The sequence below is a fragment of the Rhyacophila brunnea genome, unplaced genomic scaffold, assembly GCF_057557595.1.
Source record: "Rhyacophila brunnea isolate RB1 unplaced genomic scaffold, BYU_Rbru_1.0 scaffold_18, whole genome shotgun sequence".
NCBI classification, from domain to species: Eukaryota; Metazoa; Arthropoda; class Insecta; order Trichoptera; family Rhyacophilidae; genus Rhyacophila; species Rhyacophila brunnea.
Genome location: NW_028232837.1, coordinates 1,838,741 through 1,910,829, shown reverse-complemented (window position 1 = coordinate 1,910,829; position 72,089 = coordinate 1,838,741). Strand labels below are relative to the sequence as shown.

General features: G+C 32.4%; 1 protein-coding gene across 1 annotated transcript; it reads right to left on the bottom strand.

Annotated features, from left to right (window-relative positions):
* Positions 1-15,036: 15,036 nt before the first annotated feature.
* On the bottom strand, positions 15,037-61,799 carry LOC147073101 (transmembrane protease serine 9-like). The gene is made up of 10 exons (XM_085945603.1): positions 61,120-61,799; positions 59,010-59,215; positions 56,942-57,150; positions 54,121-54,280; positions 28,182-28,325; positions 22,345-22,684; positions 20,740-20,945; positions 19,499-19,701; positions 15,269-15,370; positions 15,037-15,069 (listed from the first exon to the last, which is right to left on the bottom strand). The coding sequence occupies exons 1-10, from the start codon at positions 61,797-61,799 to the stop codon at positions 15,037-15,039; spliced, it is 2,283 nt and encodes a 760-aa protein (XP_085801729.1).
* Positions 61,800-72,089: the final 10,290 nt, after the last annotated feature.

Genomic DNA, 72,089 nt, shown 5'->3' with positions numbered 1-72,089 from the left:
TCATTATTTTTAATAGGATTCTTAAAAACCATGTTCCCCCATGAAAAACTGCGCGGCACGTCAGACAGTTAAAAAATAATATTTGCGATATTTTGGCACGTGTACGTAAACAGGTTCGCCATCTCTGCCCTTGGATATCACTGTATAACTGTTTTAGTCTGCTTTACGGACTTATTCTGTACATGAAGCAGTATAATTTCTTTTATCGTGTTAACTGTCAATCCATGGTGGAAATGTTGAATTTCATGAAAAAATGAAATTTTATATTACTTTTTTGTTGAAAATGTCCCTCTGAGGCAGAAGATACCGGTCCAGTGGGTCTATTCTATACTTATCGACCGCTAAAGTGATAAAGTGATAAATATTATCAAACTTAGGGTAGGTTTGTATCACCTATCTTGCTGCTGTTAAAATATCACACTTATTTTAACAATAAAAACCAACTTCGTGTAATTGTTACAATAAGTGCTAATATTTTGATACAAACCTACCGTAAGTTTGATACTATTTATCACTTTAGTGTTCGATAAGTATAGAATAGATCCACAGATGTAATTAATAAAAGTGGAAAAAGTGCTATAAAATTTTGCGACTATTGAACAAGGGATTATTTATTGATTTTAATGAGCTTCATAAAAATTGCAGTATCTTATCATTGCCTTAAAATATGAATTGTGTCTAGCTGAAACCAGCGCAATGATTTTTTCAATGAATGTGGAGAATTTAGAATTACAATTTGATTGACTTGCAAATTGACGTTACGTTGATATTGAAATCTTCTGATTATATAGAAAGTACTGAATCCAGAAAAATACTTATTGTTTTGGAAGTATGTACACATTTATGTGAATCTTCATTTTCACATATTATGAAATTTATATAATCGAAATATCGAAGGATGATCACCTTGGTGATTGTTTGCGTTTTGCAACAACTAATTATAAGCCGGATTATACATACACATTGTCAAATATTTCACTAATTATACATATTAATAAATATATTTGAAGTAATGAAAATTATTTAATTCTGCACATATTTAACAATAACTATTTAGCATTTTAAAATGAATATTTATAACTTTGAAGAAATAAACAACAATAAAATATATTCTCATAAGATTTTTATTAGATGTCGATCGACCATGCAAATTAAGATAAAAGTAGCTCCCAACATCAAAAAGGTTGGGTACCCTTCCAGTTTGGAAGGGTTTGAAATGTGATGCCGGAGGCGTATGTTGACAACTTGTGAACGGCCAAATAGAAAACGATTAGTTGTTGATAAAATAAACAAATAATTGGCGGCTCTCGTGGTGCAGCGCGAAAGGCGCTGGCTTTCCATCCCGGAGCTCTGGGTTCGATTCTCGGTGAGGTCAAAATAATATTTACATAGTCTACTATATAAATTCCTCAAGCCTGGGAGTTTTACCACTGTTATTGGGCTTCACGGCCTCTAGTGTTTAATAAAGAAACAAATAAAAAATAATAAAAATTAGCAGAGCTGTTAGAAAAGTGGAAAGATGGAAAAAGTGGTCCAGTGTAATTTTTTTATACCTACGATACGGTTAAAGAGGGTAACCGGACAATACAGAACATGACAAAACAGAACAGCCAGGGGAAAAATGAAACATTAATTTTTGTGCAATCTATTTAGCTTAGGTTAGGTTAGGTTAGGTCATTATTTCGTTGTACCTGGTCACCCAATCATTTTGAACATATTGTATTGATTAAGATGAGATATCCTAAGCTTGCCGGCAACACCGAGTTAAGTCCCGTTAATTTAAGGCTTTCTAGCGATTAGGAATGCAGAAATTAGGTATATAATTTGATTTATTATGGCGTATTGAAAATCTGTCATATTAAAAATCTATCAACATAATAGAGATAGGACAACTTCAATATTAAATTTATATTTTTCCTGAAAGGTCATAGTTATATTTATCGTTGTTCTGTTTTGTCACTGTTTCTTTTTGTCATGTTCTGTTTTGTCACTGTTACCCGGTTCCGAGGTTCGGTATCGGTTCTTTAAAAAAACAATAAATAATAATTAATAATTACAAACTTAACTTACTAAATATATTTTAATAAACTGTTTTTTTTTTATTTGACCGAATAATTCAAAAGATTTAAAGGGGATACTTCTACCTTCCAGAGGCACCTAGCGGTAAAATACGAAGTCTGCAATTTGAGACATTTTTTTGATAATTTACAATTTCTACTGTATTCATTAATAAATATGTATGTAGGTATCTGAAAACATTAAAAAGAAAAATATTTTTTTATTTTAAGTCAAAGATAAACTTACAAACTCAATGAAATCATTACAACTAAGTGTACACGATTTTTACATCAATTTCCTCTATGGTGCGGCCTATCAAAATCCATCTCGCGATCGACGCGTTGGACATCCCTGCCCTATATTAACTTGGAATATAATACATATTGAATAAACTGGTTTAATTATTTCCAATTGATTGATACTTGAATCATGACACTATTATTGATAGGCACTCTATGCACTAGGTTTAAAACAATAGATTGTTAGACAATAGGACTGTACGTACAATCAAACATTGTCATATTTATTGTCATTACAGCCCGGAATGGGCACTGGCCGCCTATAACATTGTTCTCAGCAATATCCGTTTCTTTGTCTCGGATACACCAATAGTCTGGAGGTCGTTTTCTACTACATCCAGTCAGGTAGTCCTGGTGCGTCTTCATCAGTGTAGCATTGTTGACGTTAGACTACACGCTAAGTTTAGATTACTACCATTATCATCTGCCTGGTACAGTACATTGCTGGATGAAAGTTTTCCGAAGCTGATAAAATTCAGGAGTTGCCACGTACTTCCGCAGAGTATAAATATTTAGTCAATCGCTGTGTCCACATTGGCAACAAGTTTCAATGTGGACACGGCATAACGGCTACTATTTCTACCTTCCGGAGTGTGAGGCACTGGGCCCTCACCCGGGGGCTTTGGATGTGGTTTTGTCAAAACCTGGGTATGTATATGATTTATTTTATTTATTTAAGTCAACCCACAGGATTAATCACATAAGATAATAATATCATTAGTATGGGATATGGGAAACTGTACATACAGTTATGAAAAATACTGTGTATTTTTCTAATAGCTATTAAAATTGTTAAAAAGAGAATCGTGAAAGAGTGCCTTTTCACTTCTACTACTGCACTACATCGAGCATCATGGCCTGTTGTAGTGTTAAAAGGAAATAAATGTGTATTTTTACATATCTACATTATAATTTATTATTGTCAATGGACGACTAGACTTGTCGCGCGATTATTTCGTCTTCTAGTTGAGTGTCCTACTCATTTCCATTTTGGGTAATACCAAAGATTGTTTCATCAAATATTCTTATTTATTCATGTAATCAATTTATTTGTTTTTGCCCTACCGCATTATTTCTAGTATGCACCATTCCATACAGCGATATTTAGCATTATCATATTTAAATAATATATAAAATGCAATCATTTCCAATATCAGATTGGGTAGACAATTCAAACATCTGTATAAGTCATCTAATATCTAATAATTGTTCTAGATATCTTTTACCAATTGATAATGTCTAGTTAAATGAACCCAGTCTTGATTTTATTTTAAATATGTATGAAAATAAATCTTATAACGAAACATTTTTAAAAAGCTGTTTTATTAATTCTTACAACATGCCGTTCCACCAATTATTAACAGTAAAAGTAATTAATAATGAAAATGCTAATTTTTCAGTCATCAACACCTTAACGATTTTGAATTTGGAACCGGAAACATTGATTCCGAATCGTTAGAGTCCCAAACCGGATATAAAATTCCTTAAAATTTACAGAGTTCCGGAATTACTATAACAATTCTAATATTTTTTTCTCATCAATCACACCGAGCTAAAGACAGTTAATAAAAAAAAACAGTAATTAATAATGTTATTCTACATTCGACATAGATACAGTTTTTTTTACAATGATGTTTGTATATTAGCTAAAAACTGTGATACCTATCCATAATACCTATAGTCCACGACGTAAAGATATCTTGAAGAAATAGTAAACTCATTTGCATTTTAAGCTTTTAAATTAAAATAAAATACGTATCCATACCAACATATAATTAGTTATGTGGGTATAAGTGGCTAAGTGTATTAGTTGTTTAAATAACCGGAACTGGTATTCTGGTTTTGCATTTGACGGAACTGACCCTTTAAAAAAATGAGGACTGTAATAATTGTTGTGGTTGGTAGAGGAATGATAGATTCCTCTGGCATTACGGCCACGACTAAACCACTTTGAACGGTGTTAGTGTCATCAATTGAAAATTACGATAACAACACCTAAATGAGTCTCCTGCACTGCAACAAGAATCTGACACTGTTCTACTAAAGTGATTGACACTTGACAGTGCCAAATGGTATTTACACGCGATACAACATGTGCATTCTATCAATTGTATTGAATGTGCAAATACATCATTATAAATAATGTGAGTTCACTGTTAAACGTTTAAAAACTTTCTTACATGTCTGATCGATGTGTGATCATTTTATTTATGTGTGCTATATACCTGTTTTCTAGATGCAAAAACTATTTTTACTTGAATTTAAGATTGACTCTTCTGTGGTTTCACTATAAAAATCACTGAAACAAGTTCCAGTTTGACCTAAGTACCTAAGTACCATTTTTGTATCGAAAAAAAACATACAGCAGGATTACTTTTAGAGTTAAATAATTGAGAGGTCCTATTTTGTTTTACTTATATACTTTTAGGCTCCAACTCTATACAGTATACAAGAAGGTTTATTTCAATACCGTTGATTCACCCCTTTTAAATAAAATAAATGGTGTTTTTATTTATAGTTTACTTTATGTATTTGTCAATATGCATGCTACATAAAACATACAAAAATTGTTTAGAAATAATTAGAAAATATGGGTTAATTAACACACTTGCATTTTATTTAAATGATGCAAGTGCTGATAATTTATTTAAATGTATGCGAGTAGTTGTTTCAAATTATTGAGGGTACCTATTCGTTGCGACGTCAGTTAACTTTACTTTTATTTATATTAATTTCTTTATAATTTCTTTCTTCAAGTACTTACGTGTTTTAGCAGTATCTGTACATTAATTAACTATCAAATAATTCAGTTTCATTTCGCTTGTATAATTGTGTTACTTCGGAAGTTAGTTGCAAAGTCATTAACATTCATCAACTGACAATTTGACATTGAAATATTATTTGACCAACAGCAAAATATGGTTTTCTAATAATTACTACCTATGTATTGTAGGTCATTGCATTTCACTATTCACATTTCTAATCATATAATAATAATGCTCGCCATAGAATATAATCATATTGAAATTTTTAATATGACAGACGTCTTTTTGTGAATATTTTGGAATATAAGTTTATAAATGTAATTGACTTTGCAACTAGTTGGTAACCTCAATTATTGCAAATAAAAAATCACAGATAATATTATAAGTTATATGGGTGGTTCACAATAATAATTATTGATCAAGTCCAATTTTCATTAAAGTCGGTTTTTTTTTCAGTGGCTAGATAAAACAGATTTCTATATTGTGTGTTAATATCATAATCGTAGCTCTACAATTTTTCGCATACATGGCAATACTAGTATTGATAAGACATCAAATTGAATGTGAATCGTATCCATTTTGACAGTTCCTTCAGAAGTATAAAGAGGTGTTTGCTAACATTAATTTGCTAATATTAATAAAACCTGAATATTTTTTTTTTTTTTTTTGACCATGTCCGATCCTGATAGGATCATATGGGCCTCCACAGAGTGGAGGTTTGTATTGACAGATTTTGTTTTTTACGAGAAATGGATGTCAGCCACTTGCTCAACCTATTAGGTCCATACCCTGACACACAAATTGAAAAACAATATGTGTACTTGCCAGACCCAGGATTCGAACCTGGGACCCACGGCTTTATAGTCCAACGCTTATGCCGCGCGGCCACCGTGGGAATATACTTTATGTTAAATAATAATTGATCCATGTACTATCAAAATATGGTAAGTATATAGAGTGAAAACATTCCTGAATTTTATAAAAGGAGTGTTAACTTTAGATCCAAATATCCCAGGATCCATTTTGATGGACTTGATCCATAATTATTTTGAACCACCCAAATATATATATATAATAATATATAGAAAGTGAGTCAGTACACACTGCACAGATGTTGTGTGTAGGTAATTGGATAATAGGCATGGTCCCCAGAAGAATAGTGGGGATAGCAAAGCTTGATGCCCGATCTTAGAGGTGCGGTTCGACCAGCTAAGTGAGATAAACACACACCACGAATTTACTTTAATAGTAAAAAAAATAATATTACAAACACTGTATTACTTGTACAATACACGGTTTCTCAAATCTTGGAATCAAACTAAACACAGCTACCTTTTCTAAATTGAGTTTAAGATGTCTGTTTTTTATTACAGCTACCGCAGAAAATTCGTATAAAGTTATTTTGTTTTAAAAATACAGTCATATGCTTTGCCCCCACAAAGGAAGGCTGACAAGGCTCTAGTCTGGGCACGGGCTTAGGGTTGCCCGATATGGCGGGTCAACTAGCTAAGTGAGATAAACATACATCACGAATTTACGGCACAGTTCGGTTATGAGGAATACAGCGGAAAACACATTTTGAAAATACCAGATATACTGGATTATTTGTTAGGTTAACCTAACCAAACAAAACCTAGCCTAACCTAACACAACCTAGCCTAACATAAACTAACCCAAACTAACAAATAATCTAGTATATCGGGTATTTTCAAAATTGTTTTCCGGTGTATTCCTCATAACCGAACGTACCGAATTTACTTTAAAAGTAAAACAGTACTACAGGAATATTACATTTTAAAATATGTGGTTCTGCAATACAATTTGATAATTCAAGTATAGATTTCCTGACTATAATAAAATGTTTACTATTTATCCAGTATGGTGAGGGGTCGTATGCTACTTGCCTACCATAAAAGTAGATCGCGATCAGTGCTTCATATGATGTCGAATGTCGAAAACTTAATAATTCAGGTAGATTTATATTTATAAATATATAAAATCAACAGAAATACTCGGTACTTATACGTTTAATTTTATCTCGCGAAACTATTGGGTTCAGCAGAAATTTGGGCAACACTGCTTTTAACCATTGGGATAGGTAGGAAAGGGCTCCAAAGATCATGGCCCGGGGGCCCACTTCATGATGTCGTGGCCATGGTGATAGGAATGTCCAGTTGAATAATATAAAATCGTATATTATGGAGGATTCAAATACGATTCCATAATATACTGATAATTTCACAATTCAACGTTGTGTTGTGTTTCAAGTGTAAATAGTTTGTTTAATGTGAATTTTTTTTCCATCGTATTTTCAAACAAGGACAATGTGCTAATTTTATCAGCTGATCAACCCTTAATTGCAATAAATATTAGCAAAATAAAATTTTTTTTTTTTTTTTTGTGATTTTACCGAGGCTTTGACTGCGACTCGCTGTCATATCGCCTCTTCTCTTCTAGAAGGGGATCCTTCGATCAGGTCCTCACTCCTATTCTGTTAAATGGCTTTATAATTATTTTGTCTAGCTCTTCCGTCTTTCTTTCTTTCTTCTTTAGACGCCAGTGTTTTATGCACCAGAATCGCTCTCCTCCGTATCCATCCCTTCTGTATTTTCGATACATCGTGTAATCATTGAATTTCAGATAGTCTAATTCAGACCTCAGCCAAGTCTCTGAGATTAATGCTATTGAAATTTTTTTGTCTTATTAAGTAGAGTTCTATATCATCCTTTTTTTTGCTTCATACTTCTGGCATTCCATTGTAAAATCCTAATTTGTTTTTTATTATCCATTTTGCTCCAGAACCTCCCCTAGAATTTCCTTTAAGTGTCCTTCTTTGAATTGTTTGCATACCCAGTCCACTGCTTTAATTATTAGTTGTTTAATGATCTGCTGCCAGTCTCCCCCTTTCAGCAAGACTTTCATAATTTCTCCCATCGCGTTAACCTCTGTCTTCCCCTTAGAATTTTTCTTATTTTTTGTAGGCTTTACGCTGCTACCTGTAGATATTATTGTTGAGCCTGAAGCTTCTACCACCGCTTCTTCTTTCTTTTTGTTTACCTTAGTTTTTTGAATTGTTTCGCTTTCATCTCTTCCTACGATTTTTTTTTGTTTTAATATGTCAGCATAGCTATTATTTAACATATTTTTTTTGCTTCCTTGAAAGGTATGTTCATTTTTTTCATTGCTTCTTTGCAATTCTTTTCCTCTTGCCACTTTGGGCATTTTTGGCTGTTTGCCGCGTGGTTACCTTTGCAATTGATGCACGTAATTTCCTCATTTTTTTCGCAGGTTTTGTGGTTTTCACCACACTTAGGGCACGTTTCTACTGTACGTCCGCAATTGTTCGCGATATGCCCATATCGCCAGCATTTGTAGCATTGCATAACCCTGAATACATACGGTTCTACAGCAAAAGAGACTCGTACATGTCGTATAGGTATAATGACAAAAAAATAAATCACCACTATTGCTTGTAAGGCCAGCATATAGAACTCGGGTGAATATGGTTTTTAATAACAGATTTTTTAACGAGGAATCATTTATTGTTAGCCGTTCGCCACTGATTGGTCCTTGCACTAAATCAGATGCAAAAAATTGTGCCACCAATCATGCCACAGCAGGTGTCATCATCAATCGGGGTCAATCCAATGCTGGATGAAGGCCTCCCCAAGCTTTCTCCAACTCTCTCGGTGCTGTGTCGTTCGCTGCCACGTATTTCTGCCGAACTTTACCAGTTCGTCAATCCAGCGGCTTTAAGGGCGACCCTGTTTCCGTTTCGTACCCCTTGGGTACCATTGGATGACGGCATTTGTCCAGCGGCCGTCCTTTCGGCGAGCAATGTGCCCCGCTCATCTCCATTTCAGGTGTTTGGCAACGTCTATTACATCGCGTACTCTTGTCTGCTTTCTAGCCCATTCGTTTCTCTTACGGTACTTTCGCGTGATTCCCAACATGCACCTCTCCATGCCTCGCTGTGTGACTCTTAGCCTTTGGACATCTCTCGTGTTGAGGGTCCACGTCTCGCAGCCATACGTGAGCAAGGGTAGCACACATTGGTTGAACACCCTACGCTTAAGACATAATGGTAGGTCACTCTTGAAGATACTATTCAGACGTCCGAAAGCACTCCATCCCAGCTTTGTTCTTCGAGCAATTTCATCGTGCATGCTTCCGTCTCTTGACACCTGCTGTCCGAGATAGACGTAGCTGCTGACTTGCTCGAGTTGGGTGCCAGAAATACAGATAATCGCAGGGTCCGAAAAACAGTTCCTCATCACTTTTGTCTTTGAAACATTTATCTTTAGACCGACCGTTTGACTGACATCCGTGAGGTTTTACATTTACAGCAGGTGTAAATGTACCTTATTTAGATATACAATATTTCCACAGTATAATAGCGACTGTACACATGCATGGATTTACTGACAGAAATAGTGTGTATTTTAAACTATCGTGACAATAACTGTCTGCTGTCTCTAAGAGTAAGCGAGTCGCTATTATCGTTTTATGGTACTATTTGACAGGTCGTAACAATCGGTTAAACTCAAAATGAATCTCTCCGCGGTGTAGTTTATTTTTTTGCCGGCAGGTTCGCCACTATCCATTTACTGATCGAAAAAATGCCAACAAAAACTTTCGAATTTTTTTAATTCATGCATGGAAGATAATACCCGTTTACACGTATATTTTCTTGTTACGGCCACGATAATATGTACTGTCAGCAGTAAATCCATGCACATGGAAACTGGATATAACGATGTGATGCAGATGGGCATTTGGATGTTTGTAAAAAAAAACTGGACATAAGATATATGATCACAAACTCATCGATCACAAGAAATAATTAACTCATTAATTTATTTAAGTTATCGATAAGATAAAAAAAAATATATTTATAATTCAAATTTATTACATACTATTAATCAAAATATAGCAATTTAAGTCCTCACTTCTCTCCGTTTAATATTAATTAATTACCATAATCCATCAAAATAAAATAAAATATTAAACAATCCATATTAATAATTATCATTAGTATTTATTTTAACCAATTCGTCACTGCATTACTACAACTGGCCAATTTACGTATATTTTATATATTTACGTTTTTGGATATCGATATTTTCTACTTATCTGAGAGTGAGTTAAGGTGGACATTTTTTCATATTTTTTTAACGTATTGTCTGTTTAGCTCATTCAGGGTAGAATATACGTTATATAACTTTGCACTTCTTGCTACACTGATGCGCCTCTTTGCCTGATTACCTCACAGAAAATTAGATCAAATGATATTCACTTATAATATAAAATATAAATGTAGTAATAATTAAATAAATAGATAATACATCATGTAAATTTCTGTAGAATACATTACATCTTTTTCATCCTAGAGCAAAGAGTAGAGTAGAGTAGAGTGCAGAATTATGAAGCTACTTATTACTTAACTACTTCTTTGTAGTTATATATTATAATTTTGTAAATTTTTCATCACACTACTTTTCAAAATAATATTGAAACGACTAAAAATTATAAAATGAAATTTGCTTTCGTGAATGCAATTACTTTTTTTTTCATACAGTCCTTCGAAGCATCATGGACTTGATGTCTCGCGAAGACTTCGGAAGTCTTCACTCTTGGCGAACAGAGACTATAAAAGTAAGCTAAATGAAATGTTTGCTAGTAAGTGTAACACAGCCCAGTGCTAAAAAGTTTAATATTGGACAGTAAATATATAGACTAGTGCGGAGACTGCGCTGGATCGGCCACGTGCATATAATGCCAGAAGATATACCGCTGGACTGTGCCACGTGGCATTCAAAAATGCTAGGTCAAAGCAATTGGAGAGTGTCGGAGCTGGATCGTCCAGGATGAAGGAAGTTTTTGAAGGAGGCCAAGAGTAGTGCCATAAATGATGAAGTTGAGTGAAATTAAATGTCTGATTTGCTATTTTAAAGATTAAAATAATCTAGTAACCTGAAAGTGCAATGTTGGACTGGTTAAAATTGAATGCAAAGTTTGCTAAATTAACAATGTAACATAGCCCAGTGCTAAAAAGTATAATGATGGACAGTTATTAATATATTATAGAAACTATAAAATTGCAACTTTGCTATTTTTAAAATGTAACATAATCCAGGGCTCGAAATGGACCGGAGCGCACCGGAGCGCCGTTCCGGTTCGTGAAATCGGTAAAATTATCGCTGTGTCTCGTGGAACCGTCTGAGCTAGATAGGTTATATGTGTCGCTGGGTTTCAAAACCCGCTATAACACTTTTTCATTATGTTGAGAAAATCAATAAAAACTTTTTGAACTAAAACGGTTTTTGAATGTTTCAGTCGTGTTATAGCGGGTATTGATAGACGCATTGATTTTATTTCATAAATGACAGTTAATCGTAGCGGATTTTGAAATAGGTGATAAAAATTTTCTTGTAGAGATTTTAATAACGAATCCATCGATATATATATCTTAATTATTTCAAAAAAAGTGTTATAGCGGGTTTTGAAACTCAGCGACACATATAACAAAAAATCTTACTCACTTATTTTTATAAAATACACATAACATTTGATAACCATGTTAATATCATCAGAAAATTGTCGAGCGATCCGGTGCGCTAACTTTTCCATTTCAAGGGCTGACATAATCTAGATTTAAAGAGTGCATTGTTAGACAGTACAAATAATATATACGAGTAGACTAATAAAATGAAACCAAATTAATGCAATGTTTGTTAATTTAAAAGTGTAACTTAGCTCAATTCTAAAAAGTATAATGATGGAAGGTTATTAATATATTATATAAACTATAAAAGTAAAACTAAACCCAGTTAAAAAGAGTACTGTTTGACAGTAAACCAAAATAGACCAGTAAAGTAAACCCGAATGTAGTAATATATATTTGCTAATTTAATTAAGATCATTTTTGGTGTGTTTTATTCACTATACGAAAATGTATGTTTATCTAAATGTGGTAGGACAGAAAAATATTAGAAACTCTTGTATAAACTGTGAGAAAGTTAGATACGTATCTTCATAAACTTCATGCACTAAATTTTCCAAATAGAATTTTTAAATCCATATCATTTACTTATTGACACAATTTTTTTTAAGACATCTAGTTGATGACTTTTTGACATTTACAAGATAAGTAAATTTAATATTGCCACGAGAAAGTGACAGTAATTATATGCATCTAGTAGTATTCACTTCACTAATTTTAAAATTGAAGTTTCCAAAATAATTGTCAAAATATAAATAATTATCTAGTTGTAGTATGCAGGTGACGATATGTAATATTAAATCTATACCTACCCAAAAGCCAGTATATCTCAAGTCTTAAAATAAATCTTTCGAGGGAGTTTTAGATTTTTTTTTTTAATGTTTATGAATTTACTGTTTTATGGTTTTTAGATGTAGGTATGTTGTGAACAGACTTCGTTGAATCGCCTCTGAAAGATGTGACAATTTCAGTACCCCATTGCGAAAATATTGACTGTGGGACAATGTTGAATGTTAAACATAATATGGTATATGATATACACTCGGTCTTAATCGAGCGTATCACGAGGACCTGCTTTGGATGTGAAGCGTCAACATTTGTTTAATCCTGGGAGTGTCTCAGGAGCAGATGCCTGAGACTGAGATCGCTACGCTCTTAACAGAATTTAATGATATATAAGATACAAAAAACAAAGATAAAATAAAACACTGTGAAGAAATCTTCATGTCCGCAATAAGACGCAGCAATTCTTTTAAATGCAATATAATTTACCTTTGTGGGGGCCCGATGAGCCCAACAGCTGGCTGGACCGACTTAAGCATATCTTCGCTCTCGGAGCACATTCTCGGACATTCCCAGAGGATGTGGTTTGCATCCTGTAGTTTTCCACCACATGGACATGTTGGCAATATAGAAATTGTAATATTGTAATGATTGTTTTCATTATTGTAATAGTTTTTGTACACAATATGACAGAATGTTGCTATTATCTGATGAAACGACCGCTTCATTTGCTTCATGGATACCCACCAATGAGTACCTACATGGAAAAACTAGACTTGAGATAAACTGGCTGTGAGATACAGCAATAAATATTCCATAAAAACATTCATATACTACGAATTCAATAATAAAACTATGCGGTATAATATTATAATATAAAAATAATCATTTACTTATATTATGATAATCATAAACTTATACTAAATAAGGTTGTACTGTAAAAATGCATGAGACTAAATAATTACTTGGGGAAACCTGTACAAAATGATCCCTCGGGGTAAATAATGATTCCTGCTGGTTCTGACGTACCAGCAAATAACTCCACCTAACCAAAAAAACCTCACGACTTTCATTCATTTGATTTGACATCTGATAATATTATGAATGAACGTGTGAGATTGTATCATGAATGATTCTAAATTCACTCGTATCAGATAAGAAAAGATTCATTCTGTTGATTTTGTACATACACGGAGAGAAAATATTTACTATGTAGTAGTACTTGGCTACTTGGTGTTTTTAATAAACAAAATTTGTATATAACCTTGCTTATTTTAAATTATTATTTATATACTAAAGGTAAAACGATGTTTGTAATCGTTCACCCTTAATTGCATGGTGTTGCCGTTCAGCAACAAACTGTATAATTCTTTATATATGTTTTGTGTGAATGAATTTTTATTTTACAAAATGATTGACATAATTGTAGAAATAGTTATAGTTTTTATTCACAGCTGCCAATGTTAATTTATAATAATAATACACATTAAATGTGCTGATTATAAAAATAATACCTGTATAAATTATAGGGTTGCCATCATGCATTTACTGGTTCAGACGATACAATAGAAATATTTTTTTTACATCTCAGTGTCCAAAATGACCTTTTCATAAAGGTTTCGGAAAATAAGTAACATAATAAATTCAACTGAATTATGTCAAAACTCTATTTCACGTATTTTTGCACATCGTGACATCACCATGTTCGATCTTGAGAGGATCATAAGGGCCTCCACACAGCAGAAGTTGTATTTGAATTTTATAATATATACTTACGTGAAATAGATGTAAGACACTTGCTTCAACTAAAAATACGACATGTTACCGCTCGGCCATCATATTTAATTGTAGTTAAATAAACATTTTAGATTATAGAAAGAATTTAGAAACTTTTACGTATGCAGTTCGCCGTATCACACTTCATCGTGAAATGTTGTATAAGAAATATATGGCCGTATATTAAAGACCGTCCAACCACTTTGGTTCGTATAGTACTGATATAAAATTCATGTCTAAATAAAACACGGTTTTTGTCGGTTTACACATTACAAGAAGCCAGCAGCAAATAAATTTTTAAAATAGCCGATATACTAGATTATTTGTTAGGTTAGGTTAGGTTTTCATTCTTGAATTCATAAATTTTGCCAAAATCAGCAATGAAAATTGAATTAATGTTCATATTGCATCTAATAAAATTGGAGACCGTATAGTATACGGTCACCTCTTTCCGATACTGTGCTACGGTGAAAAGTTTTACGTACGATTTACATGTAGCCGAAAAACAGTGGCATATAAAATAAAACTGTGCTTTGATTTTTTTTTTTAGAATTATTAATAACCATGTCCTTACTTTTTCGTACAAGGTGGTTGTTAGTAATTTTGAACAATCACAAACACCCAGGCTTTGAGAGAAAAACACATAAATGTTTTTGTCATGACCGGGAATCGAACCCAGAACTCTCGGGTGGAAGGCCAGCGCCTCACCCACTGCACCACGAGAGCCGCCGGTGCTTTGATTTTATTTATTTATGTGAATCATTAATGTATTATATTTAATAAGTTGTCATTGAAAAACAACTGTACTCACCATTTCACACTTGGCCATAATAATTGAGTATTTGATTACAAATCAGTTGGTAACAGGTACTCTTCGTCTATCTATCTAGAATGTAAGAATTTAAAAACACAATATTTCCAACTGACAATCGATCTACCCCTTATAAGAATCATTTTATCACGTTTCCCTTACTGAATCGTCTGTTTACTGGGACAGTTTATTTAATTTAATGTTTTGAGCAAGTACAGTCTGATTTAAGATTAAGTTTAATCCATGACATGTGATCTTGTATTTTAACAAATACAGTGCTGTTTGGAGCTCCACAAACGTTGACGTCCGTTATAATTCCTAAGAGTTCATAGTTTCCTTTGTGCCCTCTGTATTGGACAGCTGATCCAGCATCACCCTGCAAATTAAAACTTTTGGTTAGAAATCACGACCACCAGCACCCACTAGTGAGGAAGTTGCAAGAATAGAGGCAGACCCATGTCCGATCATAATAATGATCATATAGGCCTCCACAGAGTGGCGGTTTGTATTAACAGAATTTGTTTTTACGAGAAATGAATGTCAGCCACTTGCTCAACCTATTAGGTCCATACTCATACACAAATTGAAAAACATTATGTGTCCTTGCCAGCTCCAGGATTCGGTAATTGTGCCGCAGAGGTGGACACGAGCTTTTATGTATATATATATTACGAAAACAGTTTATTCCATGTAGACAATAATAATAAATACCTTTTTCTGTCGCCGCATCGGCTTTTCGATCCAATAATCGTTAATTGATAATTTGAAATTTTCATACATTTTGACACACTATTATCACAAACTAATTTTATATGAGATAATATTAGGTTGAGGTAGGTTAGATTATGTTAGGTTAGGTTTGGTTTGGTCTAAAAAGAAAGTTGTAAAATCTCATGTCCACCTCTGCGGCACATTTACCCAGGATTCAAACCTGGGGACCACGACGCTATAGTGCAGAGGTGGCAAACCTATGGCACGTGAGATGATTTTGTATGGCACGCGTTTGAAGAGAAAAAATACCTATAATAATAAATGACACATCGCATTGTATAAAAAATAGCAGGCAAATATTCTTCAAGAATAATCATTACGTTTAATGTAAATATATAATTACATAGTTTGGTCCTCAGGCGTTATGCGTCACATATAATATTATTGCCCTAACCTCATCAGGCGACGACGAATGCCGCGCCGCAAACCACTAATTTTGATCGATTTACAATGTTTGAGACCACTGTAGCGAAAGTATGCTTCATCTGATCGGAACAATTCCGATGTCGATTTGTGCGTAAAGAATCAAACTAATTAATACAGTAAGAATAATCTCATTTTTACCCACAAAAATGACTGCATCAAATAAGAAACAAAAATTAGTACTTATTAGTAATTCTGGCAGACAGTTTTAAAATTGGTGGACCGAAATGAATGGCATAATTTAAAAAAAAAACGTGATAAAGCTATATGTGTGCTATGTTCTGTGAGTGGCATCTATAACATCATCATTTTTTTAATAGAATTTTTAAAAACTATTTTTTCTCCGTGAAAAACTGCACGGCACCTCAGACAGTCAAAACGTAAAAAGGTTCGCCAACCCTGCTATAAGCCGGCGTTTAAGCCACGCGACAATCTGCTAATCTGCTAATATCATTATTTACTGGCCAAAGTGAAAAACATATCGTAGTTAAAGTAATGAATGTGACAATTCTGTTCAAATGTATTTTCTTTACAATATATCTTGTCTTTTCATTTATGATATTAGATTGCACAGTTTAGCAATTAAGTACTAATCATGCAAATAAAACAAGGCTTTTACTGGTATTTGTATAAGGTTCAAACATCCCTTAAATTTTTCTAAAAGAAATGCATCTGAAAAGTGAACTGCTGATTTTGTGAGAGTTTATTATTTACGTATTTTTATTACTCTGACATCAATATCTGTACCGAGACGCAAAACTGTTATATTTAAAGAAAAAAAAAACTTAAAGTTTTCAATTCAGAAACAATCTGCCATTGTTTTTGGGCACCATTATTGTTTATTTAGCGATGTTAATTGATGCGTTAATTTTCAAGAGATTCAGCCTTTACTTGGTAGTAATAATAATATATTTATCATTTTTGTATTCACTACATATAAAAAGTATTTTTGGACACATGTTTCAATCACACGGTATGAAAATAATATAATTGTATATTTAAGTTTATAATGTAATGTCAGACGGTGGCATAGCGGCTTACGCGTCGGTCAATAATGTCGTGGTTCAAATCCTGGGTCTAGCAAATACATATTGTTTTACAATTTGTTTTCGGAGTCAGCGTATGGATCTAATAGGTTGAGCAAGTGGCTGACATCCATTTCTTGTAAAAACAAAATCTGAGAATACAAATTTCCACTATATAGTCCATAATATGATCGGACATCGTCAAATAATGGTAAATAATTTTATACCTAATATTATTAATATTTTTAATACTATGAGTTGCGGGGGTAAAATAAGAGATGTGTAATACGAGAAAGGGATAAGTAGCCGATAAAAAGGGATGGTAAAATTATTTCCATTTAAAATATAACAGCGATAATAATTGTGATAATTAAAAAATATATTTCTCCAACATTTCCAACTACATTTTAACCACTTATTCCTCATTATTGTTAATGATCTCTTGTTTAAACGTACTTGCACTTGCTAATAATTTAATAAACCAGTTTCTTCTTTCGACCATGTCCGATCCTAATAGGATCATATGGACCATCGTGGGTGTTTATTAATTAGTAATTATGCCATTTTATGATACCTTAATTTAAAATACAAAAACCGATTGTCAACATTAACGTAATTTGAATAAGAGATAGAGTATCCCTCACGTAACCTTGCCATTTAGAATAGTTTTTTTTTTTAATTAAAACGTGAGTAAACCAATCAAGTGCTTGGAATTTACAAATACAATTATTCGGCGTACGTGAGTAAACCAATCAAGTGCCTGGCTTTTACTAATACAATTATACGGTTGCGTATACAAACAAATCCTTGTCATTATCTACAATGGCAAGGTTACGTGGAGGATACTCTACTAGTCCATTAAGTAGGATGCCCGTAGCTTAATTGGTTAAAGCACATTGGTTTTCAAATTTTGTATATTCAATACATTATATAATGACATAAGTACTCAAATCTTGTCAATTATTCATTGAATAAAATAAATTGTTCATATAGTTTACTATTTGATTTGAATGAAACAAACAAGTTTAATTATCTCGAAACTAATATTTTTGACTTATCCCACTGTTGCATACAGGTAGCGATGTGGTAAATACCAAATAATCATAAATACATTTTGTAAAAGATACCCACTTAAGGTATGCCATGGTCCGAATTTCGATCAAAATCGCATGCGTTTCAAAAGTGATGTCTTACTTTTTTGTCACGACAGAAAAAAGTTTGGCTTTCGAATAACCCAAATTGCTTTTAGAGCCCGAATATGCCTACAAGAAATCATGGTATGCACTTATGTAGAAAGTAAAAGCGTATTTATATGCGTTATGCTTGTATTAATATGAAGTTCATTGTTCCGTATATTGACAGAATATTATCAAGTATTTGTTTTTTGTCCAGTAGACAACAACCGAAGTTGCAAAAGGGTATAAAAAGCAAAAGATTTACACAGTTGATTGATACTGTATTTTGGTGTTTGGACTATCAACGTGTATTCTTTTCTATTTTTCCCACAACATTACTGACTCGATGAAAATATATATTATAACAGTGGCGAAGGGTGGAGGTAGGCTGTTAAGATCCGCCAAAAATTTGTCAGTCATACGTATTTGTTTTCATTGAAATAAGACTACAATTATTGACAGATGGTATTGGTTATTTTTTAAAATTCAATTAAGCCTTGCAAAAAAACCAAGCCGTAATAGATAATAGTTAAAAAATACTCGTCTAACTATAAAATATTTAAAATTATGCAATTAAATCATACAAAACTTTGGATATTTATAGATAGAATAATATTTTTTAGCCATTATAGTTTGGTCAGGCAGGGCTTAGAATTTTCAAAAAAACTAACCAACAGCATGAGTGTAATATTATGTATTCTTAGTCCAACAAAAATAAATAAATATGAATGAAAAAGTGCGAACAATTTAGTCGTATCGCCCAAAATATTCCAACACTATTATGGTTTGGTTAGGCAGGGTTTAATTGATTTAAAAAAATTAACCGACCACGTCTGTAAATTATTGTATTCTTAGTTCACTTATCGTTTTTTTCTACGGTCCCTTGAAAATCGTAGAATCGGGGTTTCACTGTACCCACTAGAAAAGGTCATATAACAGGCTCGTAGCATAATTGGTTAATGCACAGTTGGTGCGATACCATTGGTTATACGGGTTCAAATCGCGTCAAGCGTCGTATTTATTTGAAAATATGATTTTTCTAGTGATTATATAATATCTTAGGTTTTTCAAGTTATGTATGTTCAACTAGATAATAATATAATCAATTACCGTGCATATAACTCCTGGTGAACCAACAACTCCAAGGCATCCTTTGTCTGGAGTATTGAATTCTGTTGATGTGATGGATCTGTTGCATTCTACGGTTGACAACAATGGAAGGCGGACTCTTCGCGGGAGGCAGCTTACCACTCCGGGTCTTGGATCATCAGCCCATCCGGCGACGGTCATTTGCTGTCCGGAGGGACTTGACACTGAATAATTTAAAAAAAACAAAGTAATATGACGTATATCTTAGTATGTGTCAATGGTTTATTTATTTAAGAAAACAAAATATTGTGGACAATGTAACAAATCTAAATTCAAGACGTGCACAACATGAGATTTACAAAAAATATAACCCTCACAAGAGAGAAGAAGAAAATAAAATAATAATTTAAAAAAATACATAAGTACAATTTTATTCAGAAAAATAAAATTTCGAATACAAAATACATGGCACGTCACCGAAAATGTCTACGTTTTTAGGGAGCGCATTGACTAGTCTTGCACCCCTCGCTAATGGTGCCTGAAAGGCTTGACACGAGGAAACGGTTCCGATCCAGAACAAATCATGGCTGCGACCACGTAGGTAATTGAGAGGCGCATATAAATTCAAATTCATTAGGTCACCAGCATTGGAAACTATTCTTCGCGATAACAGAAGTTGAAGAAGTCCTTCTCTATATAGACGAAGCCTAAATATATGAAATAAAACTTTAAAAAGCTAACTAAAAAATTCCAGCGCATCTATTCTATACACAAGACTGCTACCGGCAGCTATCGAGGGTAGTTATTCATATGTTTGTATCTAAGTATTATAATTGTTAAAATAAGTTAGCCATCTAAATAGTCAAAACTGTCCATCTCGCTCTAAAATTTAGCATAACTAAGAGAGGTGCTGTTAAATCATAGCACTTATTATAACAATTATAATTAAAATATCGTAATTGTTACAAGTGCTAATACTTCGATATAAAACTACCCTCGATAGCTGTCGATAGCGGCCAATAGAAGACAACTAGAGAAGATAAAAATATTTAGGCTAATTCCTCAATATTTTTCTTTTTCGTACTACTTAATCCTTCGACCTATGTAATATATATTATGACTCCAGACAATGCACTGATTCGTACGTATTACAATGAAGATGAAGACAACTTTGGTGTCTTCTGCGTATTGTTACACGTCATGATATTTTATCTCTTCATCGAATGCGTACGCATAAGTGCATTGTCTGGCTTCAGCCTTACAGAAAGACGGCAGGCAGATTGGTCGTATCTGAGAGTTGAAGATGACAACGCTGACCAGCTTCAATAAGGCCAGGTCGTGGGCTCTGGTGGCCGGGTCGAATGATGGATTGGCGAGGATCTCAGAGACGCTCATGTTGGATGATGCGAGATCTTCTCCGCATCGCTCGTGGAGGCCCAATGTCACTTTTACGGCTGCTGTGGTTGTGCTGCGAATGGAAAACGACAATCATTGAAATCAGAAGTCTTGTATGATGGCTCGAAGTTTTGCAGAATAATCTCTTTTATTTTTATCAAGTTATTCTTTGTCGAACATTCATAATTTTGAAAAACACTTTCTGAGAAAATATATTATAACCAATAGAAAAAATATTTTTTGCGAAAAGTAAGCCAACCCGGCAGGGAATCGAACCTTGCATCTCCCGGGTTTACGCCCCATCCGTACATTACCTCTATGCTACGCAGTGATATACTAATTGCGACAAACTTTAACTATTGGCCACTTTTAATATCCACTCATCAACGCTCTTCTAAATTAAACTACTTTGGCAATCGATTTTTGTTTATTAAATCAAAACATCACCTATTACTTTAATTACTAACCGACGTCGTGGATTTCTCCAATATTTCTTATGATGTAACATACTTGAACTTGCTAATAATTTATAAACAAAAATCGATTGCCAAAGTAGCTTGATTTAGCAGAGTGCTGATAAGTGGGTATTAAAAGTGGCCAATAGTTAAAGTTTATCGCAAATAGTATGTCACTGCGGGATGGGGCGTAAACCCGGGAGACGCCGGCTTCGATTCCCTGCCGGGGTGGCTTACATTTTTCAAAAAAGATTTTTTCTATTGGTTATAATATATTTTCTCAGAAAGTGTTTTTCAAAATTATGTACGTTCAATAATTAGAATGGTACATTCTTAAATCTTGTGAATTATTCGTTGAATAAAAGAAATAGTTAAATATTTTTTGTCTTTTATTATGTTTGTTTTTATATTCCTCTAATGTTCTGCAAGGTTCAATCAAAGCATTTCAAAAACATATAAGTATTTTATCATCTTTAAAAGAACTTTTCTGATGAACTTTTAATGAGCAAGCAAAGGTCTTTCAACTTTAATCTCTCGCTGTCTGGATCAGTTCTCGTAACTATTAGCAATAACATTCGTATGCCTAATACATATAAAAGGATTCATCTGGACATTGACAGCTATGAGTTCGAATACTAGTTAGTCCAACATTTTCTAAGACTTTTTCATTTAATAGGGGTCTGAGGTTTTCAAAATGAAGTATTTTCAATTTAAAACTTATATATTTAAATGTTGTGTATTGTATTGAATAAAAAATTCATTCCATGCCATGAAAAAACATAAAGAAAATACGAAAAATCAATAAGTATTATCCTTTTTTCCAAATTTTATATATCCAGATGTTTTGTCTACCCCACCATACAGTATTGACGATAGATTATAATATTATATAAATTCAAACGTAAATTTCAGTACTGAAATAAGGTGTCATTATACAATTTTTATAACTAGTGAATACCAATTAGTGATAAATGAAAAAAAACTCTATTAAAAATATTACTAATCATTAAAACTTACTTCAATAGTACCGTAGCTGAAGTCAGCACATGTCTATCAGAAAGAAGTACTCCAGCTCCTCGATATACTCCTTGTACAAGCACCACAGCCAGCCACGGCATAGCATACGGGTCAATATAGTCTCCAGCCAGGAGTCTACCCTTATGTGTTGATTCTTTTTTCCCACCAGAAGTAGTTCCTCCGAAGATGCCATCTAATAGTCCACTGAGCCCACCTCCGATACCACTGCCGATTCCACCAGGAATTCCAGTACCAAGGCTTCCACTCAGGTTATCAGTCACCTCTTGGGCAAGGGATAGAAACCCGGTATCCTTTTCTTCGCCATTTGGTTTTCCACATTCTGTTATAAATATAATATGTATTTAATGTCTGTCTGCTGATTTCAACGATAGTGTATCACAGCAAATTCCATAGACTTGGAAAAAGACTGTTCCAAATACGATTTTAAGTAGTGGATTTGATAGATGCTACCAAATTGACAGCTGAACTCAAAATAAATGATACTGGAAATTAAACCGAAGATCATTAATATCTTTAAATTTTCGTCATTACAGTTCACTCCTATGGCAGCAGTGTATAGGCGACAGCATGCCCCCCCACACGGCCGTGGCTGACAAGGCTCTGGCCTGGGGGCCTGGAGTGGCGGGTCGACCAGATAAGTGAGATAAATGCACATTTAAAATTTGCTTTAATAGCAACTTTACTTCGAGAATATTAATATTTTAAAATAGTTGGTTATGCGATACAATTTTTGATTGTGTATCAATACTCGAGATCTCCATAATTCAAATGGATGTATTAAAATATACACATTAATTTTACCGCATACACCATTTGGAAAACGCTACTGTAGGTGTAGAGCAGGGGGGGGGGGGAACTGCGGCCCGCCGGGTATTTTTTTGCGGCCCGCCATCATTAATTGTACTTCTGATTACGAATAACTTTTTATATATTTTTTAAAAATATTGACAATAGATTAAAATTTGAAGAATTTGTTGTTTCGTAAATGTATTATCTCAGGGACATCATTGTGACGTACTACCGGAGTGATAATAGCATTCGAGAAAATAACGCTACTCAGACAGCGACGCTATTCATTGTCACCATACACATATAGGTGTTTCATCGTAATAATATCTACGGTGAGCACTGTGCGCTGGGCGACATGCCTCGAGCGTGTATTGGCTGACGTCACAATTACGTCATGTCGTCTGGTGTCACACGAGTCGATAGTTAGGAAATCGCGGTGCAGTACGTCTTCCTTGTGTCTCGTCTCATACTATGTAACCACTATTTTCTACGTTGAATATCGTGATACATTTAAATACTTTTAACTCCGCGTTGCAAGGAAAAAAAATATATGCCCATGATAATTATGGTAAAAAGTTTAAATGGATTTCAATTAAAACTCAAGTTATTCCTTCGACAAATATCGAATAACAACTTGGACCACTTTACAACTTTGAAGTTGCTGAATATACCAGAATATAAATTTGAAGAATATGGTAAAATTATTAAAGCTCTGAATGACGATTTTTCACAAAGATTTGGTGACTTCCGAAAAATTGAGACAAGTTTAGCAATAGTACGCGATCCATTTTCAATAGGTATTGATAGTGTACCGACAGAGCTACAACTTGAGATTATTGATCTGCAGTGTGACACCGATTTAAAAAAATTGCATCGTCGTGAAGAAATCTCCAAATTTTACAATGCCCTTAATTCAGACAAATTCGACCAACTTAAAGATTATGCAAGAAAAATTTTCATTATTTTTGGATCAACCTATATATGTGAACAAACATTTTCTATCATGAACCTCAATAAAAATTCTTTACGATAAAATATCTCCGATGCCCATTTACAAGCAGTTTTGAAAATATCATCTACAAAATTAACACCTGAATTTTAAAAAATGTTAAAAAATGTACAAGAGTTTCATTCTTCTCATTAATTTTTTTGTAATGTTTATTTTTCGTGATAATAAATAGTGTATATCTAAATGGTATTTTACTTGCGGCCCGCCGCTCATTTTGAATTCTTGAATTTGGCCCGCCATCCAAAAAGTTTGCCCCCCTGGTGTAAAGCGTCACACTGCCTTTTTCCTTAGCGATAGGTAGGAAGGCCCGCTTCACGATGTGGGGCCCATGGGCACCGGTATAGTCTCAATACATCCTAGCGCATTAGAATCAGCTCAGTGGTTAACCGAAAACCCCCAGATAATTAAAAAATAAACTAAACAAAGTTTCAAAACGAGATTGTAACCAATAGAAAAAAACTTTTTGAAAGAATTAAGACATCCCTTGGGAATCGAACCTACATCTCTCGGGTACCGCGCCCATGCACATAGACCACTATGTTAAAGGCGTCATACTTATTTGCGACAAATTTTAACTAATGGCTTTTTATACTCTCTGAAGCGTTTTGCAAAATGAGCTACTATTGGTGATCGGCTTTTTTTTTAATTTTTTGATTTGATTTTTTTTAAATTATTAACGTTGTATGGAGTATCGCAGTGTTTCCCAAACTTTCGACATCTGTGTACCCTTCTATAATTTTTGTAACACTGAGTACCCCTCGTCAAAAAAAAATGCAGATACTTTAATAACAATCAAAATATATCTATTTTTTTTCCTTTTTTAGTACCTACATAAAGAAAAATGAGAAGGATGAAATTGTTTATGTTGAGACAGATCATCATAATTTGGTTCCCGGGTTGTTAATTTTAATCCGAGATGCGGTTCCACATCCAAATGCCTGTTCCTTTTCTTTGACCTAATGTCTACGAATACTTAAAAAGCAACTTCACATAGATATGAAGTTGGTAAAGGCAAGATATATTTCAGGACTTTCTCTGTTAAAACTGAATACACATGTTGCATTTGCAACCAGAATGATGTTAAAGTACACTTCTCATATTTATTTTTCATGAATCCGTCTGAAGCTAATTCCAACAATAATTGTTCTTCTTCCGCATGCGATAAACCTTCTAGCATGGCTGTTGTATTGATGTCGTGTTAATGCTTGTTGCACCAGGCGCAGCCAAAGCCCGGTGCAGTGCGTACCCCCACCGAACTCTACCCGTACCCCAGGGGGTACGCGTACCACACTTTGGGAAACACTGTATCGGATAGCCGCCAAATTGTAAAATAATATATAAACGGTAGATTAAAACAATGTGTACCAGAACTATATAAGTAGTAAATAAAGGTAAAAGCTTTTTGAGCGGTGCAGAAAAAAATAATAACATAATTGTTAGAAGAATAATAAAATATAAACTATGCATAAATAAAATATCCGACTGGTTCGAAAAACTATAACTCCGAATTTTTAAAATCTAAATTACTGTCAATTTATGATGGTCAATATCACGTCATATACGTATATTTAAAAAAGTAATAAATCAAAAATACTAGTTTTGAAAAGAAATGACAGTGAAAGTAATTAATCTGATGTCTGTCTACCATATGCATATTATGTTTCTAAGCTGCATGTAATGTGGCGTCAGTGAACAGCGACTCTATATATCAAACATTCAAGTGTAGCTGTCAACGAGATGGGTCGCATTATAACTGAATACTTGCATCTTACTTTCGTCGATAAATATAATCTACACATTCGTTGGCATTGCTCATATTATTGCAAAGCGAGAAAAAATTAGGCGAAAGACATTAACTCCATTAACATAAAGCCGAAATCCCAAAGCTCTAGTCCAGGGTTGTGCGAACCTTTTTACATACGCGTGCCAAAATTTTCAAAATATTATTTTTCGACTGTCTGACGTGCCGAACAATGTTTAATGGGGTAAAAGTAGTGTTTAAAAAAGAAAATTTAAAAATTACAATCGAGATATCACTCAACAGTTTTCCATTTTTAGCGATTATGTTTTAGGAAAAATGACAAACAGCTGTTTATATTTGAATGACTACCGATACATTTCATCAGGTTTGTTGGTTGAATATTTTTATTTTTAATTGCCCGATTGTTCTGAAGCATTGTATCTGTCTATCAATATCAAATTGCTCTGCGATTATACATTCCCAAGCGAATCCATTTTCTAGTAAACAACTGAGCAAATTGGTTGGCGAAATCAGAGACGGTGTAGTATTACATATCACAATACTTTATACCATTACAGTGTATGAGCTGAATAATCACTTTTCATGTATTATATTTTTGTACAACTGTAATAACAAATAATATTTCATTTCACTACTCGATTTAAAACGCTGATTATATAATTAGTTTAATATGATTATGTACCAGAATTTTATGTTAATGTATCATTTTTTATTGTATAAATAACGAAGAATAATTTATCTAAATGTCACTCGAATCAGAGTACTTAGCTAGTAACTATCATGTATAATATACTATTGTACCGATACGCTGCTAATAAATCTCACCCCGCTACATCGTAGACTTCGTCATTATCATCATCCTCTTCCTACACATCGAACACCACACACGAGTGACCCAACATTAAAAACCAAACAAATACATAGAATAAACGTTTATTCGTAAAACTTTTTTGATTTTTTTTAAATATTGTAGGTTTTGTTCTCTCTTCAAAATAAAACAATTATCAATTTGCTACTAATAAAATTATTTTTATTTTGGTACTTTCGTCTTCTATCAAAAGCTGGGAACAAACTTGCCCAATTGTGTTACTGACGAAGGTTGCGTGGCCAAAAAAATCGCCGTACATCAACGCGTCTGCTGCCATTTACCTTTCTCTGCGTTATCCGTTGGAGTAAATCATACTTGTTATTGCGGAAAATACTATGCAGATTTTTAAAACTTGATATTAGTCATATATTTTTTTTTTGTCTTATTGGATCGTTTTAAAAGGCGACCGTATGCGTCTGAAAGTGAATTCAAAACTGAAATTTAATACATTTTCTGATACTGTATACATACATAATTTGAAAACTCATATGAGAAATATATCGAAATATGAAATTAATAGAATAAATCTTTTTAAACAAAAAAAAAACGACACCCAGCAGGTTAGAACCTGCGCCCCACGAGACTCACGCCTAGGTGCTCTGACCACAAAGTTATACGTGTCTTGTCTAATTGCTAAGTTAACTAATGTTTTTACAATACTCTTTAAAGCACTCTCTCAATTTTGTTACTTATTCATTATTATTATCAATCGGCTTTTATATTTCGTTAAATAAAAAAAAAGTTTAAAATCTAAATAAATCACAATTTTTTTTAAATTAAAAAATCATTTTAAAATACTTAAAACAACAATGTATAACGCGCATTTATTGGAAGTCCGACTTTTATCGTATAATATATGAATATTTTACAACGTTGTTCTTAGCTCGTATTCTTATTTATTTTGTCCGGTGGTTCTTTGTCCGGTACAAATCTTGCAATCGATTTTTAACTAACTTCCCGACTAGCTAGACATTTTAAACTTTTAAAATATATCAAAACACGATGCCAATGCATTTTTTAAAATACTTTTAGCCATCTTTAAGTAGAATTGAATCCATTGTCAGTTAATTCTGTTTTTTATGAAACACCATTCGACACCATTATTGGTTTCTAGGGGTCTGTGGTCCTAGCAACTAAATTATTAATATATACGTGCGTTACTATGGAAATCAATATGACATGTCAAAATGACATTTCAGTATTATTTCCTTCAAGTAAATTTTTTTTGAGCTAGTCAAGTCAAGTTTATATGATTTAACAGAAAATTTAAAAACGTTGTGTATAAAAATGTTCTTTTTATCTTGTAATTATTATGAATATTTTTATGCAGTTTTTTATGTTCTTAGGCAGGTCATTATAGAAGGTCATTACGGAAGGTCATAACTTACTGCAGTGACATGTTCTGATTCCCCCGAAGAACGTAGTAATAACGCCTTTCAGCGATTTCTGATCTAGGTCTGATCTGCTTGGATGAGGGTTATTACTTTCGAGAACCACCCCTGCTGCTGTCCCAGGCTCATTTTCAGATGCATCTTCAGCAAGAACCTTAAATAGATAATAAACCATTGTTAAACGTGTAGTATCGTCGTATATGTAAAGTCGCAGACGAAAAACTTTCCTACTAGACAAAATCAAAATATATGAAAACGAAGCTGTAAAAAAGGGTACATGGTCTACTGTTTTCCTTGTAATTGTAAATGACATAATTTGACGATGCACAATAATAATTATGATGGTTGAAAATGCGACACAGGTTATCCTGAAAATGATCATGTAAGACAGTGGTCCCCAACCTTTTTATCGCCGCGGACCGATCAACGTGTGATAATTTTACCACGGCCCGCTGGTGGGGGGGGAGCGTTGATTGTTTATATTTTAGATTGTTTTGATTTAATAATTTTAATTAATAATATTTAAAAATGCCTTCAAAATAAAATACAGTTACACCAACAAATGAATATGAAGTGATTTAACTAAATTTAACTCACTTAAACGCTAAATCAATGGGACCCTGGGCTTATTTCTTTGCAACAAGACGGTTCCATCTGGGAGTAATAGGAGACAATGACACCCGAAGTGTGTTGTTTATGTCCAGTTTATTCCGTTGTTTTGTTTTGGTTGCTGTCATTACAGAAAACCCCGCTTCACACAGATATGATGTCGGATACACCATAGTAAATAAAATGGAAATAATTTAATGTTCCTTGGGCGGCCAGGTACCATTTGATCCACGGACCGGGGGTTGGGGACCACTGATGTAAGAGATTAAGGGAGAAGCTTCTACCTACCAGAAGCATCTATCGGAACAATAGAAAGCTTGCAATTTGAGACATTTTTTTGATAATTTACAATTGCAACTGTATTAATTAATAAATATGTATCTGAAAACATTAAAAAGAAAAATATATTTTTATTGTAAGTCAAATATAAACTTACAATGAATTTGTGACATATTGACGTACACAGTTACGTTATTATTACATTATATTGTATGGTCATGTTTATTATTAAAATTTAGTTTTCAATTTTTCCTCGTACACATTTTTGACTAATTTATAGTTTTGATATTTTTTATATTTATTTTAAAAAACATCGATTTTCATAAAAATACAAATGTGTATAACTTGAAATCCTTTTTATTAAGATATTGAGAAAAAATAGATCAGTATTGCACAACCTGTTATGCCACGAGCAAATGTTTCCTGGAATATATTATATAAGTATATAATAATAATTATCTGGAGTTTTCAGTAAAATAAAGTAAAAAAACTTTGTAGGGTTTAGGGATTGCATTACCGGTAATCCAAAAATCGGGATCCCGGTATTAATCTGTACCGAAATACCGGTTTTTAACATGCAAAATACTGGTTAAAATTGTATATTGTAATTACATCATCCGCAAAAAGTGTGATCACAAAAATATTCACAATATATTTATTTTAGTCGGAAAATTTCTTGACTTTTGGACAAAATTTGGCAAGAGCTAAGAATATGAAGAGAAATGGTTTTGAGGAATACCGGTATTTATGTTTTCATTATGTATTAATGCAATAATATACTATATATCCCGAGTTGTATTAATGCAATATACTTAAACAACATTTTCACTAATAATAATATGTATATGTAGAATGTAGATTCACAATTATGGATTGCAATACTGGTAATTCAAAACCGGTATTCCAGTATTTTTCGATACCAAAATACCGGTTTTAAAAATCAGATAATACCGATATATTCGGTATTGAAAGTGGAAAGATTTCGCGATGAAATAATAATTATACACTATAATGTACCTATTTTTTCTATTGAAGAGTAGCTTATACAACAAAAGAGAAATATATTTTTTTGAATAAAGAAATGAGCAATATTTTGTTTGGTTTTACTTTTTACGGGATAATAATAAAGGAATTGATAAGTGTAAAAAGTACAATAAACTAGTAAAACATTTGGTGGAATCACCATTGGGGCACACATAGATCGAAGAACACTTCATTATATAAATTTATTTAATTATCATTCGAAGAAAAAAGTGCCAATAGTTCAACTACTAGGTATTTATAAACACCAGCATGTCTTCATCGATTTTCGAAGGTTAAATGTATGTACATATTTAGATATTTTTGCTATAAAATATTAATCTTTATTATTAGATATTTTTTACATATATTTCACGAATACCGGTATCAATACCGGTATTCAAAAGGAAATACCGAAATACCGGTATTGATATTTTCATTCGGTATTGCAATCTCTATTCACACTTATATGTGTAGCTATCACAAAATAATGAATTAAACGCGTAATTCGCATTCATATCGAATCCATAATTATAAATTTATGGAGTTTGTAAACAAGCTGCTAATAATTCAATTATCCTAATCCGAAGTCTTACAAAATATTATTTATTCTTTAGTTATCAGATCTAATATGCCAAAAAACGTTCCAAAAATTAAATCAAGTGTTTTAATTAATTTTTAATAAATCCTCGTCTCGATAGTCAAACTCTAGTAATATCTTAACTGGAAAGTGTGCCTTTTAGATTTTTTCTTCGCTTAACGAAGCAGGAAAAAAATGAAATGATCGTATTTAAAATAATCGCTTTATAATCTAGAACACATATTATCTTATTAAATCGTAACAGATTGTTTGCTAGTGTTCATCAACAAGATCATTGACAAATGAAAGCCGTGGCCAAATTTTGTTTTTTTTACTTCTAGCAACAAAAAAAATGTTTTTTTAGACTAATGTATGTAAGTAATTTTACCTCTCTCGTTTCAAGTAAAAAACTAAAGTTTCGTTTTCACCTTCTAATAAAAAAACGTCACTTTTTTACTCATGTGTGTGTAAGTCATTTCGTTTTCAAATCACTCATCCACTTTCGTTTTATCTTTTTAAAAAAATCGACAATACGAACCCTAGTTTAGAGTCGTGGACATTAACCGTCGGTGATTCTCTGAAGTTACAGGTGCTCGGGGGACTAGGATTGTGCTGCAGTTCAGAGACATGGACATCAACACTGGCAGTTATTTTAGCGTAGAATATTGCAAAAGATAATACTCGTATTTGACTCCATTTAAGAAGATCATGAGTTCACAGGGAGTGGGGAACAATTTTCATGATTTTCCCATTCAAAAATTTTACCTTATTTAATTATAAATAAAAAAAATACCAATTACCCTTTATCCGCACAGTATTGACAATTATTAAAACATACTTAATAAAGCTCACTATTTGATCGCAACACATCGTAAAACAATCTTTATATTATGTGGTGAATACCTATCAAATGATAATATACTCATTATATAAAATATTCCAACAAAAAATATCAATTCTAATGGATTTCAGTTTTGTTCTATTGCATTTGAGTAGTTCTCTTGCGACCGCGGTTTCGCCTTTCGGCATCTTCAGGCACTATGTGCGCTCACCAAAAAAGGTAAACACGCGCTGACATCGAATACAATTAATTATTCTTACTTATATAATAAATTAATTCTATAAAGTACCTAGGTAAAAACTTTATCATCCACATATTAAACTTAATTCAATCGAAAAGCGAAACCCGGGTCGCAAAAAACTACTTAAATGGAATAGTCTAAAACATAAATCTATTAGAATTTAAAATCAAATTCCATCAAGTTGGTAGCTTCGGTCGATAGTATTAATATTTAAAAAATATTAGTTCGAAAATGAATAAAAATTTTCCATAGACTACAGAATTAATTTATTGTAAAGTCCTTAATGCCTTTAGACAGGAACTTAAGATTTTTTTTTATATTATTATCATATTATACTATACTGACTATAAAAATAAGACAGATAATAATACACAATGAAGAACTATACATATTCGATGTGAGGTGTGTAACTTATCCATGTATTATTATTTTTCAAATTAATAAGTCATCTCAACGGTTGGATATAGGCGCGCGCTACTCTGCACAATCGTTCCATTTCCATGAATATCTAGTCAGTGCCTATACACACATACGGCAGTATCACACTCGACTAAGCTGAATAAGCAGGAAAGCGTCCCTCAACCCTCATTTTACCTCAATACTCCTCCGCTGATATCAGACTACTTTATCTACTACTCATATCACGATTTACTACGAAACATAAAAATCAGGGAAGTGAGTTACTTTTTGGGTAAGACTGTTAGAAGATAAAATTCTCGAGTGTGGAGAATATGTTTTTTTTTATCAATAGCTACGTTTGTATCATAATTGTATTACAGTTGGTCACGTAAACGAAACTAACATTAATTATTGCTAATATTTATAGTAAATTAGCGGATTATAATTTAATTTGTGTTATAGACTGACCATCATTAAGTAATAAACCAAAGCTGGCTCCAAAACCTTGGACTATGGCAACTGACTTTCGCATTTCTATATTACAATCAATCTGTTTCGAGAAGCTTTATCTTGTAACGATATTTTCTTATGAAACTTTACCAAATTGGTGCCAATCTATATGCTGTGCGAGTTTCAATAATATCGGTACAAGGGTTTTTGAGTTATAACAGAACTAAAAACATACATAAAGACAGGCAATACAATACTGATATTATTATATTTGACTATTTCCATGAAACCCAAGTACAACATATTAGTTTCATGGAAATAGTCAATAATATTTTTAAATCACAAAAACATTTAATACTGTATTGTTAAGATCTTCTATATTATACAGTTTCATATAAGTAAACAATTACTTCATTCGAATAGCATTCATTTTGTTACAATAAATTGTTATAAAAATGAATAGTCAAATAGTGAGAAAAACACGTTGTAATAATTAATGTAAATTAAAACCTGTTATACATATGCTGTAACACTTCATAAACAATAAAATTAAATCCGTGCAGTCGTATTCGTGTTTTTGGCAGACATTTATCAAAAGTTTTAGCATTATTTTTAGCACTCAACTACAAATCAGTAATTAAATTAGATATCAATAAGACCGAATCGTTTAAAAGTATTTAAAAATAATTAACAACTTTCTATTATCTATTTATTGATATAGTATTCCACTGTCAAATAGTTTAATGACTATAAATAATAAAATTGTTTTTTTATCCTTTACTAGGATCTGGTGATTGTTGTATATAATATTTTCGACTAACCTGATTGTCTTGGACACAAAAGACGATGATTGGCAGCACGAAAAAGAAGACTATGAGAGGCTTCATGTCTGATGGCGAGGGTCGACCGTCCCGGAAAGGACTGAGGAGATGTTATTGCTCCAAGGGCAAGGAACTCTTGAACGAAAACTGGTTCCCGATTTTGGGACTCCAAAAACAACAACAAAAAAGTACATAACAATCCAGTCCTTTTTTAGTGCGAAATGCAACCACTTTGGTGCATATTCCAGTGATTCTAAAATTGCTTATTTTATATGTACGTTGTACAACTAAATCTATATATTGCTGATACCATAGAATTATAATATCCACTCAGGGTGTTCATCCAAAATTTTCGAATGCGATTTTACGCCAGATATATAACACGCTCGTATAATTGCGTTCATCCAAATTTAGTACATAAGCATCTCGCCGAACCCGAACACCTAATGCCCCTCTACCATAAGTTTAGCGAAACCGATTGCTAAATTCGGCAGAGTCCATTTTTGACAGATCGCAACTGACAGCCCGCGCTTGTTGATAATTGTCATAGGTTCTTGTTTTCTTCCGTATTTCATTATGATTCAGTGTATTATTTTGATCATTGTCTAATGGTACTATCTATTTTACAATTGATTCTATAATTGGTGCTTATTTTATACAATCATGATTGCTTTATTTATATGTAGTAAACTTTGCTTTCGTAGATAAAGCTAATCTACAATGCCGCAAATTTCGTAAAAGAGGCGACGCTTTCAAATTTAAGAGTCTCGTTAGTAAATACACATCAGACGCAGATTCATGAAATCAAATAAATACAAGTAATATAATATTTTGAACAACTCAATTCACATGATTATGCTGGAATCGATTTATGCATAATAATTATATGGTAGGTAGGTATACTATCACGATAACCATTTATTTTCATTTGTTTATATTATAATGATTATTTCGTCGGGTTAGTGCCAAAAGTTGGTAAGTCGATAGTTTAGGTATTTTGAGTTAATAACGGATTATATGTATATATATAAATATGTATGCTAGAAAAAAAAATCAAGGTCATCCGATATATAGAACATAGTTTTTTAGCTATTCATTATTTTAATAAAAATACGTAACTCCAGTTTTTTCGATTATCCAACATCAAAAAAACTGTAAAGATGCTTACAGTATTAATCTAGATACAAATCTAGCCAAATGTCAATGAAACGTGGCAGTCAAATCTTTGTAATGGCACTAACGGATTTATTTTAGTTCAATAGTTGAGCTAAAAGTTAAAACTTCTGAAATAAGTTTGTAATAACATTTACAGTATTCTCTTAAGCCGCAGTCGAGTCAAATTCAATGTACTAGTACTGCCAAATATTTGTAACTTCAGTTACAGCGCGCATTTGCCTATGGTTTCGGCCATTTTGCGGTAACTCTATCCAGAATTATCATTCTTTCTCCTACAACTGTCAGAGCAGGTTGGTGCGTGTTCGTAATTATTTGTGAAACGTTATTAAGTGTTAATAGAAAATGGATAGTAAACCATTCCCAAAGTGCTTGTCATCTAGAGCTGTGAGGAGTTTACAATCAGTTTATAAAAATACAACCGATGGCTGTAAAACAAACTGATGTCCGATGTCATTCTGTTCAGGTACATTTTGTTGATTCATTTGTCTTTATTTTCGTTGTTTGACAATGTTTTGATCATACTGTATATTGATTATGATATTATAATATTACAAAGGTTCACCTGTTTATAAACGTGTAATAAAAATAATAGCTTATAGATTCGTGACGTGTCACAATGCACGGTGCATCAATTTGAAGATCAATAATATAACTTCGTTTTAGTTTTGTTTGTAAGTTGTATTAACTATAATAATAATATAACATATAACTTATCTTATATAACATTAAAAGCCAAGTCCTCTAACCTATTTCTTAACTAATATAGAATGATAATAGCCAAGTTATGGCTTTGTGACGTGTTGCGTTTCAAGAGTAATAATTTAGAGTGTCTGCCTAGCTTTAATGGTAGTGGCTCGGTTATCATTCGTTTTTTTATAATAACAATGATGAATAAGATTTATTAACATAATAATAATTGTTCCAGGATCTAATGCTGTTATCAACTCCTACGGAAGAAATCAAGGATCACCGAAATCATTGCCCATACCGGACATTATACTATTTTTTTATTACTCATATGAGAGGGCGGCCTGTTACCAATGTGTATAGTGAATTAAAGAATGGATAATATAAAATATTGTGATAACTAAAGAAAAGAGAAGAAAAAATGTGTCGTGCTGGAATAATTCCATAAGAACTAAATTCATGATAAAAAGTACCTACCTAAGTGCATCATGTAGAAACATTATTCCCGAACCTTCCTTAAGTGATAATGAAGTCGAATAAGTCGGTGTAGTGTAGTGTTTATTAAAATAATCGTTGAATTGTGTTAAAAAAGAGCGGAAATAGTGAATAGAATCATGTTAAAACCAATTATTTGTAAATTTAACTCTTTATTCATGTGTCATTTCAATATAAGTTTGTATATTTTTATTATGTCCTCAATTTTTACACTGTAAATTTTTGTAAGTATTATAAATTTCTTTGTACTTACTTATTTTTTCTAATTAATATCAATATTTTTATATTAAGAGTGTCTTGTATTATGAATGTTTTTAAAATCAACTATTGATTGTCCACTAATAAATTAATTCATTTTATAATTGTATCATAGAAGTTTGTATGCTATTTTGGTGTACCCAGATTAATTAATACGATTTATTTTAGGTTTTTTCTCTTTATTAGTTCATGAAAGTATTTATTTTATTAAATAAGTTTATATAATTTTATTATTTTCCTGATTTTTTCACTGTATACTGTTGAAAATAATGCAATTCCTATGACATTTTACTATAATAAATTTCAAAATTTGTATGTTAAGTATTACTTATATTATGTGTATCTGTAATATGAACTGCCGTATGTACATTAAAATATTTATGAATGCATTGAAATTGATCATTGATAATATAAAATTGTTTTCGAATTTATTTCTTTAACCTATAAACCTTCCCTTTCTTCAATACTAACACAATGCTATGCGCAGATAACTGTCAAAAGAGCTGATTCATTTCTGCCAAAGGTTTGTAAGTCCTACCTCACCTTACAAAATGCGATTATTTTGAATGATTAATTTTATTTTTACGTTTTTTAATATGCAAGGATATTAGTTCATATTTCAATTAATCTTAATAAATAAAGCACGAAGTAATTATCATTATGCCTGATTTTAGAGGGCATGCCAAACTTTCAAATTGCGATTACTCCATAACATGATTTCGAGACTTACCAACATTTGGCAGTATACCGACGATTTATTCAATAACGTTGATTCGGCATTCGGATTATCCGGCCATAATGTAGTATTAATCGAAAAATAAAAGAAATAATATGAAAGTAAATGTAATAGCGAGTTCAAAATATATGGACCACTAGGGATATCTAGCGGCAAAATGTGAGAAATTGTCATTTATTTGACAGTTAAGTGCCCATAGACATCAAAAACTGACCATAGAGAAAAAATATTTTTCTGTTTTAATATAAGGAATACTTGTTTCAAATAGGCGCGCATGTACAAACACCGTTATTTGCATAGAGCATAATGGAACACGGCGGCGCCCGTATATACAAATCCGAAGCTAAGTGGGTGAACACTCGACAAGTTTTATTACGGCAATAAACGGTTTCGGCGTAAGGTGAGACCGTCATAAACCATTCGGTTCGGCTTATTTCCATGGAAACCCTATTACACAGTGCCCCAATGTGCACAGGGAAAGCACTTGGTTGTGTCACTTAACTCAGTCAATCGACACCACTTGTGTCTTATGTAGACCTGTAGATCGCTTCTGTAGCACCACTGCAGGGTGAGAGAGTGTTGGCAATGACAACGGAACCATTGAGGTTGTATCACAGGGATATGGAGAGTCGCACTCTCTGGCGGTATCCAGAACCATGTGAAGCGTCTTTTCATGATTAGGTACTGCATTTGTCTCACTTCTTTTCATTCATCAACTGAAATTCTGGCTTATTGCTATTTTACTATCTTGCTGACGATAGCGAGGGGTGGAGGTAGACTGTTAAGATCCGCCATAAATAGTGCACATTAAACTTTGTTAGTCATACGTATTTGTTTTTATTGAACTGACTACAATTTACATATACATGGTTATGGTTAGTTTTTAAAAAGCAATTAATCCCTGTCTAACCAAACCATAATAGTTTTGGTATATTTTAGGCGATAGAATAAATTTTTGCACACTTTTTCATTCATACTTATTTGTTTTCGTTGGATTAAGATCATATTACACATATTTTTGGTGCATTTTTTTTTAATTCATTAGGCCCTGGATAAACCAAACAATTATGGATAAAAAAATATTATATTTATAAAATATTCAAATATATGTATGATTTAATTGCATAATTTTAGATATTTTATAGATAGGCGAGTGTTTTTCGACTATTATCTATTATTGCTTGGTTTCGCAGGGCTTAATTTTATAAACTAATGAACACCATCTGTAAATTGTAGTTTTATTTTAATGAAAACAAATACGTTTGACTGATAAAGTTTAGTGTGCACCGTTTATGGTGGATCTTAACAGCCTACCTCCACCCTTTGCTACTACTTAACAACCTCTATAACTTCGTGTAATTCGTGTATCTCATATATGCATAATATATGAAACAATTATTATTATTATCACTAATTTTAAAATTTTCTTTTTTCTGCTCTGTTAACTTACCTACGTATAATATCTAAATTAAAGTATTTTTTATTTAAATTAATATAAACAAGATTTAAGACTATGCTATTCTTTATTGAATATAAACGTAATTTTTTCGCAACAAACGTACAAAAAAAATCGAAAAATATATTCACCGAATGGGACATACACCGACAACCATGCTATACGTATACACTAAAGTATAATATAATTCTTTTTCTATATGCGTTATGGATACCTCGAATTTACTATCGAGGTTTTTTTGGACTTTGGCACGCAAACTACTCTACTTGATGCTAAGTCAAAGAAAATTTGTGCCGGCTGAGAAAAATGAATTATTGAAAACAATTCATCAGACCGCAACGGGTATTCCTATTTTGAATTCTCCCAGGGTCTATGATGAAACCACCTTCCAAAAACCTTTGAAAATTCTTTGAAGTGCAACAAGGCAGTAGTGATTCTGATGAATATTTTGTCGTGTTCATTGGGAACCGATATCTGTGATTTATAGTCGGGTTTTTCCCGTGGAAAAATAAATGTCGCATATTACTGATGTTTTGGGCATAGGTATACTAATCCTAACTTCGTATCCGGAAATCTGTACGTAAACAGTTCACCGCAGGACACTTATTCGTACGCCACAGTACGTGAAACATGAGTTCGTGTAACATTTAATCAAATGACGAGTTCTTCGTTGAACATTTCACCGTGGAGTATATTTGTACGTATGCTACAACATGTGGCGAATTTTATGAGATGTCTTTACTAGGTAAGGTTATGTTAAGGTAAGGTTAATCTAATTGGAACAGTACTATTTGCAAACTATCGCCGCATTTTGTAAGATACGTACAAATGTATTCCACGGTGAAATGCTCAACGAAGAACTCGTCATTTGATAAAATATTATACGAACTCATGTTTCACGTACTGCATCGCACGAATAAGTATCCCTCGATGAACTGCATACGTACAATTTACATGTAACCATCCTAACTTATATGACTGCAATCACTGGATCTGAAAGGCACACATCAATGTTACGAGTACATGTCACCATTTAATATTATGATTCTTTTTATTACAGTAAACTTTTGCCGCTACATAAATGTACGTATACATATTTGGACAATTAACTCATCTCATACCCACTTACAATATAGTATCAGTAATATCAGCTATATAATAAATGTAGTTTGGACATTCCACATCGTACGAATCTCTCCTCCAATGAATATAGCAAAACTTTTCTCGCAAACATGGTCACGGTTCCTACTTACTTTTTACGGATTTTACGAAATCCGTAAAAAGTAAAACTATTATTGGTTGCTAAATGGGTCCTAGCAATTAAATTATTAATATATACGTGCGTTGTTACTATGGAAATCAATATGATATTTCAGTACAAAGTACAAATTTTTTTGATCGTTTAAGCTCGTCAAGTCAGATTTATATGATTCAACAGAAACTTTAAAAACGGTATAATATATAAAAAGTTCTTTTTATCTTGTAATTATATTTAATTCTCTCTTATCAAATAATGTGCCAAAAAACTAAGTCTCTAGGTATACTAGAGAGAAGACGAAAACCCAGTTTAAAAGACAATCTCGTTGGGTGTTCCGTCTAGGCAGGAAGGAACCTTTTGATGCCTTTTGAGAAGATGGCAAGCGACCTCTTGGTATCATGATGATTCCATGCAGGAAAGGGAAGTAAGGTTTGGGATGCCACTGTGGTGGATAGACTCGCAGCATCACATCTGAATAAATCAGTTCAATCGTCATGATTCAGCAGCTCTTTTTCCCGGGTCAAACAAAGCTAAAAAATACGACTGTCTGTCCCCTGGGTTTGGAGACATTTAGACCATCAGGACTTCAAAGCAGACGATGGCGGAGATCGCTCACCGATTGACTGATAAAACAGGTGAGTGCCATTCAACTAACTACCTTAGACAGCGAATAAACATAGAAATCCAAAGAAGTTATGCAGTCACTGTTTTAGGTACTCTTGAGGTATCTAAGGGACTAGAAGAGGAATTTTATATGCCTGGGAAAACCTAGTATATCAATTAATAGTCTTATTGGTTTATTTATATATGTGTTGTACTTAAGCATACGTTTTATTTTATACGTTTTGTCACTTATTTTGTTTTAATCTTTTATTATTCTCAATTTAATACGAGTCTAATAAAAAATAAATGAAGACAATTAATATAATACTTATATATAAATAAAACATATTATTTTTGTAATTTTTTTATTTCAGTGTGTGATCCTTCAATGCCAACCACAATGCGTTGTTGCTGCATTTTTCGCTCACTGAGTATTTTCAATGTTTGCACTAACAATCTTTGTGGTTCAGAGCTGTAGTATTAAAATTAATAACATATCTTTCAGTTTATATGCAGCTTGACATTTTGTGGGTTTGAATTATTGGGTGCAGTCTTGTGTTCGGAAGATCCCGTTTGGTTTCCACATCCTTTTTTCATTATTTTGCAACGGCGAAAATATAAAAATATTACGCGAGGAACAAATGCCTACCATTAACGAAGAGTACCTGTTGGATGAAACTGAACGAGTAAATAATAATAATAATAAATTATAGAAATACATACACACCCATAGTATTGGGTGAAAAAATTGTTTTGGCAAACTATAAACGGTCAAATTTTCTGTCGTATTTTTTTGTATTGAGAGTTGTGAATCTTCGCTTCTCACCATAGATATATATTTTTAACCGTTATGTTTATGTATCTGAGAGCCAGTTTATTGTGTGATTTGTATATACAAAAAGAACACTTTCACGAAAATGCATTTTATGATTAATAAGTCGCTTGATGTCTATGGACTTTCGGGTTTCACGATTTTAGCATTTTGAAGTTCCTGTTTAAATAGACTCGACATGTGGGCTGTGTCTAAAAAATGTGATAGTTTAGATAAAATTTCTGTATATAACTAATTTTATGCGAATTCGTACATTTACAACTCTGGTAGGTACGGTAACTGAAGAAAACACCCCTCGGGCAATAGCCTACTGATTAAAAAAAACCCCTGGACATTTAACCATTGTATAAAAATAAGAACTATTTAAATTAAACTATTAAATACAGAAATATTATCTAGTTAAATATATACATATTTTAAAATAAATTTGAAAAAATAATTCACAATAGATTTTAATATTTTAAATGAATTAATGTTTTCTTCTGTTTATCTTTAATGTATGATAGGTTTTTGTTATTTTGACATTTTCTATTTGAGATATAAATAGTAATTAATTTAAATGTCTAAATGTCCAATGTCTAAGTGAAATTTAAATGGCTGAACGGTTGCCAAGGTCAACAGTCCCGGGTTCGAATCCCGAGCCTGGCGAAATTCACATGTTGTTTTTCAATGTGTGTCCCAGAGTATGGACCTGATAGGATATTCAAGTATTTGGGGTATAGTTGTTGTGTTTTTCAACCTACTCCCGTTAATATAATATGTTCAGACGGCTACGTGTGATGTGATATTATAATAAGGGCCGATATAAAAGGAAACGCGCGTGTGCATTTTTAACGTTTTGTATTTCGTATAAAGCACAATTATTATTACACTTCTGGTGATATATCTGTGGTAAGATGGCAAAACATGATATGTCCGTTTTTCTAAATTGTTCAGGTGAGCAATTTTAAACTTTTAAAAATATTCAAACAATGAAGAAATCACATATTGATTCAACTTATTCCTCACAACTTATAAAAGACCTATTAATACCATATTTTGATATCTCATAGATCTCATTGATACGGGTGTGCATAACTCAATTTTCAAAAAAAAAAAAACTGACATGTTTTGCCATCTTACCACAAATATTAAGCTATGATATACACGTACTTACATATTTATAAAGATACTATTAACTTGACTTTTTTGGAACGGACCAGTGTCTCGTAATGTATATATTGAAGCTCTCTTGTCAACTGACGTTTTTTAAGTTTCCGTCTGCTTTTTGTATATGCCCATTTTTAGACAAAACCTTGACACAAGTAGCTTACATCCATTTCTCGTAAAATTTTAAATATCTGTTAATACAGCGTCTAATTTTTAGACATCCATAATAATTATATGACGTTAGGATCGAACATGGTAAAAACACTCCTCTTTTTGTCTCTACAATATTGATAATTTTAAATTTGTATCTATATTTGGTTATCTTAAATATTTTTATGTTAAAGTTTTTATTTTGTAAAATTCATTTAAAACATTTATTTTGTCAAATTATTTTGTATGTATTGTTAGTTAGTCAATGAAATGTCGTGTACTTATATTTTTTTATACTGTTGGTTATTGTCCTATAACCGCTGGGACAGGTTCGGATTTTACGTGTAAGACTTTCTCGTATCTAATGAAATTATATTTTACAAGTCAACGTATACCTACCTACGTAAAATAATCATTGTCAACTCTCCCCCTTTTACTTTCAGAAACTAGAACTTAAAAATATTACCTGTCATGTTTTTACATTCTTCAATCAAGCATATGTCAAATTTCAATCGAGTATATCGCTTAATCTTTGACAGTTCGACAAAAAGTCGATCTCGGCTTTTTTTAAATGGGGAAAAAGGTGATTAGTCACATCATAAAACTACTTTTTTTTTTTAAAGAGAAAACGGCCTAAAGTCAAGTTGGTTTGACGACCTGTAAAAGTAAATACTCAGTGCACGCCCAGAATGAGGTGACAATAAATAAATTGAAGAAACGATCAAAAAAATTATCACCAGAAAGTTTATCATGCATATTTTATTGCTATATCTCGGCAAAAAACAAATATTTTAAAAAGTCGACCGCAATTGGTCAAGAAAAAATGCTCAGTTCCGTGACAATGCCCACGCTTTATTAAAATCATCAGTAACAATAGCCAAAATACACGAAATCAGATTCGCATTGATAACGAACGCATTGACTTTTATCGCAGGGTTTTCATTCAATCTATTCACAAACCCAAAAGGAATGACTCAAAATATAAAAGAATTTTTCTAATGATCGTGTTGGTTTTTTTTTTAAGTTGAAGATATCGCTCGATAAATAATGTACAATGGCCTTCGATTATCATCGGACCAGGTCAGGGGTGGGCAAACCGCAATTCGCGAACCACGCCTGGCTTTTTTTAAACTTACACACTTCTTAAAAAAATTGAAAATAAAAATACATACCATAATATTTCCGATGCCAATTATTGTCAAAAATACCACCGTGAACACAATGGCTCAACGAAAAAATACAAAAATAAGGAAAGTGAACCTAGTAAAATAGTGCTTTCTAAACTTTTTCATACTGCTGCCTCGAAAATCTAAATTATTGATCATAGCTATATATATCACAAACAAAATAAACTAAGAAAAAATACCATACGTAAAGCCTACATTTTTTAAATTATTTAGGGCAACCAAATGCATGTTTTTAGTTTACATGTCAAATCAATATCGGGCTTAATGTTATAAATGGTAATTCGCTGTAAAGCTTGGAATGACATGACATTTGCTTATTTATTATTTTGTGTAATGAAGAAAATGCTGTTTTAAATAAATATGCACATTATAATATAATTGTAAAAAATATTCAAAAATTAATATTCGTAGTTCTACTGAACAATTTCGCGCCCCACGCAGCAGCCCTACGGCCCTTAGGGGGTCGTGACCCATAAGTTTGAGAAGGTCTGAAAAATCTAAATGACGCTATAAAAAGGTATAATTTTTGAGTAAGGATTTTTTATCGGCCATGTCCAATCCTAATAAGATTATACGGGCCTCCACCTATATGGGTTTTTACGATAAATGGATGTCAGCCACTTGCTCAACCTATTGAGTCCATATTCTGACATACACAAATTTAAAAACAATATGAGTGCTTTTTACGCCAGACTCAGGATTCAAACCTGAGACCCATGGTGATATAGGCCGACGCTTAAGCCGCACGCCCATCGTAGGTGTAATAGTAGTAAGGATAAATATGGGATACCTTTTAATACTTGTGAAATAATATGTATTAAATAATTTGATCTTAACTGATATAAAATAATCTGATATAAACTCTGCCATCAATCTTGACAAGAACATAAAAATATCACACGAACTGACACAGATGCTAACAGGCCACGGAGCGGTGCGAGATTATCTAAAAAGATTTATATTGAGAAATGATGACTGTTGTCCATGTGACGGCAATACATCTCAAACTGTGTGGCAAGTCATCAACGACTGCCCTATACTAGAAAGGGAGCAATGGACTCTCAAAACTCGGTGTAGACAACATAATCATGAAATTGGCCTCCAAAAGCCTCACGAAGTACTAAACAGTAGAACAACATAAGAATACTACACAAAATATTTAATCCTGACCATAAAGAAAATTAAAGATATAAATGGAGGAACCTAATTAGCTCCGCATCAATGCAACTTACCCACCCAACCACCTTGTACGAAAAAGCAAGGGCATGGTTATTAATATTAAAAAAAAAAAGATCTTAATGTAATACCGTCATCTGTTTTCGATACAATTCACGGTGAATGTAATACGGTAAACTACAGACGATCATGGCCAGTCTCTCCAAGCTATCAATTCTCACCCAGATTAAAATATGTACCTACATATATATATGTATAGCTCTTGCAAAAAATATGAATCGTTGTAGGTAATACTCATTGTTGGCACTTTTGTGTCAAAAGTTTACCGGCCCCTAGACTAGACTTATCGAGCCACAAAGAGTTTATCTTGAAGACGAAATAAATCTAAAACCGAACAATTGCGATTTTCCTTTTCGTTTAACTGTCTTATCAAACTGCATACAACCTAATCCTATTTTGCTGTTCTCACAGTATTAACAAATACTATTTTCATGACCTACACAATTATTCTACATAGGTATTAAATTTTATAACAAAGAACACTATTAACTCTAACTTATATAACAAATAGATTCAATTAAGTAGGTAAAAACTTATCACCTACCTATTAAGTCAAGGATTCAGTAAAAAAAATTAACAAAAATATATTATGAATACCTAGTTGAAATGTTTGTAAAAAACCCCATACCTTATCAATAATAATACACTCGATAAGCATAAATCGTCAAAACCTAATAATAGATCATAACGTCACTGTTCTGGCAGAAGACACTAATTCGAGAAAATGACATATTGAGTTAATTATACCAAAATGTTCCTTATTTCAAACTTTACCGTCTGGAAACCTTCTTAATAAATAAACAGTCTTTATTTTAAAGTCATCCTTTTTACGATTACTTAATAAACTCACATGATAGACCATTTCAAACATTTTAACGACTTCAAAGTCAAATTACTCAAAACAAGTATTCTCCAGTTAGTGTGTTCTGCCAGAACAGAGACGAAAGTAATTACAAACAACAACAATACCACACTCAAGATTGTATTGTATTGATTTGTTATATAAGTGAGAGTTAATAGTGTTCATTGTCAGTGTGTGTTTGCCTTTTGGTGAGTATACACAGTGCCTGAAGATGCCGAAAGGCGAAACCCGGATCGCAAAAAACGACTCAAATGGAATACTACACTTACTACTTAAATCCATTAGACCTTTTAATTAGATTGTATTATACTATTTGGTATCCATTCATCAAAAATAATTGATAATAATTACATGTAGGTACCTAAATACTTACGGGCCTGATAGAGTTATTAAATGACTAAACAAAGAAATTGATATTCGGACTAAATGTTGTCTGCCATTTCTGCACATGAGTGCAAAAGTTTTCGGCTATAATGTATTCGTACAATTTACCGGAGACGATGTCATTAATGTGTCTGAAGATATGATGCGGTTTGCTCTGGTTAAATGAGCCCATGAATATTTCGATGTGTTCGGTTATGGGAATGGGACAACTGGGCGCCAGGACAATTGGGCACCGCACTGTCTAATGAAATAAAATACGATTTTATACATAAAGTAGACGAGAAATTTTAATCAGATTGTATCTACTACTAAGTAGTTTTAATTCATTTTGCTTTTAACATAATGTTTTTTATTGCGGATTGAGAATTAACATCTCTGAGGCTTTATATATAAATAAAATAGCTCTATTCTCGTTAGAAAATATAGGCATAAATAAATCATTATTTACGTGTGCATATTTAAATTCTCACCAAGTATTAAATAATAATTAAAATATAAATAATAATATTAAATATATATATTACCATAATATTACCAAATATATTATCCCACGACGGCCGCGATCTATAACGTCGTGGGTTCCAGGTTCGAATCTTGGGTCTGGAAAATACACAAATAATACACATATTATTGTTTTTCAATTTGCGTATGAGTCAAAGTATGGACCTAATAGGTTGAGTAAGTGACTGATATCCATTTCTCTTAAAAACCAAATCTGTTTATACAAACATTTACTCTGTGGAGGTCCATATATGATCTTATTTGGATCGGACATGGTCGAATATCGTGGGTATTCTGCGAAAAAGCACTAAGTCAAAATTTTGCTGTTTTGACTTAATGATGGGGTAATCTTATTAAGAGTACGCTATATAGTCTACAAAAACACACACAGTCATATCTATAAAACTGGCGAAGATAATTTATGTTTTAAGTCAAAAAAGACATACATCTATTCAGAGAAAAGGCACTAAATGGACTTAGTGCATTTGCTTCTCTCATTCTCTGGCTATATTCACAAAATTCTGCGTGCGAAACTGCACTAAGTCATACTCAAAGCAATATCGCAGAAAGGAATTTGCCTTTTATATATATAAAATAAGTTAAGACCGTCCAAACTTTCAAACTCGATTATCTCAAAACTAGTATTTTTGACTTAATGCTTATTCGCAGAATACCCACGATATAATAATATATATTTTTGAAGTACCTGTCTATTTATTTTCTAATTTTATTCGATTGTGTGGCGCCCAGTTGTCCCGGCGCCAAATCGTCCTAGACCCCTCGGTCATGCACCAGGTTTCTTAGCTATACATGACAACTGGTCTTATTAGTATTTCATGCAAGATGCATTGTAAATATCAGTTCAATGCCTTGGTCTTGGAACGTAGCACGTTGTTCAGACCGAAGCAATATCGGTTGCCTAGCACAATAAATAATTCTCAAAATTTAATTAATCACTTATAGTCAGTATCTACCGTTAAATTCGATCGCCTGTAGGCTGCAACAGAATTTTCGGTCTTTAAGTGATTAAATTGAGTGATTACTGAACTAACAAGATGTTTATATATTTTGTACTCAATATACTTGAGTATGGATCCATAATATGTAATTCATATGAAACCACTTATAAATTAAGTAGTTTTAGAAAGTATGCATAAAAATATTTCAAATTATATGGATAAGTACTTCGAGAAATTTAAATATTTCCCTTTTAATTCATTACATTTTAATTTTCTCTATTCAAATATTTTACTACGCTTTTCAGAGTTATAGATGGGACCATCCACCTTCTATTAATTTATAATTTTGTACGCTACATGACATTTTAATAAAAGTATTGAACTATTTTTAATAGTTGATGGCTTGAATTAAACCCCTGGGTCTCAAAAAGAGTAGGAAAATAAAATTTATATGAGAACAATGGGGCGAAGTTGGTGTTCTTTTCAACCTTTATCGAATTTATTTACAGAAAAATTTTTGTAAGACCAATGCTTATATTATTAAATACTTGGTTTATAAATGTTGCATTCTAAATCAAAAACTTATCTATGCCAAAAGTTTGTAACTATACTTGTATAGTAACTGTATGTAATAAATGCTATTTTATCACGTTTTTATTAGCTCGTTTTCTTGTTTGTCCAGTACAAAGCTTGCAATCGATTTTTAACTAACTTCCTAACTAGATAGACATTTGAAACTTTTAGAATATATCAGAACACGATGCATTCTTTTAATACGTTCAACCATCTTTAAGCAGAATTGAATTCATTTTCAGTTAATTCTGTTTTGTATGGAAAGTTAGTTCGGAAAAAATCTGCAAGGTGGCGCTTCGATCGAATTCAATGCTTGCACTTTTGCGTAACGGCGTTCGACGATTTTCAAAAAAGAATTAACTCGCTTTCTTGTTTTTTGTTTGTTTTTTACTTCATATCAAGTACAAGTTTTAAAAATCTCATATATCTTATTCAATTAATAATTATATTTGTTGTTATGTTGCTATATTTGTTAATTATAATTATATCTTATAATTGCTCTCTTTATTACGCATTTGATCATTGTCTTTCAAGTTGATGGGATGATTCATCGAAAAAATTTAAAAAAAGTATTTAATAATATAAAGAATTGTCAAGTTTATATGATTCAACAGAATTTAAAACGTGGTATATAAAAAGTTCTTTTTATCTTGTAATTATTTCAATCCATTTTGACATCCCTGAAAGACAAAAATTTCTTGTTCCAGTGGATAAATTGAAGCATTATTATAACAAAGTTGATCTAACTTTTACTGAAATAACTGAAATAAATTCACTGACAACAGGACCTCATCGATATGAACAGAATAGGAATGCATAGTAAACTATCAATGTGTAAAATCTTATCTGCTAAAGGTTGGTATGTAAGTATGACTATTTTTAATAAATAATCCTGTGTCTATAATTGTTGGATAATGTGGAGTATTTACCATATTAAAATAACATAATATACTTCAATGTATTAAAATGCCTAAATTAAAATAAGTTTAAGCTAAGACTGCTTTTATAGTAGATGCCAAACATTTAAATTGTCATAACTACATAACATGTTTTTGAGACTTACAAACTTTCGGCAGTAACCCTACGATATGAAAATAATTAATTAAATCGTTTACTATGATAAATCCTTGAAGGCTTTCAGCTGTCCTTATGCTAAAACCTAAAACACACAAGGCTGCAGGAGGCAATGGACCATGAACAAATAGCATATAACCTGAATTGTATTTATAATATTTCTATGTATATCCGTCGATTTTACTAACTTACTACGAAAGAAATAGCAGGAGTGATGAATTCTGTAGAAGGATTAGGTACCAGTTATTGTTTATTACCGAAAAAGCGGTCCCAAGTTACTCTATGTTTTATAACATTATACCCATCACTATTTCCATTAGAGTCAGGATGGGACCTAAAATAACACAATATGGGCCCATATGCCCTACGTTGGTCAAAATGGAGATTTTATGGTGTTTTCAGAGCATAAGCCTGAACAAACCAGTCAATCATCCAGAGAATGAAGATAAAGGAACGGCTTTCAGAGCATAAGCACAGGACGAACCAGTCAATCATCCAGAGACTGAAGATAATGAAACGGCTCTCGACAATATGACTGAGAAGAATTCTGCAGATTTTTGAACATATTATCAGGCGCAGACCGGACAACTTGGAGAGACTGGTAGTTTTGGGTGGCCTCCAAGGAAGGCGAAGCAGAGGAAGAGCGTCTGCGCGCTGGAGCGACCAAGTGAAAAAACTGACTTCATCAGACATCACCATCCATTCTGCCCTGAGAGAAGCGGAAGATCGAGAAGGATGAAAAGTCTTGGTCACTCAAAGGATGGCGAAATTTAAATGTGGTCACGATCTTCAGCCATGAGTGCACGACCAAGAAGCCTAGACATTACTTAAACGTTGGAGATAATCTATTTATATAATTTTGAAGCCATATTATCCTTTATATTTATTTTAAACATTTGATGACTGCATAAAGTATTTTTATTACATAAAATAGTATTCGTTTAAACCTCTCGATCTAATGTTTTAAAATATAGTCATATTTCAGTACATCCATGTGCAGTGGTGTTAGGATTTTTTAGATTTATTAATTTTTAAACGCATTTAAAAAACCTGTATTAAACACTGTCGCGCTTATATGGTATGTTTATACTTATATATTATGTTTATATAACGCCGAAGAATGTTGGAGTGGAGTGCTTTTGGCCATCTCGATAGTACCTATCTTCAAAAGTATGTCTATTATTCCTAAACCTGAAAGCATCAACCAATATGAATTTCCCCATATCACACATCTGTGCGAAATATTTACTTTCAGTATAATTATTACACGACTATCCTCGGTTTCCGTGGCTGGGACATGTATTCCGTATGCCGCCAAAGAGTGCGGCACTTCGTACCCTTGTGGCACAGCCTCAAGGGTTCCGTCGCCGTGGCCGACCCTCCCTTACTCTGCAGCGATGCTACAAAAGCGACCTACGTGCTGCAGGTCTGACATGGCGGGAGGCGCAGGAGTTGGCGATGGACCGAGGGAAGTGGCGCCAACTTGTGCTTGCCCTATGCCCCAATGTTGGGACGTGACAGGGTGAAAAGAAGAATCCTCGGTTACAACCGAATGCCACTTACCGAATGGCATACTTAACCTAAAAAAAGCGATTGAGCATTTTTTTAAATACCATAACCACAAATGGGGATAATTATATAATATTATCTGTCTCTACTACCTTGTCCGAAAAAACAAGGGCGTGGTTATTAAACAAACTAAAAAAAATAAGACGATTTGATGATGTTACTAATGATATAGGAAAGTTATTTAATTGATATTAATCTTTTCTTGGGTCGCAAAACCAAAACTATTACTCACCCTAATCTGGGTTACGGCTCAAAAATGTTAAGAAACCCTGCTGCTTGATCGCGCATGAGAAATTGATTGACGCACATAGCCAGCGCCATATTTAGATTAATAAAGCCTGAGCATATCTTTTTGCACAAGCAACGAGTGGTCCACTTGACTGTTCAGCTGTCAAAATCACATCCTAAATTGCTTGACATATTGATTCGCCCTTTCTCGTTTCAAATTAAATTATAAAATATTCTCAAACCAAATATATGAACTATCAGTGTTATTTATAAATAATATACATTCCTGTTATTCATCAGCTGTCAAAGTCAGACTAGTCCTTCCATGGCCCCCTTATCCTGAAGCTGGCCCCCAGGCTAGGATCTTTGGCGGGCCCCCCTACCTATCTCTAAGGATAAAGGTAGTGTGACGCTCTACAGTACCTAGCGTTGGTCCAAATGGTGTACGCAGTAAAATGAATGTGTATATTTGGTGTTTTTTTTTATATTTTAATACTTACATCCATTTTAATTATTATGAAGTTGTCGAGTATCGATACACAATTAAACATTGTATTGAAACTGTGTAAAAATATAATTGAAAGACAATAGCGCCGCAGGTGACTTTTTTACTATTAGAGCAAATTTATGATATGTGTTTATCTCACTTATCTGGTTAACTCGCCACGCCGGGCCCCACCTGAGCCCGAGCCCCCAGGCTAGATCCCTGTCCCCTCAGCCCCCCTTGTAGGGGCCATGAGTCCTTCACACAAAAAGCGGTGGTAATATCGATTTCCAAAAAATATGTAGCATTGATCTATGCATTACATTTGTAGAAGGTGTGTTAATGCTAGTGTATTATTTATCATGTAACTCATCTATCCAAATCAAACCATTCCCTGTGTGAACACGAAAGATGCGTCAGTATGAGCACTCTATATAGAACAATGACAGGTCATCTATAGACAACAACGAGAGTGGCGGAAAAAGTAGGATCAGTCGTTGTGAATGTATCGGCTTTCTACTTGAGTCGGCAATGACATAGCTCAATCGAGTTAAAAACATAACTAAAATATATGTGATTAATTGCGAAAAATGGTACTCGCTTTTTTCTCTGTACAGATTCCTATTTTTTACATGATAAATGACCGCCTGTACAAATAGAAAGTTTTCGCGTATCTCGCATTTCTGTGCCATCTCATTTTTTTTAAAACTTTTTTTCATATCTGTTTATAATTGGAATACAAAAACTGTGCACGCATGAAACGTAAAAAAATGGAGGAGACATTATAATATTTTTATTTAATGTTTATCATATAAATAATAATACAATTATTAAAATAAACAATAATAATATTCCCAGCACCGACAAATAATTTATTAAATTTAATAGTTAAATAATATTATAATTAAGAAATATGACAAATTGAAAGTGTTGTAAACATAAAAAAAACAAATCGACTGCTTAAACTGGCTAACTTCATTTATGAAAATTGTCCAGGAAGGAGGAAAAACTTAATAATTTAACTAATGAGAGGAATGAATTAATACACTATTTTAGCTTCTTTTTTATCTATAAACAATACTTACAAGACAAAAAGAACTTTTTATATACAAAGTTTTTAAATTTTCCGTTGATTTATATAAACTTGACTTTGACTAGCTTAAACGATCAAAAAAAATTGTACTTGATAGAAATAATACTGAAATGTCATATTGATTTCCATAATAACGCATGTATATATTAATAATTTAGTTGCTAGAACCCCAGACCCCTAGCAACTAATAATGGTGTCGAAATAACTTTTCATACAAAACTGAATTAACTGAAAATGAATTTAATTCTTCTTAAAGATGGCTAAAAGTATTAAAAAATGCATTGGCATCGTGCTCTGATATATTCTAAAAGTTTCAAATGTCTAGCTAGTCGGGAAGTTAGTTAAAAATCGATTGCAAGATTTGTACCGGACAAATAAGAATACGAGCTAAGAAAAACGTTGTAAAAAATATATAAAAAACGGAGTTCTTCCATTTATAATATTGGAAATTTATCAACTGCAGTTGACTGTTTTGTGTGAATAACGACTTACTCATTTATTTATAAGTTTAGGAATTTGAAATTTTGTGTGAGCATAGAAAACATGCTTTATAACAAAATGCCATCAAAATCTCATTTTTTATCAATAGTGCAGTTGGCTGGTTTGTAGATTATGCAGTCGAAATCTTAATTTTCGCTTCAGTCTGCTTCATAATGGATACACAATATCTAAGAACATTGCAGTCGTTGTTTAATATATATAATAAACTATTTATTTTATTCAACGGATAATACACAAGGTTTGAGATTTATACATTATATATGTATTGAAAACATCTCATGCATATACCCACTAAAAAGTACACTGGCGCGAATCCAGCGGTCGCAGGTTCAAGTCCCGTCACGTGTCGTATTTTTTCTAAAAAGAATTTTTCTAGTGTGTATAATATGCATGATATGTTTTCAATTTTTTTTATTAATTAAGTATATTCTCTTAGGTATGCTTACATACTGTAGTTTAAATGCTAGAAAATATCAATATTTGGCCACGTATTTTTTCGACTTATACGTGGTGTAGGTAAATGAGAACTCTGCCATTATTAGTGGTATTGACTTGTGTGTCCTTGATAACTATCTTAAAAATCGGGAGCATAAGTTGTTTGTTCTCCCAAGGTGCAGAACTAACCTGCCATTGGTGATCCCAATTGGGAGGGCAAAAACTCTGTTTAACCAAATCTATTCGGCTGTTGATATATTCCACTTACGTGAGACGAGTATAGGTGGGGGTTGTTTTATAAATTCTTAAAATAGGGTCTACTCTTTTGGTGTGCTTCCATGATTTATAATTTATAATTTTTGTACCTTTTGCTTTACTTTAAGTTTCATACTGTTTTTGTAATACAGCAAATAATTATTTCTTCTTTACACTGTTTAATAATATTTATTTGTTTTTCAATGTCATGTTGTGAACGTCTTAAATTTATAATTTGTAATGTTCACCGCATGTCCAAAAAAAATGAATTTAATTTGAAATTTAAATTTTAAATTTAAATTTTATCCACCCGCAGGATTTTCACTAATACATAACAGTAGGTGCAAAATTTATGTTTAATATGATAATGTATAAAAAATATGTATTGATTTAGTATATTACACAAAACGACATAATTTTTCAGTCTGAAATCAGTTTCTCGTCAATTCGATATTTCGAACAGGCTATAAAAACCTACTACTTAATCATAAATCGAGATGATCCAACCAAAGACGATCGTCGACGATTATACATTTTAAAACTTAGTACAGTAACAGTCTTGAGAAGTGGTCTGCTGGATCCAGTTGAGATGATCACCGACCCTGACGAAGAGTGTGGAGTTTTTGGAGTTGCAGGTGTTCACGTCTGTCAGGATGCCGTGGAGCTCGTAGCGGTTTCCGCCAATCGGGTACTGGACGGGTGACCCTACATCTCCCTGAGAAAGAAAAAAAAATATAATAATAGGTAATCAAAGTGTACACTGCGATTATTAATTATGTATTCAATGCGCTGATGTATGGTTACAATCAGAAAATAGATTAAATTAATATAAATATGCAGACAGTACCCGTAAACCTAAAATTTTATTTGAAGCAGGATTTACTTCATGACTTAATTATGGTCTAGCTATAAAACTCAACAACACAAAGCATGCCGACAAACTTTAATTCATGTCATGAGACTTAAGGCCCTTTTCAGACGGGACACCAATGTCGCGTTCGATATAATATAGGACGCCTTTCTATTCGAATAAAGGGGCCTTTGTATAATGCTTATGAACGCTCCACAGATAATGAGTCAACGCGTGCCCGGTACACTTTTCCGTCGGCCACTATATTCTCAAGCCGCCGATACACTTGTTTTTCTTACCGCAGCCAGTTTTATGTTCTAATTGATAACGCGAAATTATGCGTTGACTCATTAGCTCTGGGGCGTTCATAAACATAATACAAAGGCCCCTTTATTCGAATACAAAGGCTTCCTATATTATATCGAGCGCGACACCGGTGTCCCGTCTGAAACGGGCCTAACTGTTGTAATTATATATTGGATAAAACTTAGTAATCAAATTGTATGACTAATAAATGATAATTATTGCCATGGGTCCCAAGTTCGAATCCTGGGTCTGGCAAATATACATATTGTTTTTGTTTGTGTTTGGAGTTAGAGAATGGACCTAATAGGTTGAGCAAGTGGCTAACATCTATTTCTCGTAAAAACAAAATCTGTTAATACGACCTCCACTCTGCGGTGGCCAATATGATCATCTTAGGATCGAACCAGCGCTCGAAATGGAAAAGTTTACGAACCGGAGCGCTTGACAAATTTTCTGAAGATATTTACATAGTCATAAAATCGTTTGTGTATTTTATAAAAATGAGTGTCTCAGATTTTCTATTCTATGGCCTATCTAGCTCAGACGGTCAACATATTTTTTCCACGAGACGGGGTGATAATTTTACAAATTTCACGAGCCGGAACGGCGTTCCGGTACGTTCCGTTCCATTTCGAGCCCTGGATCGAACATGATGAAGTAAGTAAGTAATGATAAACATAACCATAAAATAATTAGAAGAGATCCTTTAAAATTTTAACGAATTCACATTTTATCAAGTTTTTAAATTGTGGCATTATCTTTGACTGAATGCTTTTTAGGTACAAACAAATGTCATTAAGGTGAATACTCTATCTAGTAGAGGCACCTAGCGGAAATATACGAATCATGCAATTCGGGATGATTAATTAAAAATCAAAAATTAGATTAGGTAATAAGAAACTTACAAGGTATACTTACACGTCATAATATCCATTTTTTAGAAGAATCAATGTTTTTTTTATAATTACTATGAATTAAATTATTCAAAAATATTTTCGCTGCATAAAGGGCAAAGACTCCACCTACCAGAGGCACCTAGCGAACAAATACGAAGCTTGCAATTTGAGATATTTTTTTTGATAATTTACAATTTCAACTGTATTAATTTATAAAAAATATGTATCAGAAAACATTAAAAATAAAAATATTTTTTATTTTAAGTCAAAGATAATTTTGATTAAAAAATGTTACAGTATGTGAATTTGTTAAAAGGATCCCATCTTATTATTACATATTATTTTATGGTCATATTTATTATTAAAATTTAGTTTATTAAGTTTTCTATAATGTCTTGTCTCTTTGACTAATTCATAGTTTTAATATTATTTATATTTATTTTAAAATAATTACAAGACAAAAAGAACTTTTTATATCAAACGTTTTTAAATTTTCTGTTGAATCATATAAACTTGGACTAGCTTAAACAATCAAAAAAATGTACTTGATAGAAATAATACTGAAATGTCATATTGATTTCCATAGTAACGCACGTATATATTAATAATAATAATTTAGTTGCTAGGACCCACTTAGCAACCAATAATAGTTTTACTTTTTACGGATTTCTTCCGAAATAAATTTTTATACAAAACAGAATTAACTGAAAATGAAATCAATTCTACTTAAAGATGGCTAAAAGTATTAAAAATATGCATTGGCATTGTGTTCTAATATATTCTAAAAGTTTCAAATATCTAGCTAGTCGGGAAGTTAGTTAAAAATCGAATGAGATTTGTACCGGACAAACAACCACCAGACAAATAATAATACGAGCTAAGAGAAACTTTGTGATAATAATAATAAAATATCGATTTAAAAAAAAAATCTATATGACTTGAAATCATTTTCATTTGGATACATGACATATTATTTTGTGTTAATGTGTATTAATAAATTTAGTTTATTAAGTGTTCTATAACGTACAGAAGAGATTTTTGATAAATTTGTAGTTTTAAGATTTTTTATATTTATTTTAACAAAGATCGATTTTCATAAAACTTGAAATATTTTTAATTATATCAAATCTAATTTCGACAAGATGATAGTATTGAAGCTCAATACTTTCATTTTTTTTCTCAAATCGCAAGCCTTATATTAATAAAACTGTCCTCCAGGTGCATCTGGTAAGTGAAGTATTCGCCAGGAAGCCTTCTAAGGTCAGGCACTATTGCTGTCTGTTTAATAAACTAGTTTTTAATAATAAAAAATATTGTCGCTCACCGCACAAAATACGGTCGTGGATCCAAAGACTCCGATGCAAGACTTGTCAGCGGTGAGTAGGACTTGTGATGAAACTGACTGAGCGCATTCTGCTCTTGGTAAAACCGGCTGACGAACTCTTCGCGGGAGACAGCTTGGAGGATCAGTATTCGTATCCGTTGGAGACAACCAGGATACAACAGTCGTCACTTGGTTTTTGTAAGAGTGATCTGGAATAATAATGTAAATAATGAATATTTTTTTAGGCTGCCACATGTAGGAGTCATCACTGTGGGAGCCATGGTGTGATGTATGAAGAGGTCGAGATTTGGTGGTTTGATCTTTGCTTGATTTGAGTTTTCAATAATTGGTCGTTACGGGAAATGGATATTAATATAGAATTTGTAATTGCGGTAATGTATTTAATATCGCCGATCAATATGCTGACACGAATTGAGTTGTTTATCCTCATATACGAGATAATAATATATGTGTATGCGATCAGTGACGTCCCTGAGAAAAGTGCTGGATTTCGGTAAACTTAAAATACCATCCCCTTTCATTTTTAGTGTCAAATTATATATTGGGTGTATACCTACATATACTTATATGTTACTATCTCAAACTGACAAATGCAACACAATAACGTAATTACATAATAACATCTACCGAGGACCGGAGCATTTCTACGAAACCTACTCTCAAACAGCGATAGTTTTGGGTGCGTTGAGGTCTGATGCACTGACAAATTTGGAGGCCCCCTATTATTTCTTTTAAATAGGATGTCGGGACACTTTCTAACGAAAAACTGTGCCACGGTGATACGTTTTACGTAGAATTTACATGTAACCGAAAATATGCATCTAAATATTATTTTAAGCAAACTGTTTATTTCTGCTTGTAATATTTTCAATAGAAAGCCAAAATAAAGAGTAAATAATATCATTTTATATTAGCCTACATTGCATTGTCAATAATATCCGAGAATATTTTTCAATCGTTCAATAAACTGAAAAAGTTTCTTCTTAAAAGTTATGCAGAAAAAAGTTTATTTAAAAACTTAGATTCAGCTCACACGCACCACAAGATACCACAAAAACGAGATAAACAAAAATTGTTCGGCAACCGAAAACGACATTATGCAGGGTCAGCCGAAATCCACTGTAAGCTACCGTAAGTTGCCGCATTTTATTGTGGAATCAAGGTGCATGTGTGCCGTCCTTAGGGCACTATATCTCTGTCCACCCGAAGAGTGATTGCTCTTTTAAAGCATTTCTTTTTACTTCTTCGTGGGTTCATTTACAATCCATATGTACTGGCAATTAATATTAGTTTTCATGTTCCCACCAATATCACTCGTAACTCTACGTTCTTCACGATACCCCGTCGCAGGACGAATGTGATGTTTCATGATGCTGTGTATCGTGCGATTAACTTATTTGATGGCTTCATAAAGGTTAATTTTTTTTAAGAGCATACATAAGTGAAACGGCAAATAGTTTTCAACAATAGGTCGGACGAAATTTCGCATTCCTTACCAATCTCCGAGCGGCATTCGAGGTGAGAGCAGGTCGATTTTTTTTGTGATGGCGTCGTAAGAATATATTCTTATATCGTGGAAAGATGACTAAAAAACGTTATGCCTCTACTCGAAAAAGAAAACATGTCAATGAATATATTATTGTTATTACTAATACAACAACAAACATAACACTAAATGGACGCATGTTGAATTTTTAGGACAAATTATGTTCCGTTCGGCACGCGTCATTAGCACAATCCGCGGGTCGTATAGTAAGTCGCATAGTAGTAATATGCCTCAGCTGAGGTATAGCCATGTTTGTGGACGTGTTAAATAGGTTAAATTTATAATTGTATTTATCATTTTACTTTAATATCTAAATCACCACATACTTTCTCTTCTTTTTTCTTGTTATATTGGTTGTTATTTGTAATTAAATCATTTTTATAATTTGTATTTATTATGTATTATAGCGCAATGGCCAATCGCTGTGATGCCATAATACTCTTTTCTAAATAAATAAATATTATAATCTGTACATTTTTAGGGCATGAATTAATAGCTTACGCGTGGCTGGCAAGCAAATGGGACTGATTCTCTTGTCAAATCTCGGAGACGTCGCAATCTTCAGAAGAGCTAAATCATGAGCCCGTTCTGCAACAGAGAAACCTGGATGGCGCGTGATGATCTCCACACTCACGTTCACAGACGTTGCATCATTCGCGCATCGATCGTGGACCCCTAGTGTTACTTTGACATCTACGGGGACTGCTCTGAAATTTTATATTAAGATTATAAGAAGATAAAAAAACAATCTCTTTATAAAACATATGATTATCTCGTGTTGTATTTATAATTTGGTACAATTATTTTGTGGTTATTTAAATTATTTAGAAAATTAAAGTGTCAGAACTCTGAATTTTTCATAGGTTTAGTCACAGGTTCAGATCCAATGAGGTTCAATTTCAATAAAAAATAAGAACACCGATTCTGATGTTCGGTTCACGTTACAGTATGTTCGATATACCCAATTACCAGTATTTCCATTTATATTTAGATAAATAATGATGAATATTTTATTATAAAACATCTAATTTCTTCAAGATACTCTTACCAGATAGAACACAATGTGAAATTGTCTAATCCATGCATGGACTAGAAAATTTGCAGGCATCTTGTTCGTTGTTTGTTCTCCCAAGGTGCAGAACTAACCTGGCATTGGTAATGCCAATTGGGAGGGCAATAATCACATTCAAAATATTTACATATTCCACCTGCGTGGGAATGAGTATAGGTGGGCATTGTTTTATAATTTCTTAAAATAGGGTCTGCTTAGCTCATTCGGTGTACTTCTTTGTATCTAATTTATATTTTTTTTGTATTTACACTTTCTACTGTTTAATCCTGACCTATTTCTTTTTTTATATATATAATACTGTTTTATTAATATTTCTTTTCTTCCAAATACCATGTTGTGAACGTCTTAAATTAATAATTTGTAATTTTCACTATACTTATGTTAAAAAAAAATCTTATACTTTTTGATAACTGGCTATAGCATGAAGTTTGAAAATAAGAATATTATAAAATGAAAAAATAATGGAACCCTTCAGATCCCCAAACTATTTAAGGGGTTCAGTTTCCAGTTCGAGGTTTTCAAGATTTTTAATTAATGGTTCCAGCTTTAAAATAATTCAGAGATTCCTTTAGTTACTGAGTTTGAAATTAGTCATATTTTCATCTCTGTTAAAAATGGATAAGTCATGAAATATACTCATGTATTGCATTGTAAACATTGTTGTTCAATCAGCATATTCTTAAGATCAGTACTAGATCTAGCAAAATGCTTGGTTTTGTTATGAGGGTTTCAAAATCATTCGAAAACGTCCGAGTGCTACGTACATTATACGTATCATTTGTGTTGAGTATTCTTGAATATGCCAGCATTATTTGGAGTCCTAATAGGTCCATCCACACAATTAAATTGGATCGTGTCCACAAAAGATTTCTTAGATTTCTCTACTTAAGAACATACGGGTTCTTTCCTTATGACAATGATAATAAAATGAATTTCCCGACTCGTTTTCTTCTGGGTATGCTATCAATGCAATCCCTGTTCACCCGAAGAGTGATTGCTCTTTTAAAGCATTTATTTTTACTTCTTCGTGGGTTCATTTACAATCCGTATATACTGGCAAATATTAATTTTCATGATCCCACCAATATCACTCGTAACTCTACGGTCTTCGTGATCCTCGTCGCAGGACAGATGTTATGTTTCATGATACTGTGTATCGTGCGATTAACTTATTTGATGGCACCATAAAGGTTGATTTATTTTTTATTAACTATATAATGTTTGTGGACGTGTTAAATACGTTAAATTTATAGCTGTATATATTATCATGTTTCTTTAATATTTACATAAACACGTGCTGTCTTTTCTACTTTCTTGTTATATTAGTTGTTACTTGTAATTCAGATATTTTTATAATTTTGTATTTATTATGTATTATGGTGCATTGGCTAATCGCTGTAATGCCGTAATACTCTTTTTCTATATAAATAAACAAAGCCATACTCAATCGCCAGCTTGGTGATGCCTTTTTCTGGTAATTTGCAGTCCGTGTGGAAAAGCTCTAAATTTTTCATCAATTAACCTGATTCTTATACTTACAATAAAAGTGGTGAAGCAGCTGTGAGGACGTGACGGTCTGAAATTAAAGCACCTCCAGCAACAAGTTCACTCTTGAACAGTATCAACGCCAACCAAGGAAACTCATGGGGTGGGGGAATGTCTCCTCCTATCAACTTCCCTTGAGGGGTATCATCATCATCGGCATCTTTTATAATTTTTATTTCGTCATCTGTCACTTTTGTTGAATCTTTTGTGGAAAGGTTACCACTTTTATTACTCTCTCTATCGTCGTTTTCTTTTGATTTATGATCTCCTTCTTTTTGTGTTTTGATAGCTTCTTGAGGTTTTGTAATAAGTCTTTCATCTTTTAATGTTTCTTCCTTGACATATTTTTCCTTATTTGTAGATGAATTACTTTGATCATTCCTATTAGATGTTTGTTTACTTGTATCTTTAACAAGTTTATCGTTTTCTGTCTTTTTACTAACGGTTTCTATTTTTAGATAATTTTGTTCTTCTTTTGAGACTTTGACATCATTTTTTGATTCCAATTCTACTTGATTGCCTTTATCTTTGGAACTATCATTCTCATTTATCGTGTATTCTTTGTGTGTGTCTATGCTCTGTCGTAATTTGTCTTTAATGTCAAAGTCTTTCTTTGATTCAACTGTAGGTACAGGGTCATTTAATGCTCGATCTTGGTGCTCTGGGTTGGACATTCCACATTCTGAAATAGATAAAAAAGGTTAACAGTAATAAGTATTGTCTTTCATTGGTCGGTGTGGATTCACATACCTAAGTAATGTTTTAAGTAGATACTTACGACAAAAGCAAAGTCTATTAGCTGTCCCTAAAATGGATTCCAAGACACCTCGTCCAGTATTTGCATTATCCTGTAATATAAAAAGAATGAACCATCAATTTTATCCACCGATTTAATAAAATAACACAAAATTAGTTCATTGGCTATATAACTCTTTAATACATCTATACGTATATTTTTCCGACCATGTCCGATCCTAATAGGATCATATGGACCTCCACAGAGTAGAGGTTTGTATTAACAGATTTTGTTTTTTACGAGAAATGGATGTCAGCCACTTGCTCAACCTAATAGGTCCATACCCTGACTCACACACAAATTGAAAAACAATATGTGTACTTGCCAGACTCAGGATTCGAACCTGAGACCCACGGCATGATAGTCCAACGCTTAAGCCACGCGGCCACCGTGGGTGCCATAAATATTGGACACTAAATAAGACTATAGAAGATAAGAAGAAATAAGACAACAATTTACAGACGGTGTTGGTTAGTTTTTTTAAATTAAATTAAATTATGCGAAACCAAGCCATATTAAATAATAGTCAAAAAATACTCGTCCATCTATAAAATATCTAAAATTATGCAATTAAATCATACATTATTTTAGATATTTTATAGATAGAATAATATGTTTTGTCTGTTATAGTTTGGTGTAGGCATGGATTGATGAATTAAAAAAAAATAACCCACAATATGTGTTAAAGTATGAATGAAAAAGTGTGCACAATTTTGTCGTATCGCCAAAAGTATACAAAAACTTTTACGGTTTGATTTGGGTAGGGTTTAATTGGTTTTTAAAAACTAACTATAACTAAATAAACTAAAACAGCATCTGTAAATTGTAATCTTAGTTCAATAAAAACAAATACGTATGATTAAAAAAGTTTTATGTGCACTATTAATCAGTGGTGATAAGTGGAGGTAGGCTGTTAAGACCCGATATAAATAGTGCATTGAAAGTTGTTTCATTCAACACATTTGTTTTCATTGAACTAAGACTGCAATGTGTAAATAGTGTTTGTTAGTTTTTTTTTAAATTCAATTAAACCCTACCCAATTTAAGCCATAGTGTATAATAGCCAAGTTCGTTTGTCTATACAATATTTAAATTAAGATTAAAATATTTGGTTTTAGGTATTTTGTAGATAGAAGAATATTTGTTATCAATTATGATTTGATATAATTTATTAATCTAACCACAACATCTGTAATATCTATTTTTAATTTAACGAAAACAAATAAATACGTTTGAGAAAGTGCGCACCATTTCGTTGGATCCCTATTAGCATATCTAAACTATTATGGCTTGGCTTAGGCAGGGCTTCATTGAATTAAAAAAAACTAACAAGCACCATCTGTAAATTGTATTTATTATCAATGAAAACAAATAAGTGTAATTAACAAAGTTTAGCGTGCACTATTTATGTTGAATCTTAACAGCCTGCCTCCACCCTTCGCCACTGCTATTTATGGTGGATCTAAACAGCCTACCTCCACCTTTCGCTACTGATCGACACCTATTATATGATACTGTGTTACTTTTTTTCAATATCGCAATGAATAGGTGTTAGTTTAATAATAAAAAGTTGTGAATCAGTCGGCGTGTGCCATTTGTTCATGTACAATTACTGCGCTCACTAAAGACGTGAAGTTAACACGGATAATCACTAATTATAAATGAATTACACTTACATGGTGTTTGACGGCCAAATTATAATGACCAGCAATCGCTGAAGAAGCTAACAAAAGCACTGGAATTATAATACTCTTCATGGTTATTATAAAAAATATTATAAGCTAACTAACTATCTTCTCTAACGAATTCTTTACAACTAGCTTAGTAATTCTAAATGGCCAAAATCTTTGGCTACACGCTAGTTTAAAAACCAGATCAAAAGAGAAACACGTTTTTTAACTAACCTGTTAACCAAGATAGTTTGAAAGATTTCTTGTATAAAATTAATTATTTTAACTGTTAATCTCTTATAATTCGATAGTAACATATTATTCATGCATTTTATACAGGTTGTATGCTATGTATGCAGTTTTGTTATAATACCAATGACCAGTGACGCCCTATGAAAAGTGGCGCCTTTAAACAAACTTAGAATGTCGTCCCTTTACATTTTTAGCTTCTAATTATCGTGTGTTACTGCCAAAAGTTTGTAAGTCTCGAAACCATATTATGGAATAATTGCAATTTGATAGTTTGAGATGCCTTATAAAATCAGGCATAATCTCAGAGTTTTATAGAGAGCATCTATTTTTCGGCAAAATGAAGCTGTGTTTTTTGCGTACCTATAACGTATAGTAGAACCTCGATTTTATTGTTATCAACTTAACTATGAAACGTTATACCATCGTGTTACTTCTCAGTACGGCTACCAAATGTAAACACAATATAGTTAACCATAATTTTATGTTCTACTAAAATAACTTAAATTAATTACCACTAACTTTATATATTTACATTTCAGTAACACGTGTTCGCAGTTTTTAAATTAATGTAATCAGTCAAATTCATATTTACCGGCTACGTTTACAAAAATATTTAATTCAGCCGTAGAAATTATATTTTACTCTAACGCAAAGTGTGGAGATATAAGCATGCCGAATGCTTACTCACTCGCACTTATGGTTCGTTTTTATTCAGGCCTTGGGCATAATGCTAATTTATTTATCATTTATGTGCATATTCTATAATATATCGGATGGTCTTGATTTTTTCTAGCATACTTACATATTTATATATATATATACAATATAATCCATTGTGAACTCTAAATACGTAAATTGTTGACTTACCAACTTTTGGCACCTAAAAAATTGGTACAAATAATATTTACAAATTCGAATTTAAACAGGAAAATTTACATATAGGTACACCATTTACAGAGAATTATTAAAGAACTTCCACAAAACATACCTACTCTCAAACAGTGGTGTAATTAGTTACGTGGAAGTCTTTGACGCTGACAGGCTTGGAGGCAACCTTGTATTTTTTCCCTGTGAGATAAATCGCCAACACAATGTGTATCACAATGGGTATTCCAATACAGTAATCGATAATATGTAAGTAATAGTGTTTAAGCTTTGATTATTTTTTAAAGTTTAAGATGTCAATAAATTCTAATAAATTATGTTTTTATTCAACGAATAAGACACAAGATTTGAGAATGCAATATTCTATAATATTGAATATTATAATTTGAAAACATCTCATGCATATTATACACAGTATAAAAATCATTTTTGTAGAAAAAATACGACACCCGATGGCACATGCACCTGTATCTGCTGGATTCGCGCCAGTATGATTTTCCAATTAAGCTACGGGCATCTTATTAAATTACGACGATTTTAACTAGTGTTGTTACATGAAATGCTTATCCCATCGGGTTCCTACAAAATTCCTACAAAAATATTTTTTTCTAGTTTGTATATGCATAAGATGTTTTCAAATGCAATTCATTAAATAATTTCTAATGAAGTGACAACATCAGATTCATGGAAAACAGCCATTTCTCTAAAAATAAATGTGATATTCGTAGTCGTTATTTCATTCGCCGCTCTTTATAACCGCCTCTATACAAAGCATGACCTGCCACTGCCAATGACTTTGACACAACGTTCGAAATATAAATATTTGTAAGAACCGGAGCAGTTATGCCGGAACATTTCGAAAAATTGTGTGCACAATTTTTTGTTATAGTTTCTGCCTACCTTGGACGGATACATTTTTATTACTACTAAAGTTTTTTATATCTTAATATTATTAATGATTTGTCTAAGCAAATCAAAATACCTATTATGTGCTTTCTTAATTTATCATTTAATTTTTAGAAATAGATAAATTAACTCACTGCCAAAGGTTAAATTATAGTTATTTGTGTAAATATAATATTATTATGAATGGTTGACGTGAACGAATCTGGGGGACAGAACGCCATAAAATGACCGATGACAGGTCATTAACCCTCCGACAAAACAGGTTTTTATTCCGTTGTTTTAAAGAGCTTCTACCAAAATTGCTTCGAAAATGCATCGAAGGTTCTCAAAGTTTTACACAGTGGCGAATATGCAATACCAAGCAAAACGTAAACTAGATTTTTTAAGACTATACCATTCCTTATTGAATATACATACTTTGTCGTAACACATCTGTTCTACACTACAATTTGCCTAGGAAGATATAATTTATGGCAATTAGGATGTGCATCAATTTACGAGGGAGGTTGAATTTAGAGAGCGATAAAAAAATAACTATTCTTATATTTAATATTAGGTCGTAATAATTTAACATTTCATCAATTTAATTTAAATTGACCACAGTTCCGGTAGTAATAATTGTCATGTTACCAGTCAAATATAATCAAAACCAACCTCTTTTTTTGTAATAATAAGTAATATAAAATGGGGAGTCATGGTGTTGTGGATGAAGAGGTTTGGTGGTTGCTCCGATGGATGGAGAAGCGAGATTTATTTTCAGCGTAAAGTAGTTATGTTACAATACTTATGATACTGTTTCGAGGTCCGAGTCTCGGTAGAATGAGATGTTGTACGAAGTGATACAGAGACTGAGATACTAACTGACCAGGAACTTATTTTCGAGTGACATGTCCTATAAAATATGATGCGTTATTTATTGACGTACTCACAATCAATATCTTGAAAAAGAATATTTAGAAATAATAATAATTATTATAATTAATTGAGTCAGCTACTATAAATGGAGTTTACGTCATTGGATAGGGCTTTCTATGTGGAAAAATGGATATTGCGGAAATTATAATTGCAGTAAGCTATTTACTGTATTTGCCATAATTGGACACTACGGGAATTGGATATTAAGGAATTTATAATTATTGCGGACAGTTATTTAAGGCGAAGTCTTCACTGAGCCTTTTTTAAAGAGGCACCTAGCGGAAAAATACGAAGCTTTCAATTTGAGACATTTTTTTGATAATTTACAATTTCAACTGTATTAATGAATAAATATGTATCTGAAAACATTAAAAAGAAAAATATTTTTTATTTTAAGTCAAAGATAAATATAAATAAAAAGGATTTCAAGTTATACACATTTATATTTTTTAAATAAAAATCGATGTTTTTTAAAATAGATATAAAAAAAACTAAAACTATGTATTAGTCAAAAATCTCTTAAGTGATGCTGAGAAAACTTAAATAACTAAATTTTAATAATAAATATGACCATAAAATTTATGTAATAATAGGGTGCGGTCCGCTTCAACAAATTCACATTTTTTACAATTGTAAGTTTATCTTTGACTTAAAATAAAAAATAGTTTTCTTTTTAATGTTTTCAGATACATATTTATTAATTAATACAGTTGAAATTGTAAATTATCAAAAAAATGTCTCAAATTGCAAGCTTCGTATTTTCCGCTAGGTAGGTACCTCTTTAAAAACGGCTGAGTGAAGACTTCGCCTTAATATCGCCGATCAATATGCTGACACGGATTTAATTATTGTTTATTTCTATAATAATAATAAAATCTCAACTATTGAGAGCCACTTGCGTATAAAAAACGTGATTTGTAAATTGTGTAAATCATTGACTTTCAAGCAGTATTTTTTTTACATAAATCTGATGTTATTTGAATTAATTTATGAATAAATATGACTGTAATAGTAAGTAAATGAATTGAACCGAAAATATGTGTATATTAACTAAACACATATAAATTATAGAGATGGGCATACAAATTTTAATAAATGCACAACGTACCGTTAAAGTAGATGTAGATTTTGGCCATGATGATTATAGGTCATATAAAAAATATGTTATTATTTCGATGTATGTATACACTGTTTTGTTTACAAGTTTTTAATTGTTTTCAAATTGGTATTTCATATTCTTTTTTTGAATAATATTTTTGAATAATCAATACAATTGGCACAACAATCGAAATTGAAAAAAGAATAAAAATGTGCCAGGGCAACGACTGTCGCTACGGTCTAATGAATGTTTTACGTTCGAAGGCATTGAACCGACACTTTGAAATGCATCTTGTAAAAAACACTAATACGACCATTATAGACGTCCCGTGGGGGTAGGTAAGTGATGCGTTGCTTAAAAGCGGCAAATGAGACGAATTCGAGAGAATACCGACTTCTTAGTTATTAAAAATTAATGGAAGCATAAAAAATCCTGTAAACCTATCCTTTTTTAATTTTAGGGAATTTTTCAAAAAGGGCTTCCAAACATATCAGTGCCTCAGACCTCCACGTACTTACCTAAATCACTACTGTTTGAGAGTGTGTTTCTTCGAATTTCTCGAATTTCCAGTACTTATATGATAATTATGTTGCATTGTATCGTGGCTGGGACATGTACTCCGGATGCCGCTAAAGAGTGCTACACTTCGTACCCTTTTTTCATTGCCTCAGGGATTCCGTCGTCGTGGCCGGCTTCCATCACCCTGCAGCGGTGCTACAAAAGCGATCTACGCGATATAGGTCTAGAATGGCGGGAGGCGCAAGAGTTGGCGTTGGATCGAGGAAAGTGGCGCGAACTTGTGCTTGCCCTATGCCCCAATGCTGGGTCGTGACAGGGTGAAAGAATAAGAAGAGGTGTTGCATTTGTCTGTTATTAATAATAAAATAGGTGCCTAATAAATTTGTATACAATTTAATATTAAACATGAAAGGGGATGGTATTCTAAGTGTGCCTAAGGGCGGCACTTTGACTATAAACACCACTGAATGAGACCAGTTCTCATGTATGGCTTGGAGACATGGTGCAAGACCAAAAACATGGAAAGAGTTTGGGCTCATGTTGTGGTGGAAACGAGGATATAATGTACGTTTTTTACAGGGGGGCGAACAAGCCGGCCGGCAAACGAAAGACCTCGTACAAAATAGAAGGATAGTGTCGAGTTGGATTTGACTTAATGCAACCCTACCATAAAAATAATAGAACATAATAAATGAACATTCAACGTGAAATTACTTTCATCTAATTTAATTATCAGCTTCATAACATCTTTATTTACTACTAGACTCTAGTGAGGGTGAAAGATCCTGGCCTGTGGGCCCTATTCAGTATGTGGAGCCCATGATAGAATCCATTAATTTTTGTCAATGAACGATGATGAATTTGGTTGACTTCTATTAAAATTGATTGTGGTAATAAACAAGCTCATTCGTCGCATGAAAAAAAAATTAATTAAAAAATGAATTTAATATAATTAAGTAGTAAAAACTTGTGTGTTAAAAAAATGAAATAAAGGGGGGGAGGCGCCAAGATTAGATTTTTTTTAAAGGGAGGCGTAGTAACATAAAGGTTGGAGACCACTGTACTAGAGACATCTTTGTTTTATAATAATATACATATTATTATATAGGACATAGGTAGATACATTTTCTATGTAGGTACAATTAATTATAAATGCGCTTACCTCCTTTGCTCTACTGTAAAATTGTTTGCACAACTATTTTTTTATCAATAGGTCTTTTTTCATAATTGTTTTCTTAATTAATAATAATTGATTCGCCTCATTGTAGGCAGAAAATGAATTATCATTCTCCATGACAAAAAAAAATAGAATTACTAGTGACATCTTGCGCCGAAATTACGAAGCACGCAATTAAATACAATAATGTATTATTTTACTTTCAAAAATACATTTTTATAATATTAGGTATGTGTTTATTAATCAATACGCAACTAAAAATAATCATTCGAACGGAAAGAATGAATATTTGTTTTATTTAAAGATTCACATAGAAAAAACTGTTATACCATTAGTGTCCATTGCATTTATATTTGGATAAAATGATAGATATTTATATACTACTTAGATTAAATTATTGAATTTTATTCATTTTAATAAAAAGCATATTTTTGTATTTAAAAATCGATTCTTCTATAAACAATTCGACTGTGCTTAGGAAAAAGGGCGTAACCCTCGATTTTTCGAAAAGTGCTTTTATTAGATATTAACAATGTATACGACAAAATACACATTCTGCAAAAAGGAAGCAAGCCGCAAATGCCGATTTATTATCTAAATTCAGGTTTTAATTGAGCTTTAATTAAGTTTTAATTTAAGAAAAAAAGCATTTACTCTCAATTTTAATGATTTTCTGTAATAACTTCTTTAATTATTAGTAGATCAAAAAGATATTACTCCAAATTATCAATCATCATGCACCCAATGTCTGTGCCTATTTTTATTATTAATATTAAACCAAAATCATTAAAAAAACGTTTTTTCCTCTCCTGTAAAATTTGTTCTGTGTGAGTTACGCCCTTTTTCCTAAACACGGTCGAATTATACTGGATCATTGTCACAATATCAAACGAACGAAACATTTTTATTTTCTATAAAATCGATTTTTAAAATTTAATTAAAACACACCCATTACTGTAGATTCAAAATCACAACTAATTCTCTATAAGCATTTTCTCAAGCCCTAGGTATTTGTAATTATTGTACTTAAATTATTTATTACACTACCTTTTGTTTCACTACATTACTGGCATTGGGTCTCATGGCATATTATTTATGGGATCTATATGACCTTTCACTGTCCAAGTGAGTGCTCGATTCGTATAAGTGTATATGTTACGCCGAATGTGCGAAATTGAATATTACATGAAATGGGCAAAATTTTGCCTAAATCATGAAAAATGCAAGCCCGTTGCCTTATTCATGAATTAGACAAAATATCTGGAGAGTGCGTGAATTCGGCAGTAATTTTTCTGCCTAGTTCATGTATTGGACAAATTAGATAGTAGCGCTACGGTGGTATTTTTTGCAACTAAACATGTATCAATTGCTCATGCATTGGTCAAAATGTACATATATTATCTATGGTCAAAATAGATGATCGCGCTCCGGTGGTGTTTCTTGCAACTAATCAAACTAAACAAATGTCATTGATTATAGTATAAAAATATACCAATCAATAACTGCAATGACGTTCATATCCATTTACTATGCGCAAAAAAAATCTAGAACTATAATATGATAACGGAAGAATTTTATTGAAAAGTATTTTCGCGATTTGATTCGTACTTGGGTATCAAACGTGCAATGGTCGATTGAATGTTTGTTATAGTTTGTTGACACTTGATAGCTAACCTCAAAATGGACATTCAGTTGAATAATTTAATTCAGAATTACAAAATCTAACCTAACCTAACCTAATAATAATAATATTATATTATGTCCAATTATAACTAATAAAACCATCCGTATTAAATTTACCTACTTTTTCAACAGACAGACTTTGACAGTTCAAGAATTCCATACCCTGGCGAATTCATGTACTCAGCAGAAAATTTACCTAATTCATGAATAAGGCAACAGGCTTGACTATTACATGAATTAGCCAAAATTTTGCCCATTTCATGTAATAGTCAATTTCGCACATTTGGTGTAACATATATAAGATTCATTAAAAACTAACAACAACTTAAAACCTAAGTTTTGCAATCCACTATAATTATGATGATGTTATTTTCAGCATTTTTTAAATGTTTAAATAATATGAAATATTAATACCCTATCTATGTTATGTTCAAGATAATTCTTCAGTACATTGTCGTTAAAACATTTCATGTGTCGTAATTTCTTCACTAGATGTCACTAGTAACATTCACAATTAATAATATGAAGTTCATATTGTAAACCTAAATAATATATACATCTCATTGCTCTTGTTGACGTCCTGGGTTTCGTATTTCAGTAAATTCTTACTTACCTACTTGTTTTCCTCGTGACTACTGAAAGCCCTCTTTTGATTCTACACTGTAGAGAGTAGAGAGCAGATACGTTAATGGTCTTGTAACGGTTCATTAGTAAATTATTAAAATAATTTAACGATAGCAATACTTTTGTTACTACCTTTTTCATAACTGCTCCAAATATTTATCTTATTTTTTTTATTTCTGTGTTTACATTACATTTTATAATTTATATTAAACATTGGAAAATTTATAAAAAAAAATGTTAAAATAGATTTTTTTTTTAATTTAAAAAAACACTTACATACCTAACAATAATTATTTTTTTAGCCATTTTTTCAAAATAGTAGTTTTTATTTTACACAGTATTTTTAATCTAATAGGTAGTAGATTGTTTTTATCATGGTTATTTAAGGGGGAGAGGCACGCCAGCAGAGAACCTAGCGGAAAAATACGAAGCTTGCAA

Excerpts from the sequence above, each read along its gene's own strand:
- LOC147073101 (XM_085945603.1), bottom strand. The coding sequence starts at position 61,799 with ATGTCCAACCCAGAGCACCAAGATCGAGCATTAAATGACCCTGTACCT. Across the intron at positions 57,151-59,009 it reads CATTTGCTTGCCAGCCACGC|ATCACTCTTACAAAAACCAA; the intron begins GTAAGCTATTAA and ends TTATTATTCCAG. Across the intron at positions 15,070-15,268 it reads GTGGAGCTCCAAACAGCACT|ATAGATAGACGAAGAGTACC; the intron begins GTATTTGTTAAA and ends CTTACATTCTAG.